Consider the following 72,089-nt stretch of genomic DNA (forward strand, 5'->3'; position numbering starts at 1 on the left):
TTACCCCAACACCACTTTCCATCAATTTGTATAGCAGACCCTCATGCCAAATTGAGTCGAAGGCTTTTTTGAAATCAACAAAGCACGAGAAGACTTTGCCTTTGTTTTAGTTTGTTTGGTTGTCAATTAGGGTGTGCGGGGTGAATACATGGTCTGTTGTACGGTAATTTGGTAAAAAGCCAATTTGACATTTGCTCAGTACATTGTTTTCATTGAGGAAATGTACAAGTCTGCTGTTAATGATAATGCAGAGGATTTCCCCAAGGTTACTGTTGACACATATCCCACGGTAGTTATTGGGGTCAAATTTGTCTCCACTTTTGTGGATTGGGGTGATCAGTCCTTGGTTCCAAATATTGGGGAAGATGCCAGAGCTAAAGATGATGTTAAAGAATTTTAGTATAGCCAATTGGAATTTGTTGTCTGTATATTTTATCATTTCATTGAGGATACCATCAACAGGCCTTTTTGGGTTGGAGGGTTTTTATTTTGTCCTGTAGCTCATTCAAGGTAATTGGAGAATCCAGTGGGTTCGGGTAGTCTTTAATAGTTGATTCTAAGATTTGTATTTGATCATGTATATGTTTTTGCTCTTTATTCTTTGTTATAGAGCCAAAAAGATTGGAGAAGTGGTTTACCCATACATCTCCATTTTGGATAGATAATTATTTGTGTTGTTGTTTGTTTAGTGTTTTCCAATTTTCACAGAAGTGGTTAGAGTCTATGGATTCTTCAATTACATTGAGCTGATTTCTGACGTGTTCCTTATTTTCCGTAGTGTATTTCTGTATTGTTTTAGTGATTCACCATAGTGAAGGCGTAGACTCAGGTTTTCTGGGTCTCTATAATCTCTCTCTCTCTCTCTCTCTCTCTCTCTCTCTCTCTCTCTCTCTCTCTCTCTCTCTCTATCTATCTATCTATCTATCTATCTATCTATCTATCTATCTATCTTTTTTTAGTTAGCCTAGTTAGACAGAAATGATATGAAACATCTGACATTTTCTACAGTGAATGATGAATTTGGAATGTAGAAATCTCAAGTGAGGTTGGGGTAAGACTATGGTTCCAATCATCATTTTGGTTCCAATCATCATTTTTAAGAGCAAATGAGGCTACCTGCTCAGGACATTACACACGTCTATGGATAAAAAATATATATCAATAGTTAACAACCTCATGACTCATAATACTGCTCAATGCCCAACATCCGGTTGTGAAACCAAATGTTCTTCATTTCTAGTGGTAATTTCTGATGGTGTGCTCAATCAAAAAAGCGCTGCACATCTGCACAAGGTTGTAAAATCAGAAGATTATATTGTTAACTCTCCAGATAGGTCTACTAGCGTAGCCTAGCAAACGTGAGTAACAACATGTAAGACGTCACACAACAATAACACATTTGCATTACATGCTACTCTACAACTAGTGTGTTGTCAAGGTATTGTCTAGTTGTAGTAAATATTTTGCCACCAGATTGCTTTATCATTGTATGATACTCATGTTAAATCATATCTGCAGATGATTGGATGTGTTTCATGTCATCTCAGCTGCTTGTACTAAAGACGAAGGCACCTTTTGTTTCCTCTATTTTTATCGTCAGCTGGCATTCAGTCACAAGTTTTCCCTGTGAAAACACTCAAAAGGTAGCTTACCTAGAGAATAAGTGTTTTCTACGAGGCTAGACAATATGACAACACCCATCAAGTTACTTTTGTTTATACTTGTTTTGAATGAAGTGCCTCTAGAGAGATCAGCTATCGTCACTACGCAAATTCATGTTAGTACGTTTTGCCAGTTCCACCTTATTTCAGTGCTCCAATTGATGGTGAGATCAAAGCACGTGATTGTTAAGGTGCTGAAGTCTAGTAAAACTTATCACTACATTACAATCACGCTGCTAAAGACGTGTCAAGACAAGGTGTGGTGTGTGGACCACTGTTTCTCAGTACAAGAACGAGGCCACTGGGAGTATGTAACCCACATCAGCAATAATAGGAGGTGAAAGTTCAATGATTCATGTTGGAATGACACTGAACTGTATTGAGTCATGTATTCAGATGGCGTTTAGTCACACGAAAGCCAGGCTGTCAGAGACAATAGGGCTGACCGTGGAGGGATCATATGACTGGGGCGAGAGAGATCGCCATGTTCCCCTCAGACTCTCATCTTAGCGACATGATCCTTAACTCGGGGCCAGAGTACTGATGGCTCGCTTGTCATGTCATCCCACCTCCCCTCCCTTCCCTTCCCCTCTCTGTTCTCATCACGCCAACGCAGCCAGGGCCATCCATGCCTCTCCTCTCCACACAAGGTCTTCTCTTTCAAGAGCGATCCATCTCAGTCACACACACACTTTCTCTGTAGTCTATCCCTTCTTCTTTCACTTCTTCTCATCCTTTTCACAATGGGTCAGTTTCCCACTCTCCAGACTCTACCGTTACCCTCCCTTCCATCCCTCCCCCACCCTCTACCTGTCTCTTCCCTTCCCAGCACTTCCGAGGGGGGCCGCCGTAGTCTCCATTTCAGCCTCCTGCCCAGAAAAATAAATATTGGGAGGCGGTCTGAAAGGTCTTTCACAGGAGTATTACAGCACAGCCTGGCGCTCTGATAAGCCTCTGGTTACAACCTCTCGGGACGGGGCTGGCCAGGACCCTGCTCCCCACCTGGGGGCCAACGCATTCTCTCTTGGCCGCGGGGAAGGGCTCCATAAAGGGCAAGATGTGGAACACAAGTCTATTGGTGCAGGCTATTAGTAACCTTAAACCAGCTGACCTGTGACTAAGGACCTGTACTGATTCCCACACAAACAGAGGAGAGAGGGGGCGGAGGGATAAAAACAGTTTACATTTATAAAGACCTTTGTCACACATTCAGAGAGTGGATAATGCCTGTTTTGTTAATGTATGTGCTGTCATTGGAGCAAGGGAGCAGAGTATTCAAAACCTGGCTTTCAGGACTTTCTTTTACTCCCTCTCACTGCCTGCACTGACTCCTCTGCTGCCGACACACCCACACACACCTCCACACCCCCGCCAAACACACGCCCACATACCTGGCTCAATGAATCAGTTGAGTGGGGACGAGGACTTGTAAGAGGGAGAGTTTCACACGCTTGTGCAAGAACCATTTCCATACAGTACATTCCAGGCTGTGAGAGAAAATGATCTTCTTTCCGATATGAACAGCCTTAGTACTATCATACTAGTTTTGTATTGGAATGAATATAACGTTGTAAAGTCTCCACATTAAGTCTCCATGAGCCCGTTCTCCCCAATTAAGGTGCCACCAACCTCTTATGATGCCACTTGTTTGAAATTCTAGTGATTGGTCCAAATCATACCTGTCACTTTAAGTATGTGGTCATGTGAGTAGGAAGTGGAGAACGAAATGGCTTTGATGGGGGACTTAATGGATCTGTTATTATGATATATTATATTGACAAGATAGTTGAGTGACCGCTCTAACAAACAAAATACATGTCCTCTAAGATGGAAGGCAGGTGGGAGGAGTCGAGATCAGGTACACGTGTGAAAAACAGGCACAAATCCATTAATGTTTTTTTCAAAGTTGCCGAAATGTCACATGCGTGTAATTATATCAGTACATTCGTAACAACCTAAACATTACGAAACTTATATTAGATCAAATAAGCCTCACTTAGCAAATTAACAATTGCATTTTTTGTTGACCAAATTCAACACTCTCTCATTGACCTCCATACAAAATGTTCATGGTCAGATTTTGGGTGGAGTAACCCCTCTCGCTTTGCCTCTTCCACTCTGACTGCTCTCACATAAGTACTTCCTATCATCACCAATGGTAAGATTGGTGGTAAGTGGTAAGATTGATTTCTCCCCTGGACAATTCCATACGAGATTGGCCTAAAGACATTCATGTTTTGGATCTTCCTGAAATGGAATCTATAGAATGATCCTTTGGGGGAAGGATGTTTGGCATACCTTTGAAATCTGTATTCAAAATTATTATTGAGAAATTTTGGCCTTACGCAGGATTTCTTTAAGACAATACAACAATGTACATGCTATAAAGTCAGTCTTCTCGTTTGAAACCTTACCGTGTGCTCTGAAATATGAATAGTGCTTAGAATGAAGATACAATTTCCGTACATTCATTTATGGATAATAACAAATCTAAATGTAAATATCTCAAAACATACCCTTTGAGATTTGGTTCATTTTTAGACATATTGTTTTAAACAATACATCACTTCCTAAAAATACAGTATCATTTTTGGGTTGGAAACGACAGCTTATGTTGCTTATGCCCAAGGCTTGTGACATCCGAAAAGTGTAATTAATAGTCAATAAATGAGAAATATATATTTTTTAATTGTCTCATGAACATGCCATAGTGTTGAACATGGGCCCAATCTCACTGCTTTGACTTTGAGATATGTGTGTTGTTATAGTTGTTCTTTCACTAACTTCTTTCTCCTCTGTTTTATCCCACTATTGATTCAGTGGAACATGTGACCTGTCTTCTCTTATGAAAATGTCTCACTCAACCTGCCGAAGGGCCTTCTTCTCCATGATATGGCACCACCACACTATACAGGTTATGCCACACCCTTTGTGTGCGTGTTGTTCTAGTTGTGTGTATCTCTACGGCTTCTAACTCCAACACCATGTACACCCAGGGTGTTAAGGTGGACATAGTCGAGTCCTTTATGTTCCTGGGGGTCCATATAAAAAGCTGGACTAGGGCACGAATACACTTCTTTACATGTTTTATGTGGGTTAAAGTCAAATCAAATCAAATCCAAGTCAAATTTTCTTGGTCACATACACATGGTTAGCAGATGTTAATGTGAGTGTAGCGGAATTCTTGTGCTTCTAGATCAGACTGTGCAGTAATATCTAACAAGTAATCTAACAAATTCACAACAACTACCTTATACACACAAATACACAGAAATATAAAGGGATGAATAGAATATGTACATACAAATATATGGATGAACGATGGTCGTGCAGCATAGGCAAGATGCAGTAGGTGTTATAGAGTACAGTATATACATATGAGATGAGTAATGTATGGTATGTAAACATTATATAAAGTGGCATTGTTTAAAGTGGCTAGTGATACATTTATTAAGTCCATTTATTTCAGTGGCCAGAGATTTGAGTCTGTATATTGGCAGCAGCCTCTCTATGTTAATGATGGCTGTTTAACAGTCTGATGGCCTTGAGATAGAAGCTGTTTTTCAGTCTCTCGGTCCCAGCTTTGATGCACCTGTACTGACCTCGCCTTCTGGATGATATTGGGGTGAACAGGCAGTGGCTCGGGTGGTTGTTGTCCTTGATGATCTTTTTGGCCTTCCTGTGACATTGGGTGCAGTAGGTGACCTGGAGGGCAGGTAGTTTGCCCACGGTAATGCGTTGTGCAGACCTCACTACCCTCTGGAGAGCCTTACGGTTGTGGGCGGAGCAGTTGCTCAACCAGGCAGTGATACAGCCCGCCAGGATGCTATCTATTGTGCATCTGTAAAGGAGTGTTTTAGATGACAAGCCAAATTTCTTCAGCCTCCAGAGGTTGAACTTTTATTTGTGACCTTATCTAATGTTTAATTTTTGAGGCATCAAATCTGGCTCACATCCAATAGTCTTTCTCTAAAACATGAAAAGCTGGCAGCACTATAACCAAAAGCAAGTCTGTAAGCATTTTGAAAAGGTTGATCTTGTCAGCTGGAGTTCACCCTATATTCAAATTAGCCACTACAGCAGATATAATTTAGGGAATGACTTGATAATTATAAGCCATTATTGGAGCAGGTCAGGACGAGTCCCTCAAGTGAATTATCCATCAATTCTCAGCAGTTACAATGGACATTAAGAATTGAAGAATAAATCAAAGTTATACTTCATTTGCACGTGCTGGCTGTCTCCATACGTTTTAATGTAATTTTCTCAAGTACAGTGAAAGGCCTTTCTTGCAAGCTCTAAACACAACAATGCAGTAATCAATATCAATATGGTAAAATAACATAAGGTAGAACAAAAACATGCAAGAAATAAGAAATAACAACACGAGAAGTGAGTAAGCTATATACAGGATCAGTTCCAATACCATGTTTACAATGTGCAGGAATACTGGAGGGATAGGGATAAATATGTGTGCGTGTTAAGTGTATGTTGGCGTTGTTGTCAGTCTGCGTTAGTGTGTAGAGTCCTGTGAGCGTGCGCAGAGGGAGTGCAAAAATAAAATACAACGGGCCATCTCAGATAGTCCATGTACAAATGTTAGCTATTTAGCAGTCTTATGGCTTGGGGATGGAAGCTGTTCAGGAGCCTGTTGGTGTTAGACCTGATGCACCTGTACAGCTTGATGTGCGGAAGCAGAGAGAACAGTCTATGGCTTGGGGATGGAAGCTGTTCAGGAGCCTGTTGGTGTTAGACTTGATGCACCTGTACAGCTTGATGTGCGGAAGCAGAGAGAACAGTCTATGGCTTGGGGATGGAAGCTGTTCAGGAGCCTGTTGGTGTTAGACTTGATGCACCTGTACAGCTTGATATGCGGAAGCAGAGAGAACAGTCTATGGCTTGGGGATGGAAGCTGTTCAGGAGCCTGTTGGTGTTAGACTTGATGCACCTGTACAGCTTGATGTGCGGAAGCAGAGAGAACAGTCTATGGCTTGGGGATGGAAGCTGTTCAGGAGCCTGTTGGTGTTAGACTTGATGCACCTGTACAGCTTGATGTGCGGAAGCAGAGAGAACAGTCTATGGCTTGGGGATGGAAGCTGTTCAGGAGCCTGTTGGTGTTAGACTTGATGCACCTGTACAGCTTGATGTGCGGAAGTGGAGCGATGGGTAACGCTGCTTCGAGGGTGGCTGTTGTCGATGTGTTCCTGGTTCGAGCCCAGGGAGGATCGAGGAGAGGGAAGGAAGCTATACTGTTACACTGGCAATACTAAAGTGCCTATAAGAACATCCAATAGTCAAAGGTTAATGAAATGGTATAGAGAGAAATAGTCCTATAATTCCTATAATAATTACAACCTAAAACGTATTACCTGGGAATATTGAAGACTCATGTTAAAAGGAACCACCAGCTTTTCATATGTTCTAGCTTTCTTACATGGCTGAAATAGCACTTTTACTTTCTTCTCCAAACACTTTGTTTTTGCATTATTTAAAGCAAATTGAACATGTTTCATTATTTATTTGAGGCTACATTGATTTTATTGACGTATTATATTAAGTTAAAATAAGTGTTCATTCAGTATTGTTGTAATTGTCATTATTACAAATAAAATAAAATAAAATTGGCCGATTAATCGGTATCGGCTTTTTTGGTCCTCCAATAATCGGTATCGGTATAGACGTAGAAACATCATAATCGGTCGACCTCTACTCTGTAGCGCCATGTGATCTAGGGCGGTGCTGTTTCTATACCAAGCAGCGATACAGCCAGTCAAGATGCTCTCAATGGTGCAGCTGTAGAACAATTTCAGGATTTGAGGTCCCATACCAAACCTTTTAAACCTCCTGAGGGGAATGTGGCGCTGTGGCACCTTCTTCACAACTACGCATGTTTTTGGACCATTTATAGGGATTTGCACATGGAGGAACTTGAAGCTCTCGATCCACTCCACTGCAGCCCCCCCAATCCTGTTTCCTGTTTCCTGTAGTCCACAATCAGCTTGTTGGTCTTACTGAAGTTGAGGGAGAGGTTGTTAAGATTAATGCTGTGTTTCAGCCCCTACAGACTATACGCTAGAATTTAGTAAGAGTTGAGCTCGTATTATTGTGCATTTTGTATTGATTTCTTCATCTGCAATCAGGTTCATACAGTACACTACATGTTACTCCATAAAGAGTGAACCATCCATCCCTATGTCCTCCTAACCAGCCTTAATAAAAACAGTAGAAAATACATGGTTCCTTCCTGCAGCGATTTGTGCAGCTGGTGTCGGTCTGTCTGTGTGTGTGTTTGTTCCATCTGTATGTTTGTGCGTCCATGTATGTCCGTGTGCATAGAGTGTGGGAAAGCAGCAGCTCCTACCCTGACTGTGTAGTATAATACTGCACAGAGCCCTATAGGTCGAAGTGGATCCTCCAGTCATGTTTACTGAACCCAGGGGGAGTCTTCTTCCTCCCAGGGTATTTATGGAGGTATGGTCCCCTGTCTGGGAGCTTCTGCTGGGTCAACTCATATCCTGTACAGAACTGACCTGGCCCTTGCATTCACCAGGGTGACTGGGCTACGGTCAGATCCTATAGCAGATCCCAGACACAAGCTAGTCTACTGTAGCAGTCTACTCACATTCATTTCTGTATAGCAGTTCAAGCCCCACTGCGGTGCTACATATATTTACAGTAGAAGTGCCCATCCAAGAAGGCTCAAGGTCATTGGCCACAGATAAAATGATGGTAAATCACGTTATATCCCCCCCCCCATAGCTTTGATTGGACTGATCATGTCATCGTCATATTTTATAAATCTTAGCTAGCAAGCTAAATAAGCAGTCATCATGACTTACGTCAACAATCTACTGGCAAATCCTTTTCTATCCTTGTCATAGTTTACAATTGGCTCATTTATCCCCCTCCTCTCCCCTGTAACTATTCCCCAGGTTGTTGCTGTAAATGAGAATGTGTTCTCAGTCAACTTACCTGGTAAAATAAAATAATAATAAAAATATATATATTCTATAGCTAGAGGACTCCTGATATCTCCAGGAGTGATAAGTATATATTTTTTGGTCCTAATCTGTTGTAGCTTTGGTAACTGTGTGTTTTTTATACCTGTTTGCACCTCTCCTTTTAGGCTTTACAGATTCTCCCCATCCCTTGGCTGCAATCCCTCTAATTTAGTGAACCCTACGCGCATAACCCATATGGAATTCTCTGGGCAGCGTATGGAACTACCGATCTGCAGTCAAGAACGCCAAGTACATCTCAGCATATGCTGCCCTTCAGTCTCTTGACTTTTTGGCCCTGACAGAGACATGAATCACTCCAGAAAACACTGCTACTCCAGCTGCTCTCTCTTCTGAGGGAGTTCTGTACTTCCGGCGCCGACTGAGATGGCCGCCTCGCTTGGCGTTCCTAGGAAACTATGCAGTTTTTTGTTTTTTTACGTGTTATTTCTTACATTAGTACCCCAGGTCATCTTAGGTTTCATTACATACAGTCGAGAAGAACTACTGAATATAAGATCAGCGTCAACTCACCATCAGTACGACCAAGAATATGTTTTCTGCGACGCGGATCCGGTGTTCTGCCTTACAAACAGGACAACGGAATGGATCGCATGCAGCGACCCAAGGAAACGACTCCGAAAAAGAGGGAAACGAGGCGGTGTTCTGGTCAGACTCCGAAAAAGGGCACATCGCGCACCACTCCCCAGCATTCTTCTTGCCAATGTCCAGTCTCTTGACAACAAGGTTGACGAAATCCGAGCAAGGGTAGCATTCCAGAGGGACATCAGAGACTGCAACGTTCTCTGCTTCACAGAAACATGGCTTACTGGGAAGACGCTATCCGATGCGGTGCAGCCAACGGGTTTCTCCACGCATCGCGCCGACAGTAACAAACATCTTTCTGGTAAGAAGAGTGGCGGGGGCGTATGCCTCATGACTAACGAGACATGGTGTGATGAAGGAAACATACAGGATCTCAAATCCTTCTGTTCACCTGATTTAGAATTCCTCACAATCAAATGTAGACCGCATTATCTTCCAAGAGAATTCTCTTCGATTATAATCACAGCCGTATATATCCCCCCCCAAGCAGACGCATCGATGGCTCTGAACGAACTTTATTTAACTCTTTGCAAACTGGAAACCATTTATCCGGAGGCTGCATTCATTGTAGCTGGGGATTTTAACAAAGCTAATCTGAAAACAAGACTCCCTAAATTTTATCAGCATATCGATTGCGCAACCAGGGGTGGTAAAACCTTGGATCATTGTTACTCTAACTTCCGCGACGCATATAAGGCCCTGCCCCGCCCCCCTTTCGGAAAAGCTGACCACGACTCCATTTTGCTGATCCCTGCCTACAGGCAGAAACTAAAACAAGAGGCTCCCACGCTGAGGTCTGTCCAACGCTGGTCAGACCAAGCTGACTCCACACTCCAAGACTGCTTCCATCACGTGGACTGGGACATGTTTCGTATTGCGTCAGATGGAAATATTGACGAATACGCTGATTCGGTGTGCGAGTTCATTAGAACGTGCGTCGAATATGTCGTTCCCATAGCAACGATAAAAATATTCCCAAACCAGAAACCGTGGATTGATGTCAGCATTCGCGTGAAACTGAAAGTGCGAACCACTGCTTTTAATCAGGGCAAGGTGTCTGGTAACATGTCCGAATATAAACAATGCAGCTATTCCCTCCGCAAGGCTATTAAACAAGCTAAGCGTCAGTACAGAGACAAAGTGGAATCTCAATTCAATGGCTCAGACACAAGAGGCATGTGGCAGGGTCTACAGTCAATCACGGACTACAAGAAGAAACCCAGCCCAGTCACGGACCAGGATGTCTTGCTCCCAGGCAGACTAAATAACTTTTTTGCCCGCTTTGAGGACAATACAGTGCCACTGATACGGCCTGCAACGAAAACATGCGGTCTCTCCTTCACTGCAGCCGAGGTGAGTAAGACATTTAAACGTGTTAACCCTCGCAAGGCTGCAGGCCCAGACGGCATCCCCAGCCGCGCCCTCAGAGCATGCGCAGACCAGCTGGCCGGTGTGTTTACGGACATATTCAATCAATCCCTATACCAGTCTGCTGTTCCCACATGCTTCAAGAGGGCCACCATTGTTCCTGTTCCCAAGAAAGCTAAGGTAACTGAGCTAAACGACTACCGCCCCGTAGCACTCACTTCCGTCATCATGAAGTGCTTTGAGAGACTAGTCAAGGACCATATCACCTCCACCCTACCTGACACCCTAGACCCACTCCAATTTGCTTACCGCCCAAATAGGTCCACAGACGATGCAATCTCAACCACACTGCACACTGCCCTAACCCACCTGGACAAGAGGAATACCTATGTGAGAATGCTGTTCATCGACTACAGCTCGGCATTCAACACCATAGTACCCTCCAAGCTCGTCATCAAGCTCGAGACCCTGGGTCTCGACCCCGCCCTGTGCAACTGGGTACTGGACTTCCTGACGGGCCGCCCCCAGGTGGTGAGGGTAGGCAACATCATCTCCTCCCCGCTGATCCTCAACACGGGGGCCCCACAAGGGTGCGTTCTGAGCCATCTCCTGTACTCCCTGTTCACCCACGACTGCGTGGCCACGCACGCCTCCAACTCAATCATCAAGTTTGCGGACGACACAACAGTGGTAGGCTTGATTACCAACAACGACGAGACGGCCTACAGGGAGGAGGTGAGGGCCCTCGGAGTGTGGTGTCAGGAAAATAACCTCACACTCAACGTCAACAAAACTAAGGAGATGATTGTGGACTTCAGGAAACAGCAGAGGGAACACCCCCCTATCCACATCGATGGATCAGTAGTGGAGAGGGTAGCAAGTTTTAAGTTCCTCGGCATACACATCACAGACAAACTGAATTGGTCCACTCACACTGACAGCATCGTGAAGAAGGCGCAGCAGCGCCTCTTCAACCTCAGGAGGCTGAAGAAATTCGGCTTGTCACCAAAAGCACTCACAAACTTCTACAGATGCACAATCGAGAGCATCCTGGCGGGCTGTATCACCGCCTGGTACGGCAACTGCTCCGCCCTCAACCGTAAGGCTCTCCAGAGGGTAGTGAGGTCTGCACAACGCAGGGGGGCAAACTACCTGCCCTCCAGGACACCTACACCACCCGTTGTTACAGGAAGGCCATAAAGATCATCAAGGACATCAACCACCCGAACCACTGCCTGTTCACCCCGCTATCATCCAGAAGGCGAGGTCAGTACAGGTGCATCAAAGCTGGGACCGAGAGACTGAAAAACAGCTTCTATCTCAAGGCCATCAGACTGTTAAACAGCCACCACTAACATTGAGTGGCTGCTGCCAACACACTGTCATTGACACTGACCCAACTCCAGCCACTTTAATAATGGGAATTGATGGGAAATTATGTAAATATATCACTAGCCACTTTAAACAATGCTACCTTATATAATGTTACTTACCCTACATTATTCATCTCATATGCATACGTATATACTGTACTCTAGATCATCGACTGCATCCTTATGTCACTAGCCACTTTAACTATGCCACTTTGTTTACTTTGTCTACATACTCATCTCATATGTATACACTGTATACTGTATGCTGCTCTGTACCATCACTCATTCATATATCCTTATGTACATATTCCTTATCCCCTTACACTGTGTATAAGACAGTAGTTTTGGAATTGTTAGTTAGATTACTTGTTGGTTATCAGTGCATTGTCGGAACTAGAAGCACAAGCATTTCGCTACACTCGCATGTTCCGCTACAAGACCATGGTGCTTGCCTACGGAGCTGTGAGGGGAACGGCACCTCAGTACCTCCAGGCTCTGATCAGGCCCTACACCCAAACAAGGGCACTGCGTTCATCCACCTCTGGCCTGCTCAAACTCCCTACCACTGAGGAAGTACAGTTCCCGCTCAGCCCAGTCAAAACTGTTCGCTGCTCTGGCCCCCCAATGGTGGAACAAACTCCCTCACGACGCCAGGACAGCGGAGTCAATCACCACCTTCCGGAGACACCTGAAACCCCACCTCTTTAAGGAATACCTAGGATAGGATAAAGTAATCCTTCTCACCCCCTTAAAAGACCTAGATGCACTATTGTAAAGTGGCTGTTCCACTGGATGTCATAAGGTGAAAGCACCAATTTGTAAGTCGCTCTGGATAAGAGCGTCTGCTAAATGACTTAAATGTAAAATGTAAATGCATTAACATCTGCTAACCATGTGTATGTGACAAATAAAATTTGATTTGATTTTGATTTGATTTGATTTTCATCTGACTATGTTATTCTCTCATAGTCCAAGAGCATTTGGTTGTTGGGGTGGTGGTACAGGGCTACACATTAAAGCGTAACATTGTTGTCATGTTTCACCCACCAGGTGCCCTTGGAAAATTCCACAATATGCTTGACACCTTGATAAGCTAATTTCCTGACGATGGCTCACCGCTCTTCGTACTTGGCAACTTCAACCTCCCTATGTCTGCCTTCAATCATTTCTTTTCAACTCTATTCCCCTCGCATCTTTCGGCAGCACCCTTTCCCAATCCCCTCCAACTCACAAGGCAGAGGCTGTTCACCTACTCATCTCACTGCAACCCCCCCTCCAGGTTTCCTTTTCTGTGTCCCACTCCTCCAACCCTAGCCACTCAGCCCCTACCCAGATGGTCATGCGCCGTCACAATTTATCGCTTTCTTCCACTTCTCTTTCCTCTTAAATCGTATCTCTCCCTTCTGCTAAATCCTTCTTCCTCCTGTCTCCTGATCCTGCCTCTTCGACCCTACTCCCCTCCCTTTCTGCATCCTATGACTGGCACTGTCCCCTTTCCTCCCGGCCATCTCGGCCCTCCCCTCCTGCTCCGTGGCTGAGTGACTCATTACAAGCTTACAGAACAGGGCTTCCTCTGTATTTGCTGTTAAAGCCACTTTCTATCACTCTAAACATAAACTCTTTTCCACCTTCTCCTCCCTCCTTAATGCTGCCCCCCCTTCTCCCTCTCTACGGATTACTTTGTCAACCACTTGTAAAAGAAGGTTGATGGCATCCGCTCCTCATTCACTCAGCGTATTGAGTCCACTGTTCCCACTCACAAATCAATGGTTGATTTAAGTTTAGGGTGAAGTGCAGTGAATAGTGCCACTTTTTAGGATGCCAATATAAATGAATGTATTTATGGTTGTTTGTAATTTTGTCTTGTTTTTAATCATTATGTGTGTTTTTGTTTTTACCATCGAGGACCACTTTGGAAACAAGCGTTTTAATTAATACTTTCAAGTGATATACTCTGGGTCCACATGGTGCATTTTGTTGTATATGTCTGTTACCCAAAATAAACTCAAATCAATACACAGAACTACCATATGCCTTGACCTCTCTCTGCCTCTCTCACCAGATGAAATCATGCGACTTATTGAGGTATTTCCACCCGACAACCTGCCCGCTTGATCCCAGCCTCCTCCCTTCTCCAGTCCATCTCTGGAGAACTTCTCACTTCCCTCACCAACTCATCCCTGACCCCTGGCTGCGTCCCCTCAGACTTAAAAATGTCCCGAGTTGCTTCACTCCTCAATTAACCAACATTAGACTAATCTGACATCAAACTATGGTCCTGTATCCCCCTCTCTTCTTTCCAAAACACTTGAGCGTGCCGTCTCTCAACTCTCTTATTTCTCTCAGAACGATCTTTACCCTAACCAGTCAGGCTTTAAGACTGTCACTCAACCGAGACTGCTCTTCTGTGCATGGAGGTTCTCTGCACTACCAAAGCTTACACTCCTCTGTTCTCATTCTCCTAGATCTATCTGCTGTTTTTGACACTGTTAACCATCAGATCCTCCTGTCCACCCTCTCAGGGCTGGGCGTCTCAGGCTCTGCACACTCTTGGATTGCATTCTACCTGACAGGCCGCCCCTACCAGGCGCCGTGGAGTGTCTGCACCACGAAAACTCACTTCTGGTGTCCCCCAGGGCTCGGTTCTAGGCCCTCTTTTCTCAATACACCAAGTCACTCGGCAAACAAGACGGAGCTGCTCTTCCTCCCAGGGAAGGCCTGCCCGCTCAGCTCTCCATCACGGTTGACAACTCCAGTGTTGCCCTCCTGGAGTGCAAAGTACCTTGGCGTGATCCGGGACAACGCGCTGTCGTTCTCTGCAGACATCAAAGCTGTGACTGGCTCCTGCAGGTTCATGCTTTACAACCTCCCTAGAGTACGACCCTTCCTCACACAGGAAGTGCCGCAGGTGCTAATCCAGGCACTTGTCATCTCCCGTCTGGACAACTACAACTCGCTGTTGGCTGGACTTCCCGCTTGTGCCATCAAACCCCTGTACTCCAGAACGCTGCAGAACTCCAGAACGCTGCAGCCCGCCAGGTTTTCAACCTTCCCAAGTTCTCTCATGTCACACTGCTCCTCCACACACTCCACTGGCTTCCAGTTGAAGCTCACATCCACTGCAAGACCATAGTGCTTGCCTACGGAGCAGCAAGAGGAACTGCCCCTCCCAACCTTCAGGCTATGCAAAAACCCTACACCCCAACCTCTGGTCTTGGTGGAGGGAGAAGTTTAGTCAGTCAGCCACCTGACCATAGAACTGTTTTTTCTAAGAGTGTATCTAAAATTTAAAAGTGTTCTTCCGCTGTCCTTATAGGAGAACCCTTTTTGGTTCCAGGTATAACTATTTAGAGTTCCATGTATAACCCTTACCACAGTGCATTCTATTTAGAACCCAAAAAGGGTTCTCCTATGGGGACAGCCAAATAATATTTTTTTCTAAGAGTGTTAACCTTAGCTGAGGTCACTTAGGTCAATCCTTTCTTCTATAGTCATTGTCAGAAAAGGTACAGTTCTGTATTGCTGTTCACAGCAGCACAATAGTGTATTCATACTGACATGTTTGTTGGCTCTATTTACTCATGATGAAAACAATGGTATGAGTTCAGATGCTTTAATTTAGATGATGGCATCACCCCTCAAATGAACAGTTGTTTAAATCAAATACTTTTTTAGAGGAAGGTTAAGTCAGACCCTTTTTTGAATAATTTTCTGTGTCGTATTTGTTTCTGTTACAAGGTATTTGTTTCCATCAACATTTGTATAATTATCACAAAACACAGCTCTGCCACAGCTCTGCCACAGCTCTGCCACGCTGAATATTTGGATATGTGTACTTTATTCATATCTCATCATATACATTTGTTTACATTTATACAAAAATACAGTAGTGTTGCCCAGCGTTTGCCTGGGTCGGAATGATGTTTTCTTTTGGCACCCAGATTAACTTCCTGCCTACAAGCCTGTTTGTTGCCCCTATAAGAGTGGAACACAGAATTCCAATTCTATAATTAGAAATATGGAATTCTATTTTTATAGTGGGACACTAAGCTAGAGACCAAAACCACTGTTCAGGGATCAACTCATTTCAACCAAAATAAGTAAAATAACATATAACTGATACCAGAACAGTGCTTCAGGGCTCTTGCTCTTTTCAACATGGTAGCACCCTATTATTCCATATATAGTTCATTACTCTTGTCCAGAGCCCTATGGGCCCTGGTCAAAATTAGTGAATTATATAGGGTAATGGGGTGCCATTTGGGACAATGACTATCTCTGTGTGTTCATAGGCTCTAAGACAGACAGGAAAATGGGGGATGCCACCACATTTCTGTTCACAGCTTAAACCATGTTTCAACTCATCACAACATTCATACAATATGTAAAACACCCGCAAAACTTCTGAAGTTGACTCTTTAGAAGCTTACATACTGTTTTTGTTGTGGCAATAAAAAATGTTTAATTTTTCAATGTATCACAATGCTTATTACAAAGTCGGGCTTGTCAAACGATAAAAAAAAAAATCTAGTTAATCGCTGGATTTGCTGTGATTAATCGTTAATTCTAAATTTGCTCAATTGTTATACAAAAAGCATTTGTCGTCTTGATTTTGTCCAAAATAACGGTTAGCAAAATCAAGTAACTTGATAAAGCACACTTTCTTTAACCTCATTGTCAACTTGTTTTGACATTGCATTGTTTGTTTTTAGCTGTATATATTATGTATTTTGGACGTTTTCATTGTATTCTGAATAATTACTGACAATGCGATTAATCATCATTTAAAAACAAATTGTACATACATTTTTTTTTTTACTCAAGTCAAGTGATTAACTCTGACAGCCCTAATACAAAGTCATTTATTTTGGGGATAAAATCATTCTCTTAAAGCTTTAATACAACAAAACAACAGTTAATCACACTAAGCGTTTTCAGCTACTCATGCTGAAATTGACACTTTTGCTCAGAATTATATGAACACCAATGTGGTATTTGTTTTACATTCACTCCATTTTGCACTATAAATACTCTTCTAAGAGAAAAGTCCAATAGGCAAATTACCCAAATACACTTGATGAAATTAACAGGTTTTACCAGTGGAACCGTTTCCTATACAAAATACAACACCTAAAACATTACATGCAGACAAGATTGCAATTTGGAGTTTGAATGCATTCTTCTGTCACATGTTATTTAGTGTAGAATTGATTTGTAAGAGCTTAGTGTTGTGGGGTATTAGTGTTCAAATGAAAAGGGTTATTGCTCTAACTAATGTGTGTCCTGATATTTCAAATGGCTTTCACTTAGGCTTAGGGTCCATTTGTTTGAATTAGAGTGACAATTATGTATTGGAATAAGGGTAATGGGTTAACGTAGTGGTGCCACAAAGCCAATATGAGTACCAGGTCATTTCCATTGGTGGGAGATCATTATTAATTATAAACCTCTTCTCTAGGTTTTGTCTACAACACTTTTTATCAGACTGGTCTATCTATCCCATTGGTTCATGGTCACTGAGAGACAACCAACACCTATTGACGAGATGGTCTCTTGTTCTCCATGTTGTTTTTTTAGTCAGTGGTTTGTCGCCCTTACTTTGTTGTCTCCTGGTGAGTTTGTGAAATGTCATACACAAAATACTGTGCATAAAATGATGATCCAACTGCACAATGATCCAACTGCACTTGGATCAAACAGCATAATGATATATTTGAATGTATCACCTGTATTCATGATGGAGTCAACAACATAAATCCAAACAAGACAGAAAACCAGGATTGTACAAGGTACAAGGGGTAAGAACGCCAAATGGAGAAAGTGAGGGAATGCATGTGTTGGTACAAGTACGGTTAAGCTTGCATTGGCTAACTTAATACACAAGGTTTAAGTTCTCTCTCTTTGCCAATGTATGTCAACAATAGCAGTCCATGCTTATTTGAGAGCTTGCATTTATGCAATTGCATAATGTCATGGATTGGGCAATTTTCATCATGCCTAAGATGGCAACTGAATTGTGCAAAAATGCCAATCATTTCCTACGTACTCTTCTAATTTATATAATAGTTACAGTGATACATCTCTGAATCATGGAATGCATCCTCTCTGGATTAATTGCTAGACACTCTCCTCACAGATCATATCACTTTTCTAAATCATGGTACATTTTAGATGCTGGTCCTCTCAAAAAACGTTGTTATATTCAGGGTTTTGTATTTAGACTTGTTTGAGAAATGAATCTCTTAGTTCACTTGCTGTATAGGCTACTGACAACTATTTGAAACACAATTCAATAGGTTGCTCTATATTTTTGTAGCTGTAACATTTGATTTGGAGTGAAAAGTAAAAACTATTTTTTTTAACTCACCTTGAATTCATAGCTTTGAGCCACCTTAACATGTTGTTGAACTGTAATACAGTTGTTTAAATGCAACATACAGAATATACCTTATGGGTGGTTAAGCTGCAATATACCAGAGCCGAGTTATACTGTAATTGATGATACATGTGGTTAATCTCAGTCTCCAGAATCTGATAGCGTGCTGGTTTACTTAATGCTAGTCCACCTCTTTCTTGTGCATTGAGAGCATAGAAACACCTAGAGTTATCAGACCCCTTCAACTTTTTCTCTAAATCAATATGGATATGTAGTATCTACCCTTGCTTGACCATTGATTGCTATAGGGAGAATTCTTAATGTATATAATGGGTAAAATGTAAGTTAGTCAAAGCAGCAATTTTTTTGTACATTTACACCTCCAACCAAAGCCTTTTGTACAACCCATTCATAAGCAATTAACCACACCATCATACATACATATGTACATCCCTCTATGGCTGTCTTAATAATATAGATAATGCATGTGTTCATACATGCTTATGTGCTGCTTATGAGAACTTAATGCATGGCAGAAGAATGGGTTATAATGCGCCCTTGTAGACCTTTTCCTGCTCATTTAGTATTTTTATAGATAAGCTGAATCATTGTCTGTTTTGTTTTTTTCAACCGAAGCAACACGGTGCTGTTAGCATTCTGAGTAAATAAATAAATATATCACACAACCTCATCCATTCGGTACATACACGGCCAAAAACATGAAACAAAACAGATGCTTAGATCTGAGAATATTTCTAGCTAACTAATTTCAACATTTGTTCTCAGGGAATGTCCAATGGAGACCCAGATGAAGATAGAAATGGAGTAGAATGCTGCTGAGATGCTGAGAAGAAGATTAGGAAGGTGAGGGCGACTAGAGGTAGTCATACATTTTTCAGTCCTCTGTGGAAAGGGTTCTACATGGAACCCCAAAGAGTTCTACCTGGAATCAAAAAGGGTTCTTCGAAAAAAAGAAAGCCATTTGTAGAGGTTTGTTTTCTGGCCCATTCTTGAGTAGATCTGGTATCTACACTCCAGCCAAACCCACACAAAGTGCAAATGGGAGTGCTTGTGAAACCAACTTTGTCCCGTAAAGTTTACTGTGTTTTCAGCAGTTATGGGTGATTTGAGTCATATTTCGACTGTTATTGGTGCCTCTAGATGTTTCCATGACAATCCGGTCTCCTTTTCAGCTTCTTCTGACAAAATTTGATGGTAGACGACGGGTTAATATTCTTGTAAGAAAAACAAAGATGTTCTATACAATGTCATTCTCTGGTTCTAGTATGTGAGGACTGGCAGTTTCTAGACAGGAAAGAAGCAAGTCTTTCGCCTCAAAAATCCATAAGAAATACAGTTTTATGTTTGCTTGTTTCCTTTCTCTTTCTCAGAAGATTCCTCTGTACACCTAAGAGAGACAAAGAAAGAAGAAGTACATTTTTGTTACGCTTTACATACAGGTAGCTAAAACAATGTGTCCTAGTTCCATACTCTTCATTGTCAAACTATAAATATTAGGAGTTGGCTAAGATGGTTCTCTGTCTCTGTCCGAGGTCACAAATTATATGAAGAAAAATATAAATCTCACCAATTTCCAAGGATTTGATGAATTACACTGTCTCAACGATGTTCAATCTGTTCCTGTAATGTACAAAACCATTATAATTAAAAACCTATTCAAAAAAATGTATACAAATTCACTTCACCTTAAAACTAGTTGATTATTTTCAGACACGTAAACCTTTGATACATTTTTGTGTCTGATATTAAGATGAATGATTTTATAATATTCATATGCAGGAATTGATAGATTAAATTAAACTAAATATGAGTGAATGCCTTTACTTTTCAGATGGTTCATCTAGTGGAGGTGCCAAAGTCCCTTCTGGTCCTGTGAAAAGGCCTCCTTCCACTGAGTTCCGTTCATCTGACTGATGTTGGTTCCTCCTGGATTTCACCTGTAAGATCCGAGAGTAACACTGTTAAACACCAAGGGAACCCATGTCAACCAACAAGTACAAAGTTAAATTCTCTAACAGAAATACAAAACAAAAAGGTAGAAGATACTGGTAAAGAAACACCCAGACAGTCAAAGACAAAACAACCATCAAAGACAAAACAACCATCAAAGACAAAACAACCATCAAAGACAAAAAAAATACAATGACTTACAATCAAAGAGATGAACAATGAACATAAACAGTACAATGTCCACAGACAAAACAACAAGCTATAGACAGAGTGGCACCAGTCACGTTTTAAGTTGCAGAACCTGGTCTTGTTTGAAAAATGGGTTCAATTCTTTGAAAAAGAACTTGGGTTCTTCAAAGGGTCCTCAGCAAAGAGTTTACTTTAAGTCATTTAGCAGAATCCAGAAACAGGGTTCTTCAAACAGGATTAAATCTTTTCAGGGGATGGGGGAGCATGAGAGGGATTACCCTATGGTATTCCTTAAAGGACAGCCGAAAGAACCCTTTTAGGTTGTAGATAGAACACTTTAAGGTTGTAGATTGGGTCAAAGGACAGCTCACCTTCCACGCAAACAGAAATACAACGGCTGCAATAGGAATGACAAGTAGTGACAGGAGGCTTCTCTCCACTACTTCTGGCAGGAATCTTAGAGGCTCGTTCCCTGTGTGGACAGACAGGTTTCTAGTCAGTAAGAATAATGGGTGTGTTCGTAAATTCAATCTGGAGTGCCGGAGTGCACTCTGGGCGTTTGTAAATTCAATCTGGAGTGCCGGAGTGCACTCTGGGCATTTGTAAATTCAATCTGGAGTGCCGGAGTGCACTCAGAGTGCCCTCTGGGCGTTTGTAAATTCAGAGCGTTTCGCTCTCGGAGTGTTCAGAGCTCACCCTGGACGCTCTGGCCGAGGAGTAGGGTTGATCCGAGTGTACTGGCCTCAACGGCAGTCAAGCACCCAAGCTAATTGGTTAACGTTAGCAAGCTTCCAGACACAAATGAGAGAACACCTCAATCTGACCATTTTACTCGCCCTAGCAGAGCTGGTTAGACTATTTTCATGTTATCCAGTGCATTGATGACTGTAACTGTGTTGCTGGGAACAATATCTTTCCGATTGTTGGTGACGTTAACTGACACTCAGACAAGAGTGCTCTGAAATTGGAGTAAATCACCAGACCGAATTTGTGAACGCACCCAATATTGAAATGGTGCAAACTAAGAAATCATATGTATTCAGATAATTCAAATTGTTTGTATAACAAGTTTTTGTATTTGAATGCTGACTAGTAATTGTAATATAACCCTCTCTATTTTTTACTGACTCAGTCTGGGACTTTGCCCTGAACTAAACATTTATGTCATAGATATTTGCCTGACCGGGATGTTTTTTCCCCACATGTTAAAGGAAAATAAAAACATGATTTTCTTGTGTTTTATATGGAATGAAACCATGCAAATGATGATAATGCCCTGTTAGTATAACAGCTGCTTGAAAATACTGCCTGAAATTCCAGCCTGTTTTGATGGGATTGAGTTTTGTCCTGGCTAGTGACAACACCATGCAGTAAATGAGTTAATAGACCAACAAGAAAGACCGTTCCAAACCTCTCTGACAATAACAGCTAGTTTTCAGTTTTCCCCTCCCCACTCAGACCACTTCCAGACAGTCTTAGCAAAATTCTTGTTTGAGAAATTGCTCTTCGCTAAGAAGCTATTTTTGTTTCTTTTTTTTACCATTTTAATTTATCACAATCACAGCAAGGTACTTCATTGTTACCCAGAAATGATTTGATATTGAGATAAAAACAGCTGCATTTGATTCAATGTAGCCGTTTTTTTATCTCAATATCAAAACATGTCTCCTATCCATCACATGTCTCATACTGTAGCTATGATTGATGCATGGAAAATGATTGGATACAGTAGATCGTGTTGGTCAGTGATAGGGGAGACACATAACAGCTCTGGTAGAACAACAAGACACGAGTTTAAACCCAAACTGTCATGTGGAGGAATGCAATTTGCCCTGCAGCCTCTTCATAAATCAAGTGACAAAGGCTTTTAACCAATTAGCAAATTAAGGCCAGGCACCACACCCGTATAGATATTGTTTTTCTCTTAATCATTTCACAATCAACTTTTGCCTGTTTAAAGTAGACACAAATATAATACTTTTTGCATTACACATTCTCTTAAATGTAATGCCGCATGCACAAGTATAGTCAAATACTACATATAGTCCAAGGGGCTTTTAAATCATTCATGAAATGTTGATGATGGTAGTATGATAAATAAAAACAATATACATTTTCATTGAGATTTTTGTTTCCTTTTTGAAAATACTAAAATGAAAGGACCAAATGTAATTTCAGCCTGTGGTGGCCTTAAGGGAATGCTCTCTCTCCAGGCTATTCTGCAGTTGAGCAACAGTCAAGAATAGTAGCCATGCAGCTAGTAGGCCTACACCAGTTTGACTGGTTGCATTACATTGCTACTATTTGGACACTTTCAGCAACTAAATCTGTGCCACAGTTTCTTTCTTTATTTACTTACAGGTTTCGGAGTCTGGTGCTGACATGTTGAATTCTGTTCCTATGGCAGGATAGTTGACTGGATAGAGAGAGAGAGAGAGAGAGAGAGAGAGAGAGAGTTAATGCCCAATGATGAAAACAGTTCATTGTTGACGCCTATAAAGTCACATCACAGCCACCTTTTCTTTCCTTCAGACAAAAGATCAGATCTGTCTGCATCAGGAAAGAAAGGCCAAGCGCTTGGGAAGATCTGAAGATTGCTCTGTAATCAACACTTCCACAATTGGGGTTTCAGTCCTTTTCTTCCTTTCATGGGGTCCATCAGGGGACATCTTTCTTTGGTTCTGGTGACTCAGCTGCATCACTAATGTCACAATGGACCTTCCAAACACCTGGTACATTCCATGTTTTGTCATGTGAAGTTCTTTGAACAAAAAAAATGATAGAAGATTCTGTGTAGGACAGAGATAAAAAAAAAGACACGCAACCGAAACCGACACAAGATCTCACCTATAAAAAAAGACTGTTCACAAGAGGAATAGTTTAATGGAGAGGTACCAGTGCCCATACACCAAACGAGATAGATCATAGTTTTCTACTGGGCGTAGCATATGAGCACCACAGGATATTCCACAGTAGCTAACAAGGTTTAAACTGAGCGCCGACTCCTATGGCGCATCAGAATTGACCACTATCAAACTAAATCTAAATGTTATTGGTCACATACACATTGTTAGCTTATGTTAATGCGAGTGTAGTGAAATGCTTGTGCTTCTAGTTCCGACAGTGTAGTAATATCTAACAAGTAATCTAACAATTCCCCAACAACTACCTAATACGCACAGATCTAAAGGGATGGAATAAGAATATGCACATATAAATATATGGATGAGCGATGGCCGAGCGGCATAGGCAAGGTGCAATAGATGGTATAAGGTACAGTATATACATACGAGATGAGTAATGTAAGATATGTAAACATTATTAAAGTGCCATTGTTTAAAGTGACTAGTGATCCATTTATTAAAGTGGCCAGTCAATTGAGTCTCAATGTTGGCGGCAGCGTCTCTGAGTTAGTGATTGCAGTTTAGCAGCGTGATGGCGTTGAGATAGAAGCTATTTTCAGCTTGACGTTGAGTGAGAGGTTATTTTCCTGACACCACACTCCGAGGGCCCTCACCTCCTCCCTGTAGGCTGTCTCGTCGTTGTTGGTAATCAAGCCCACTACTGTTGTGTCATCTGCAAACCTGATGATTGAATTGGAGGTGTGCATGGCCACGTAGTCATGGGTGAACAGGGAGTACAGGAGGGGGCTGAGCATGCACCCTTGTGGGACCCCAGTGTTGAGGGTCAGCGAAGTGGAGATGATGTTTCCTACCTTCAACACTTGGACCCAGTTGCAAAGGGCGGGGTCGAGACCCAGGGCCTCCAGCTTAATGATGAGCTTGGAGGGTACTATGGTGTTGAATGCTGAGCTGTAGTCAATTAACAGCATTCTTACATAGGTATTCCTCTTGTCCAAATGGTATAGGCAGTGTGCAGTGTGATGGCGACTGCATCGTCTGTGGACCAGTTGGGGCAGTAAGCAAACTGAAGTGGGTCTAGGGTGGCAGGTAAGGTGGAGGTGATATGATCCTTGACTAGTCTCTCAAAGCACTTCATGATACAGAAGAGAGTGCTACGGGGCGGTAGTCATTTAGTTCCATTATCTTTGCCTTCTTGAGTACAGGAACAATGGTGGCCATCTTGAAGCATGTGGGGACAGCAGACTGGGATAGGGAGTGATTGAATATGTTCGTAAATACACCAGCCTGAGTATGCTCTGAGGACTCGGCTAGGAATGCCATCTGGGCAAGCAGCCTTGCGAGGGTAAATACATTTAAATGTCTTACTCACGTCGGCTACAGGGGAAAGAGAAGGGGGGCGCAGTCCTTGTTAGTGGGCTGCGACGGTGTCACTGTGCTGTCCTCAAAGCTGGCAAAGAAGGTGTTTAGTTTGTCTGGAAGCGTGACGTGGCTGGTTTTCTTTTTGTAGTCCGTGATTTCCTGTAGACCCTGCCACATGCGCCTCGTGTCTGAGCCGTTGAATTGTGACTCTACTCTACATTTCGCTTGTTTTAATGCCTTGCAGAGGGAAGGACTACACTTTTTATATTCAGCCATATTCCCAGTCCTCTTTCAAAGGTTAAATGAGGTGGTTCACGCTTATAGTTTTGTGCGACTGCTGCCATCCATCCATGGTTTCTGGTTAGGGTAGGTTTTAATAGTCACAGTGGGTACAACATCTCCAATGCACTTCCTTATAAACTCATTGACTGAGTCAGCGTATAGATAGATGTTATTTCTCTGAGGCTGCCCGGGACATTTCGCAGTCCGCGTGATCAAAACATTCTTGATGCATGGATTCTGATTGGTTAGACTAGCATTGAATGGTTCTATTCACGGGTACATCCTGTTTGAGTTTCTGCCTATAAAACGAAAGGAGCAAGATGGAGTCGTGGTCGGATTTGCCAGAGGGAGGGCGTGGGAGGGCATTGTGTGCATCGCGGAAGTTAGAGTAGCAATGATTGAGTGTATTGCACGCGCGAGTACTGCAATCAATATGCTGATAGCATTTGGGTAGCCTTGTTCTCAAATGTGCTGTGTTAAAATCCCCAGCTACAATAAATGCAGCCTCAGGATATATGGTTTCCAGTTTACAAAGTCCAGGGAAGTTCCATGAGGGCCGTCGGGGTGTCTGCTTGAAGGGGTATATACACATCTGTGACGATAACTGACGAGAATTCTCTTGGGAGATAATATGGCCGGCATTTGATTGTAAGGAATTCTAGGTCAGTTGAGCAGAAGGACTTGAGTTCCTGTATGTTGTTATGATTAGACTATGAGTCGTTAATCATGAAGCATACACCCCCGCCCTTCTTCTTCCCAGAGAGGTGTTTATCTCTGTCAGCGCGACGCATGAAGAAGCCCGGTGGCTGAACCAACTCCGACAACGTATCCCGAGAGAGCCATGTTTCTGTGAAACAGAGAATGTTGCAATCTCTGATGTCTCTCTGGAAGGTAACCCTTGCTCTAATTTCGTCTACCTTGTTGTCAAGAGACTGGACATTGGCGAGTAATATACTCAGAAGCGGTGGGCTGTGTGCACGCCTATGGATCCTGACCCGGAGGCCGCTCCATCTGCCTCTTATGGGGCAACGTTGTTTTGGGTCGGCTTTTGGGATTAGATCCACTGTCCTGGGTGGTGGTCCGAACAAAGGATCCGCTTCTGGAAAGTTGTATTCTGGTCGTAATGTTGGTAAGTTGACATCGCTCTTATATCCAATAGTTCTTCCCGGCTGTATGTAATAACACTTAAGATTTTCTGGGCTAACAATGTAAGAAATAATACATAAAAAAATGAAATACTGTCTAGTTTCCTAAGGACTTGAAGCGAAGTGACCATCTCTGTTGGCGCCATCTTGCATTTGAATGTGAGCGAATGCATCAATGACGTTAGATAGGCTGTATCACATCCAGCGTCGTCTGGGTTTGGCCAGGGTAGGCGGTCATTGTATATAAGAATTTGTTCTTAACTGACTTGCCTAGTTAAATGAAGGATAAATACATTTAAAAATACAAATATATAACATTTAGACTTTTAAAAAACACCTCAACATTTACCTGATGTGGGGTATTGTGTTGTTATTGTTGTATCCATTGTTGCTGTGGGACAGGGAGGTGGATCACATTCTTCTGGCAAATCTCTATTCAAACGGGCCGTTTTTAAAAAATCTTCCACAAAATGAAAATAGTGTCCTGTCTGCCATTGCTCATTTCTGTAGTGGCACTCAAAATCATACGTGATCGCCTCCTGCGGAGACAAAAGGGGAATAATTATCTCAATGATGTGAAATTCAAAACATAAATGATAATGGTTTATAGCTGTTGATAGACCATTTAACGTTAGCTTTAGCTGTTATACCCCCATGGCTTTAGTCATGCAGCAAATAGTTCAAAGAACACAGCTGGACAGATATGTTTGAGCCCAGATTTAAGACGTTATAAGTCGTAACTTCAGTCTTGTCTCTTTATTCAGGACAAGGGGGACCTCATTAACCCTGTTGGATTCAGAAAAGTTAGCCAGAATAATACAAGTAATATGCTTTAAGAAGTTATTAGGTCTACATTATGAATGTACAGTGACTTGCAAAAGTATTCACCCCCTTGTATTCACCCCCTTCACAACATGCCTACCACTTTGAATATGCAAAATCTTTTTTATTGTGAAAACTTAAGTGAGCATAACTATTCACCCCCACAAAGTCAATACTTTGTAGCGACACCTTTTGCAGCAATTAACACTGCAAGTCTATTGTGGTATGTCTCTATAAACTTGGCACATCTAGCCACTGGGATTTTGCCCATTCTTCAAGGCAAAACTGCTCCAACTCCTTCAAGTTGGATGATTCCGCTGGTGTATAGCAATCTTTAACTTCTTCGAGATAGGGGGCAATTTTTGGATAAAAAACGTTCCCGTTTTAAACAAGATATTTTGACACGAAAAGATGCTCGACTATGCATGTAATTGACAGCTTTGGAAAGAAGAAACTTTGACGTTTCCAAAACTGCAAAGATATTATCTGTGAGTGCCCCAGAACTAATGCTACAGGCGAAACCAAGATGAAATTTCATACAGGAAATGCCCCAGATTCTGAAGGCGCTGTGTTCCAATGTCTCCTTATATGGCTGTGAATGCGCCAGGAATGAGCCTGCCCTTTCTGTCGTTTCCCCAAGGTGTCTGCAGCATTGTGACGTATTTGTAGGCATATCATTGGAAGATTGACCATAAGAGACTACATTTACCAGGTGTCCGCCCGGTGTCCTGCGGCGAAATTATTGCGTAATCTCTAGGTCGATGCGCGTTTCATTTCTTCAGAGGAGAAAGTCAACTGCCACAAATGATTTATCATCGATAGATATGTGAAAAACACCTTGAGGATTGATTCTAAACGTTTGCCATGTTTCTGTCGATACTATGGAGTTAATTTGGAAAAAAGTTTGCGTTGTAATGACCTAATTTTCGTTTTTTTTCTTAACCAAACGTGATGAAGAAAACGGAGCGATTTGTCTACACAAATAATGTTTTTGTAAAAACTGAACATTTGCTATCTAACTGAGAGTCTCCTCATTGAAAACATCTGAAGTTCTTCAAAGGTAAATGATTTTATTTGAATGCTTTTCTTGTTTTTGTGAAAATGTTGCATGCTGAATGCCAGGCTTAATGCTATGCTAGGCTATCAATACTCTTACACAAATGCTTGTTTAGCTATGGTTCAAAAGCATATTTTGAAAATCTGAGATGACAGTGTTGTTAACAAAAGGCTAAGCTTGAGAGCAAATATATTTATTTCATTTCATTTGCGATTTTCATGAATAGTTAACGTTGCGTTATGGTAATGAGTTTGAGGCTGTATTCACGATCCCGGATCCGGGATGGCTAGAATCAAGAGGTTATTAAGTCATACCACAGATTCTCAATTGGATTGAGGTCTGGGCTTTGACTAAGCCATTCCAAAACATTTAAATGTTTCCCCTTAAAGCACTTGAGTGTTGCTTTAGCAGTATGCTTAGGGTCATTGTCCTGCTGGAAGGTGAACCTCCGTCCCAGTCTTAAATCTCTGGAAGAATGAAACAGGTTTCCCTCAAGAATTTCCCTGTGTTTAGTGCCATCCATCATTCCTTCAATTCTGCCACCACCACGCTTCACTGTGGGGATGGTGTTCTTGGGGTGATAAGAGGTGTTGGGTTTGTGCCAGACATAGCGTTTTCCTTGATGGCCAAAAAGCTACATTTTAGTCTCATCTGATCAGATTCTTTCATATGTTTGGGGAGTCTCCCACATGCCTTTTGGCAAACACCAAACGTGTTAGCTTATTTTTTTCTTTAAGCAATGGCTTTTTCTGGCCACTCTTCTGTAAAGCCCAACTCTATGGAGTGTACGGCTTAAAGTGGTCCTATGGACAGATACTCCAATCTCCGCTGTGGAGCTTTGCAGCTCTTTCAGGGTTATCTTTGGTCTCTTTGTTGCCTCTCTGATTAATGCCCTCCTTGCCTGGTCCGTGAGATTTGGTGGGTGGCACTCTCTTGGCAGATTTATTGTGGTGCCATATTCTTTCCATTTTTTAATAATAGATTTAATGGTGCTCCGTGGGATGTTCAAAGTTTCTGATATTTTTTTATAACCCAACCCTGATCTGTACTTCTCCACAACTTTGTCCCTGACCTGTTTGGAGAACTCTTTGGTCCTCATAGTGCCGCTTGCTTGGTGGTGCCCCTTGCTTAGTGGTGTTGCAGACTCTGGGGCCTTTCAGAAGAGGTGTATATATACTGAGATCATGTGACAGATCATGTGACACTTAGATTGCACACAGGTGGGCTTTATTTATCTTTGTATGTGACTTCTGAAGGTAATTGGTTGCACCAGATCTTATTTAGGGGCTTCATCTTATTTATTTCACTTCACCAATTTGGACTATTTTGTGTATGTCCATTACATAAAATCCAAATAAAATTTAATTTAAATTAGAGGTTGTAATGCAACAAAATAGGAAAAACACCAAGGGGGATGAATACTTTTGCAAGGCACTGTACTTCTTCACTCTCATGAGACTAAGAGAGGTCCCTTTATGAATAACTGATCTACCATGATAGATGATCCAAGTCCTCACAAGACATCATTGCAGACAACTCAGATGTGAAATGATGCTGGTCTATTTGTGCTCAGGACTTGTGTACCATGTTATTTATTTTATTATAGTATTTTATTCTATTTCATGTGATTGGGCCAGAAAGGATTGCATGAATGGATGTGTTATTGACCACCTCCACCAGAGGCAGCTAGGGAGTACTCCCAATCAAAGACTCTATCCAACAAGACCTTTGCCAATTCAGCCTTTGCAGTTGAGGCCTTTAACTGCCATGTTGCACTGTGGGTGGTATTGTTATTGTCATAATTGTAATTGGTAATGACATATTGGTATGATAAAAAAATATATGTATATTTTTTGTATTTTACCCCTTTTTCCGATTTTGCCTCATCACTGCAACTCCCCAACGCGCTCGGGAGGCGAAGGTTGAGTCATGCGTCCTCCGAAACATGACCCGCCAAACTGCACTTCTTAACACACGCCCTCTTAACCCGGAAGCCAGCCGCACCAATGTGTTGGAGGAAATACCGTTCAACTGCCACCCAAGAGCAGCCTGCAGGCACCCGTCCCGCCATAAGGAGTCACTAGAGCACGATGAGCCAAGTAAAGCCACCCCGGCTAAACCCTCCCCTTACCAGGACAATTGTGCGCCGCCCTATTGGACTCCCGGTCACAGCCGGTTGTGATACAGCCTGAGATCGAACCCGGGTCTGTTGTGACGCCTCTAGCCCTGCAATGCAGTGCCTTAGACCACTGCGCCACACGGGAGGCCCCATATGAGAAATATTCTATGTACAGTAATGCATTTTAAAAAAATTTTTTTTTACATGTGTCCTCATCAAAAGAAACCTGTCATAAGAGCTATCACAGTTACAATATTAGTATTAGAACCAAAGGTGCAAACGTACCAAGTTCTTCATGTGATATCTTGTCTCTTTCAGCATTTCGATCAATATGCTGATGTTATATTTGTTGGACGAAATGCTTCCAAACTTGTCTGCTAATCCTCGTAAACTGAGTTCCAAGTGGAAAACGTTTAGCGCTACCCAACACATTCCACCCTGAAAAAGAAAATACATCTGGAAATAACAATCATGGGTAATGGACAGTTATGATATACACTACGGTTCTAAAGTTTGGGGTCACTTTGAAATGTCCTTGTTTTTGAAAGAAAAGCAATTTTTTTGTCCATTAAAATAACATCAAATTGATCAGAATTACAGTGTAGACACTGTTAATGTTGTAAATGACTATTGTAGCTGGAAACGGATGATTTTCAATGGAATATGTACGTAGACGTACAGAGGCCCATTATCAGCAACCATCACTCCTGTGTTCCAATGGCACTTTGTGTTAGCTAATACAAGTTTATCATTTTCAAAGGCAAATTGATCATTAGAAAAGCCTTTTGCAATTATGTTAGCACAGCTGACAACTGTTGTCCTGATTAAAAGCAATACAAATGGCCTTCTTTAGACTAGTTGAGTATCTGAAACATCAACATTTGTGGGTTTGATTAAAGGCTCAAAATGGCCAGAAACAAATAACTTTCTTCTGAAACTCGTCAGTCTATTCTGGTTCTGAGAAATGAAGGCTATTCCATGTGAGAAATTGCCAAGAAACTGAAGATCTCGTACAATGCTGTGTACTACTCCTTCATAGAACAGCGCGAACTGGCTCTAACCAGAATATAAAGAGGAGTGGGAGGCCCTGGTGCACAACTGAGCAAGAGGACAAGTACATTAGAGTGTCTAGTTTGTGAAACAGATGCCTTGAGGACTTGTGAGGCGTCTGTTTCTCAAACTAGACACTCTAATGTACTTGTCCTCTTTATCAGTTGTGCACCGGGGACTCCCATTACTCTTTTTATTCTGGTTAGAGACAGCTTGCACTGTTCTGTGATGGGAGTAGTACACAGCGTTGTACGAGATCTTCCGTTTCTTTGCGATTTCTCGCTTGGAATAGCCTTCAAGAATAGACAGACGAGTTTCAGAAGAAAGCACTTTGTTTCTGGTCATTTTGAGCCTGAAATCAAAACCACAAATGCTGATGTTCCAGACACTCAACTAGTCTAAAAAAGGCCCCGTTTTATTGCTTCCTTAATCACAACAACATTTTTCAGCTGTGCTAACATAATTGCAAGAGCTTTTTCTAATGATCAATTAGCATTTTAAAATTATAAAATGGATTAGCTCACACAATGTGCCATTGGAACTCAGGAGTGATGGTTGCTAATAATGGGGCTCTGTACACCTATGTTGATATTCCATAAAAAATATGCTGTTTCACACTACAATAGTCATTTACAACATTAACAATGGCTTCACTGTATTTCTGATCAATTTGATGTTATTTTAATAGACAAAAAATGATATTTTCTTTCACAAACAAGGACATTTGTAAGTGACCACAAACTTTAGAACCGTAGTGTATACCGTTTTGAAAATTTATCACAACAGAAAAATTATAGTCCACCCTCTAAAAAAGTCAGGCAACACAGACATTCAATAATATTTAGTAAGGAACACAAACATATTAAGTTATTATAATAGTGTAATCATGAGAAGAAGAAAACATCTTCTCACCACTTCTTTCGGAACGTATGTCACAGGAATCTTGTAATCTTTAGGTATATTTTGTTTCTGTTAAAAACCAGACAATATCATGAAATGTTAGCAGAAATGTTTTGGGAACATTTGAGTTTGTTACCAGAACAAATGTCAGAGATTCAGCTACTGGTTTACACTAATGGTAATGCAGGATGTCCTACTCTGTGAGAGTTTCATGACAATCCCCGTCAGTGGTATTAGAAAACAATGACTGATTCTAGATGCATCAACGTATCAAAGTATACTTTCAAGTCTACAAATGTAATTGTTTGCAACTGGCATTGCAGCAATGTTCCGCATAAGCATAATGGTTGATTTTGAGAGGATTACAATTAATTGGATTGGATTGTGCAATCCACCTTTCTAAGAACTGGATAAGAATGAAACACCATGCTGGTAGTAACTGGATCGAGACAGTTAAATACAGTAAGAGCATTTGCCAAAGATCTTTGATTTGCAGTTTTGGTGGCTTGAAGAAATAAGTACTTCCAAGGACTTTACCAATAGTGAAATTCTTGTGATGTCATCTGTTACGGTGTTTCCAAATTCACTTGACTGGACTCCAAGTGTGATGCACAGCAATAAATGGACACAGACGCGTATCCAAATCTGAAAACCAAGAAAAGACAAACACACAACATTATGAGACATTTCTACAGATTAATATTCCATTAGAATAACTATCTGTAGCCTACAATTATACATAATCCCTTAAAGTTGACCCCTTAGGCCTGTCTTGGTTGATCAAAGGTAGCAACCTGACACTTGAATAGCATCCTAGAGCACATATCCAGACAGCGTTAATTTCACCATGATGATGACACTGTTCCCTTAGAAAAAGTCTGTCTTCAAACACTAGGGTCCGTAAAATTGACGGTGACAGCCCCTTAGTGCTCCAGTCCTTTCTAGACACAGTTTGGGATGACGTGGTGGTCATCAATCAACTGGGTTGCTTTTCTTTTGTTATCATTTAATTGGCTACTTCAATCAGCTGAATTGCAGCCTTGGTATCAAGACCAGGCCTTTCATGGTCTAATGACTAATGCCTGTAGTGTTTCAGGGAGGCCTGTGTGACTAATGTCTGCCTGCCCCTCTGCAGCCATTCCCTCGCCCCTGTCACCCCCTCCACCCCATCCCCATGCCAGTCTGAGCATGTTATGCAACAGTCCAACCCGACCCACACCTTCCCCCAAACTTCCCTCCCTCTTAGCCCAGATTAGGAACAGGAACAAAAGTGGATTCCACACAAAAAGTTTGCAAGGAGGTTTATGTTGAAGATTGAAATGAAGCTAGGAAGATGAAAAATATTAGAGAGGAGGTTTACTGACTGGCAGCCACTGAGCGCTGGGGGCAATTCAGACACTCTGTTAACCATGAGTGCTGTGTAAAGGAGTTCAACAACACATTGGCTGCATCTCAAATTCACCCTATTGTCTATATAGTGCACTATACCTTTGACCAGGACACATAGGGCTCTGGTCAAAAGAAATGCACTATGTATGAAAGAGGGTGCCATTCGGGACTCAGCCATAGATAATATCCTCTGTGCCCCTGCACTGTTGTCTCTTTCCTCATACGACAGCTGGAAGAGGTACAGAATACAAAGAACAACCAATGAGACAAGGGGGAAAATTAAGATAAACCTAAATTAAAGAGCGAACGGAGCCTAATTCAATTCCACATAACTCTGTTTAATTAATCTAAACAAAATCATCTTTATATGAGTGGAGATGTCCGTGACAGACACAAGACTGAAGTCAGATGGAGGTTACAGGGGAGGGAGTGAGGAGGGAGATAGGCAGGGATGGAAGGAGGTGATAGCTAATAGGTCCATGTAAGATGGTATTGAATTTACAATGTCACGTTTCCTCCCTTGGAGGTCATCAGCGTCCAAAATGGGCATGCAGGTAATAGTCTGGTATGGTCACTGTGTGGCTAAAATTGCATGATATGAATAGTGGCAAATCAAATCACAGAGACAGATAAAAATGCATGCAGAATACATTACACATCTGTGTATCTGTCAAACATTTAACTTATTTAAACTATTGATGCATGTACCTAACAAATTACGCTCAGTCGAAAAACGATTTGACAGTTTTTGTCGGATAGACTCAAAAGTTTTGTCCGGCAGGGGCGCGAGCCACCATAACACCTCCAAATGTCAACATTTGACATCTGAAAGTCAATTCAGTCAATGACAAAATAGTACACTTTGACTGGGCTGCACTGCTATGCTTTAAATAAATTAAGAAAATGACTAGCTAGACCACAGCACAAGTTCAAATGGGTCACATTGGTGTCCTACTTGGTTTTAAAACATGCAGTGTGAGGCAGATAAAAATGCTAGGTCCTGGTGGACCAGCCTTTGTTTCATAGATCCCTGGGGACTATTCACAGGGGCACGTTTGGACAGTGGTAAACTGTCACTGGTAAACAATTGAAACATTTGGAAACGGGTTTAACACCATTATACAGTGGCTTTGACAGATGTCTTTGGAATCTGTCTTTAGAATCTGTATTTGGAATCTGTCTTTGGTTAAACCGAGATAACATAATTATGTCAGGGTCTTATAAGGAATGTTATGAGGGCTACAGATTTATGATCTTAATTTGTTTCTGGTAATTGTTGGGTTGAAGTGGCCTTAGGTGATCGGAACCCTAATTAGCATTTTCTGGGTGACATTCTTAAACAAGATATTTCAGTAGTTTACAGACATTAAAGTGTCTGTATGACTGTGCATCTGACTAGCCACAATGGGAGCACAAACACACACACACACTCCCCCCAAGGTTGGGTCCAAAATGAAAGCTTCAAACGATGCACTTAGCAACATAGACAGATAATAGTATAGTATACTATACAGATAGTATAATTACAGTGTAAGACTACCACATTTGACTACATTTACCATTTCTTTAATGAGTTTGTAATGACACCTCACATTCAATTCTGCAAACACCTCTATGACATTTTTGACTAATTTGTGTGCAATGGAAAGTACTGCAAAAATATGGTAAAACATAATTCACCTCACTCCCTACATAAAATGGGATCCGATTATGTTAAATAATTTACTAATTTCAGATTCAATTAAACTCCTTTTGAATTTCCTTTTTAACGTACATTCTTGTTTAATCACTTTTAGAACTATTCTTATTCCCTCAACTTAGAGTGAGCATCAAGTCCACATAAATACGGTCTAGATTCAATTCTGATTTGACATGATTCTTTCTATGTAATGTATCTATAAAACATTACATTACATTATAACATGTATCAAAGATAAAGGAGCTTAATTCACATGAAGTGTGCATTTCACACACACACACACACACACACACACACACACACACACACACACACACACACACACACACACACACACACACACACACACACACACACACACACACACACACACACAAACAAAGCACTGCCTTGGAATTTAACATGGTCAAACTGGCAAAGTAATAAGCACGGCAGGTGAGGAGACACTAACGTGCAACCATGGAAAGAAGATGTGCTTCCTAGCTCTTTATGAGACAGAATCATGACCCCTGAAATCAAAGAAGTGGTTGGAGAGCGGCTACAATATGTCTGGCCAAATGCCAGTCAAACTCAGGTCATATTTTCTTCAACAAATACGAGAAAAAGGGAAAACGATAAATAAATTAATATACTCCAGTTGTATCTAACACATCGGTTATTCATGTTATGATCTAATTCTGTCTGGTAATAATATAAATTGTTGCAGTGAGCTACCACGTACGACATACATTTAGAAATATTACAGTGCGTGTTGTATGTTGGCTGTGTTTACTGTGTTTGTTCATCAATAACATTGGTTATAAAAAATACTTGTTTTTGGTACTGTATGACCAATCTATAACAACTTAGAAATAACTTGTTATGAACAACTATGGTTAGAAGTGGATGTTATCATGCTGTCAGACCTACAGTACAGTAGCAGACTAAAGCCAGATCAGTTCACTGAGACTGTTCTCCTGGTGATGTCACGGCTGGGATAGTTACCAATTGCCATGGGAATCTGGAAAATAGCAGTGTAGTTCTGTTCACAGTAAAGGAGACAAAGCACAGCAGTACCAGAGGCACTTTCCTGAACTATCTATGTATTTGAACTCTAAACAGTGTGGTTCCATTATGAAAATAAGATACAATGTGCTCTAACATGGATGGATATCCATAGATCTTTTCACGGATAACGTCAAGGTTTTTGGTCATTATTCCCCACATTAGTTAGTCTCCGTTAACCCAATACTAAAATCTCACGTAATTTGCTCGTAGTCTGTCCACAAGAGATTACCCACATGTTTGAAACATCAAGCTGACCTTAAAGTCCAACGATATCCCTGCATTTTTCATACTTCTAGAAGAAATAAAAATAAAATCAAACTCTTGTAAAATGCAGAAACAGTTGGAGAGATATAGCAGGTATATTTAGGTAATAGAGGTACAGTATATCCTGATTAGAATATTAAATCAATGAGACAGCGGGATGTTAAAATGCAAATAATTTATGCAAAATAATTGGACAATTTGTTTTTCCTGAGGACATTTGCATATTATGTATAACACGTCAAGTTTATGCCCAATGCCAGCTTGTTAACCAGCCAATACATCTGCCATGGCAAAGCAAGGTTGTTTTGAGTGATGGCATTAACCCGTTTTGGTTGCAAATCTCTCAGCACTTCTGTATCTTATGATCTAGCTGGCATCCAAGAACAATACTAAAGAAGGCATATTTGTTGCATAAATAAACTAACAATAATTATACAGTAATTAACCAAAATTGTGCCAGGAAGTAGTTCATAGTATTGCCCCAGCTGGTTGAGCTCTGCCACTGAATCTGGTCTCAAGGTTCTGTCTCCCCCCCACAAAGTATCATAAAAGCTATAAATATTTTAGGAGAGAACATTGCCAAGTAGTCACTATATACATTGTTAAAAGTAAAGACATGTATATAGTATTGTACATTTTGATCAGTTCACTGCCACCTTTAACAGGCCTTTCCTTTGATCAAAAGTAAAGCAAGGAAAAGAGGGAAGTAATAGTAATTAGAGATTCAATTACATTTTAATTTGTATTAAATTAAAATCGATATGAAATTGAATCAAACACCCATTTTCATAAAGAACTCAAAGCAGTGCTTCCTGGTTTCTCTCAGTAAATCATAGCACATTTTAGTGGAAAATGAACAAATAACTTAAAAGGCCCGTGTTCCCTCTTTGTTGGATGCATTACTGCTCTTGAGGTATGTTGTGTTGGTCCCACTGCACTGCCTGAAAATGATGATTACCATGTCCTCCTCCTCTACAGCTTCTTTGATCCTGACATATCATTAACCAATCAGACCCAACAGGCCCTCTAGAAAACCAGACCAGTGCCCTCCTCTCTAGCCGTCTTCAGCACATACAGTAATCTCATTGTACAAAAACACAACGCCGTGCATAACATTAGTGCCACATGGCATCTTTTAGGCCATCAGTTTTGCACAGGCAAGACCCTGTTCCTAATCTCATCAAAATGATTTTGGTCGAATGACAATGCATCATCTCTGCCAGTGCGCTTTCTGTTTTAATAAACACGTTCCATTATGAAGGAATAAAAAATAGACTGGATTGCAGATCAAATCTGTTTTCAAAGCCTAATTGCTGTCTCATATTAGATGGAAGAAATTACTATCGTTTTCCAGTGGACATAAGGTCTATGACCAAGGCTGTAGAGACTAGTGCATTGTTTACTGGCTGGAAAGGAACAACAATGACTTGATCTTTGTAGGCTTCTGGCTTCTACTGGGTATAATAACCTGTTTGATTAACAAACAAAAACATTCTGGGCAGTTTTCCCAGGTATCACTGAAATCATACTTAATGGAAATCCAAAACACTTTTGATCCAAGAATGGCAGTGTAAACATAGAATTTAGAACATTTGTTTAAAATAATAGTTTTATCATATCTGACGATAACCCAAAATAGAACACAGGCCTACAACTGACAGTGGGTAAAAGTGGAAGCATCAGGAAAAGGAAAAACAGAAAACGCGATTGATCCCGGAGTGATTCAGAAAACGGACCAGCAACCACTCAAAACATGTATTCATTTAATTTGCATCTACAAATGACATTCTGCGTTCCTCTGTCCACTTAAGTGCACTTACAGAGGCCCATGTTAACGAAGTAAACACTGAAACAAATACCATGGGGATTATAAAGATATAGAGGCTCATTCAATGTCATGTGGTCAACTGAAGAGCATATAGGTTGAGTGTCGGGAAAAAACATTGCTTGATAACTACATTGAGTAGTACATCTTGGGATCAATAAAGTACTTATTCTATTACTACTACTATTACTACTACGGTGTTGACACGGAGAGACTACTTCAAATCAGTCAATCATTGATGACCTCAAGACTCCATCGATCTGTCCTGATGAGGGTGCATGGTGATTCATGTTATCTTTATGGTTCTATATCACTTAGGATCATGATCAAGATGTTAGCTCTGCCCTATGGTTTGACGTTAGCATGAGTGTAACACAAAACTTGAAAAGCTGTTGTAAAGGTTGTTGTAGTGTTTTGGAGTACATTTAAGGGCCAGGTAATACCAGCCTTGGCAGATTAGCAGATTTTCGAAACTGGTTGGAACGGTATCAGCAGACGTTTGTTTTACTTGGAGAAGAAGAACATTCCTTAATTATTCCCATATCATCCCTTCAAGACATAAAATTAAAAAAATAACTGGAAGTGCACCAAACTTTAAGGAATCCAATTTGGGTGAACTTGGAAGAGACTTGTGATATTAACAGTATGAGGTCATGTACATCCATGATTGACCCAACATACTACTGACCAATAAAAATATTTGTTTTCCCTCTGTGTTACGTTCCCTCTAGAGATCAACCAGTTCAGTTAAAGATAATAGAAAGCACAGAGATGGTGAAAGACTGAAAAACATATCAGGGTTGTAAAGTCTTTTGAAGCTTGTGAAGGAAAAGTGCGTGTCAGTGTCGCAAATGGTGTTAAAGAAACAAGGGAGCGGACTAAAAACGCTTAATTTAACATGTCAAAATATCAGTATCTCACGTGCATTCAATGACAAACCAGACATGTGTCTGTGACTAAGTGTGTGAGGGATTAAAACAGGTCTGTTTGTGTGTGGGGGACAGGGGTAGTCTGATCATGGTACATTGCACTCATAAAACAGGTCTGTTTGTGTGTGGGGGACAGGGGTAGTCTGATCATGGTACATTGCACTCATAAAACAGGTCTGTTTGTGTGTGGGGGACAGGGGTAGTCTGATCATGGTACATTGCATTCATAAAACAGGTCTGTTTGTGTGTGGGGGACAGGGGTAGTCTGATCATGGTACATTGCACTCATAAAACAGGTCTGTTTGTGTGTGGGGGACAGGGGTAGTCTGTTCATGGTACATTGCACTCATAAAACAGGTCTGTTTGTGTGTGGGGGACAGGGGTAGTCTGATCATGGTACATTGCACTCATAAAACAGGTCTGTTTGTGTGTGGGGACAGGGGTAGTCTGATCATGGTACATTGCACTCATAAAACAGGTCTGTTTGTGTGTGGGGACAGGGGTAGTCTGATCATGGTACATTGCACTCATAAAACAGGTCTGTTTGTGTGTGGGGGACAGGGGTAGTCTGATCATGGTACATTGCACTCATAAAACAGGTCTGTTTGTGTGTGGGGGACAGGGGTAGTCTGATCATGGTACATTGCACTCATAAAACAGGTCTGTTTGTGTGTGGGGGACAGGGGTAGTCTGATCATGGTACATTGCACTCATAAAACAGGTCTGTTTGAGTGTGGGGGACAGGGGTAGTCTGATCATGGTACATTGCACTCATATCTTCTCAACAGTCTCAATGTTATGATATGATAGCACATATTGCGAGTTGATCAACATCATGGTAATGCCTAAAATGAGCTGTACTTTTGGACATGTGAACAGTTAAAATATGATTTTGCACAAATCTGATCACTAAGCCAATTGAGTTGTATCTGTGTTGAACACTGCCAAGGACAGATGCGTTGGACATGTGAACAGTTAAAATATGGTTTTGCACAAATCTGATCACTAAGCCAATTGAGTTGTATCTGTGTTGAAGGACAGAGGACAGATACGTTGGACAGATACGTTGGACATGGTTCTGGAGGAATCTTTTTAGGGGGGTTCTGGCTCTCTCTCCCTAACAAAAAAATTGCTTGTGAGGCCCAGCCTTCTCCAAAGTCTTAATAATGCTGACTAACTATAAATATCACAAGGCTCCATTCACAACATCAGTTGTACCCAAAACAGTGAACAAAATGTATAAAGAAATGGGTATCATTGTAAGAACATCTGCAACACATTATTATGGTATGCCAGCAACATACCACCCTGCATACCACTGCTGGCTTGCTTCTGAAGCTAAGCAGGGTTGGTCCTGGTCAGTCCCTGGATGGGAGACCAGATCCTGCTGGAAGTGGTGTAGGAGGCACTCTTTCCTCTGGTCTAAAAAAAAATATCCCAATGCCCCAGGGCAGTGACCCTACACTTCCCTGTGTAGGGTGCTGTCTTTTGGGTGGGATGTTAAATGGGTGTCCTGACTCTCTAAGGTCATTAAAGATCCCATGGCACTTATTGTAAGAGTAGGGGTGTTAACCCCGGTGTCCTGGCTAAATTCCTAATCTGGCCCTCAAACCATCATGGTCACCTAATAATCCCCAGTTTACAATTGACTCATTCCTCTCCCCTGTAACTATTCCCCAGGTTGTTGCTGTAAATGAGAATGTGAACTTACCTGGTAAAATAACGAATAAATATATATTTTTTTAAAGAAAATGCAGTATTTTCAGTTAATCGGAATATACTTTCCCAAGAGCATCTATGTACTAAGAGGGTACCTCTGAGCAAGACAAATTAGTCGTGAAACTGCTTATAGGTAAAAAAGCATATTACTGAGTTGCTGCCTTGTTATCACATTGGCCAGGTTTCATCTTTACACTTTTATAGCCTTGAAGTCTGTCAACTGTTAATTTGCACCATTTGTGTTCCCATCATACTGTTTTATGCCTCTTGGTGTCTTCAGTTCTGACTCATCCTCAGAAAACCCAGTACATGGAACATCCTCCAACATTTCCTTGAGAATCTAAATTCACGAATTAGCTGTGTCATAGACAGTGGGGGACTTTGTTTTTGCGTCCTTTGCTTTCGGTTTTGTACACCAGCTTCAAACAGATGAAAATACAATATTTTTGGTTATGGAAAATATTTTTCACAGATGGTGCAATAATTTTCTACAAAATGACTATTAGAATTTTACCAACCAGGAAATGGCGGAGCAATTTCAGCGTATTGCATCTTTAAGTTTAGCTCTTGCGTCTTTTAATTGTGGTTTTGTACATCAGCTTCAAACCAGTGGTGTTAAGTAAAAATAATTTAAAGTGCTACTTAAATAGTTTTTCAGGTATTTTTGACAACTTTTACTTTTACTTCACTACATTCCTGAAGAGAATAATGTACTTTTTACTCAATACATTTTCCCTGACACCCAAAAGTACTTGTTACATTTTGAATGCTTAGCAGGACAGGAAAATGGTCCAATTCATGCACTTACCAAGTAAACATCCCTGGTCATCCTACTGCCTCTGATCTGGCAGACTCACTAAAAACACATGCTTCGTTTGTAAATTATGTCTGAGTGTTGGAGTGTGCCCCTGGCTATCCATACATTAAAATAACAAGAAAATGGTGCCATCTGGATTGCTTAATATAAGGGATTTCAATTATTTATATTTTTACTTTTGATACTTAAGTATATTTAAAACCAAACACTTTTAGACTTTTATTCAAGTAGTATTTTACTGGGTGACTTTCACTTTAACTTTAGTCATTTTATTAAGGTATCTTTACTTTGACTCAAGTATGACAATTGGGTACTTTCCACCACTGTTTCAAACAGCTGAAAAGACTATATTTTTTTGTTATGGAAAAGGTATTTGACAGTGGCTTAAATGGTACAATGATTTTCTACACTATACTTGCTTGTTTTGTCACATAAATGTTAATTAGGCAAACCATTAGAATGTTAGCGACCAGGAAATGACAGAGTGATTTCTGCATAGTGTATCTTTAATGCAGATAACAAAATGTAAATTAAATACAGTAGGCCTACTATACGTGACGAGTATATAAATGTTTAAGCACCACTCATGCATTGAAGATATAGTTTTGTTTGGGTATGCAAACTTCGTATCTGTGCTACTGTAAGTACCTCTCAACGTGCCGACCAGCCTTCACTTATTCAGATAGCTTACACTCGACAGACTCACTGACATGTCTGTCCATCCACAGTAGGAGCTGAATCCCATTGGTTAAACACTTAATTTACTGCTCTACTTAATAACCCTGTAAATACAGTATACTGTACTTATATGTCTCTGGGCACTGCCTTCTAAATTCCACTTCCAGGTGAAAGCAGCTCATTTTAGCCTTTTAAACCAGTCAGTGAGTCAAGACAGATATTTCTCGCTGTTGTCACTTCACAACAGCAAATTAGAAGGTAGCTCTAACTTTATGTAGTGTTGTGGTGTCTCTCTTGTCGTGATGTGTATTTTGTACATTTCTAATCCCAGCCCCCATCCCCGCAGGAGGCCTTTTGCCTTCTGGTAGGCAGGCATTGTAAATAAGAATCTGTTCTTAACTGACTTGCTTAGTTAAATAAAGCTTCAATAAAATAAAAATAATAAGTGCTAATAATGTGAGCAAGGTGAAGGAAAGCGATTGGAGCTCATCCCAGTTAATCAGCTAATCTCAACCCAGCTAATCCCAACCCAGAGACTGTTTAGAAAACCCTTTATGGTGTCTCGTTGATGACACTTCTTCCCTAGACTAAAAGGGGTAGCGCCAGCCCAATATGGCGACCGGAGTATGGGCGAGTGGGCATGTCGAAAGGAAAGTAGTGGGCATGTGGAAAGTAGTGGGCATGTCGAAAGGAAAGTAGTGGGCATGTGGAAAGTAGTGGGCATGTGGAAAGGAAAGTAGTGGGCATGTGGAAAGGAGTGGGTGTGTGGAAAGGAAAGTAGTGGGCATGTGGAAAGGAGTGGGTGTGTCGAAAGGAAAGTAGTGGGCATGTGGAAAGGAGTGGGTGTGTTGAAAGGAAAGTAGTGGGCATGTGGAAAGGAGTGGGTGTGTCGAAAGGAAAGTAGTGGGCATGTGGAAAGGAGTGGGTGTGTCGAAAGGAAAGTAGTGGGCATGTGGAAAGGAGTGGGTGTGTGGAAAGGAAAGTAGTGGGCATGTGGAAAGGAGTGGGTGTGTGGAAAGGAAAGTAGTGGGCATGTGGAAAGGAGTGGGTGTGTCGAAAGGAAAGTAGTGGGCATGTGGAAAGGAAAGTAGTGGGCATGTGGAAAGGAGTGGGTGTGTTGAAAGGAAAGTAGTGGGCATGTGGAAAGGAGTGGGTGTGTTGAAAGGAAAGTAGTGGGCATGTGGAAAGGAAAGTAGTGGGCATGTGGAAAGGAGTGGGTGTGTCGAAAGGAAAGTAGTGGGCATGTGGAAAGGAGTGGGTGTGTCGAAAGGAAAGTAGTGGGCATGTGGAAAGGAGTGGGTGTGTCGAAAGGAAAGTAGTGGGCATGTGGAAAGGAGTGGGTGTGTTGAAAGGAAAGTAGTGGGCATGTGGAAAGGAGTGGGTGTGTTGAAAGGAAAGTAGTGGGCATGTGGAAAGGAGTGGGTGTGTTGAAAGGAAAGTAGTGGGCATGTGGAAAGTAGTGGGTGTGTGGAAAGGAAAGTAGTGGGCATGTGGAAAGGAGTGGGTGTGTGGAAAGGAAAGTAGTGGGCATGTGGAAAGGAGTGGGTGTGTTGAAAGGAAAGTAGTGGGCATGTGGAAAGGAGTGGGTGTGTCGAAAGGAAAGTAGTGGGCATGTGGAAAGGAGTGGGTGTGTTGAAAGGAAAGTAGTGGGCATGTGGAAAGGAGTGGGTGTGTTGAAAGGAAAGTAGTGGGCATGTGGAAAGGAAAGTAGTGGGCATGTGGAAAGGAGTGGGTGTGTCGAAAGGAAAGTAGTGGGCATGTGGAAAGGAGTGGGTGTGTCGAAAGGAAAGTAGTGGGCATGTGGAAAGGAGTGGGTGTGTCGAAAGGAAAGTAGTGGGCATGTGGAAAGGAGTGGGTGTGTTGAAAGGAAAGTAGTGGGCATGTGGAAAGGAGTGGGTGTGTTGAAAGGAAAGTAGTGGGCATGTGGAAAGGAGTGGGTGTGTTGAAAGGAAAGTAGTGGGCATGTGGAAAGTAGTGGGTGTGTGGAAAGGAAAGTAGTGGGCATGTGGAAAGGAGTGGGTGTGTGGAAAGGAAAGTAGTGGGCATGTGGAAAGGAGTGGGTGTGTTGAAAGGAAAGTAGTGGGCATGTGGAAAGGAGTGGGTGTGTCGAAAGGAAAGTAGTGGGCATGTGGAAAGGAGTGGGTGTGTTGAAAGGAAAGTAGTGGGCATGTGGAAAGGAGTGGGTGTGTTGAAAGGAAAGTAGTGGGCATGTGGAAAGGATTGGGTGTGTCGAAAGGAAAGTAGTGGGCATATGGAAAGGAGTGGGTGTGTCGAAAGGAAAGTAATGGGCATATGGAAAGGAGTGGGTGTGTGGAAAGGAAAGTAGTGGGCATGTGGAAAGGAGTGGGTGTGTTGAAAGGAAAGTAGTGGGCATGTGGAAAGGAGTGGGTGTGTTGAAAGGAAAGTAGTGGGCATGTGGAAAGGAGTGGGTGTGTCGAAAGGAAAGTAGTGGGCATGTGGAAAGGAGTGGGTGTGTGGAAAGGAAAGTAGTGGGCATGTGGAAAGGAGTGGGTGTGTGGAAAGGAAAGTAGTGGGCATGTGGAAAGGAGTGGGTGTGTGGAAAGGAAAGTAGTGGGCATGTGGAAAGGAGTGGGTGTGTCGAAAGGAAAGTAGTGGGCATATGGAAAGGAGTGGGTGTGTGGAAAGGAAAGTAGTGGGCATGTGGAAAGGAGTGGGTGTGTGGAAAGGAAAGTAGTGGGCATGTGGAAAGGAGTGGGTGTGTGGAAAGGAAAGTAGTGGGCATGTGGAAAGGAGTGGGTGTGTGGAAAGGAAAGTAGTGGGCATGTGGAAAGGAGTGGGTGTGTCGAAAGGAAAGTAGTGGGCATGTGGAAAGGAGTGGGTGTGTCGAAAGGAAAGTAGTGGGCATGTGGAAAGGAGTGGGTGTGTCGAAAGGAAAGTAGTGGGCATGTGGAAAGGAGTGGGTGTGTCGAAAGGAAAGTAGTGGGCATATGGAAAGGAGTGGGTGTGTCAAGTGCTCTGCTATAGGTTAGACATTTTGGATTGAGCTGTGTTTTTTTGCTTCCATTTCTTACCACGAAACTCCTTGTGTTTTGAAGCCAAAGGAGAAGTCAGTCGTATTTTACTGTTAGTTTTACCCAAATAATTGTATATTGTCAGTTATAAAACTGACGATTGTTTTATTTAAAAGTACTGATGATGGGTGTACTCTTGCTTCTTGCGTTATATACGAGTGCTTACTGTGACTGTCACCCTTCCCATGCCGTTGTCGGACAGTGGTCCCACCGGGCACACACTGGTTGTATCAATGTTGTTTCCACGTCATTTCAATGAAATTACATTGAACCAATGTGGAATTGATGTCCGTGCCCAGTGGGGTGCTTGGCAAGCTAGAGCGAAGTGGACTGTGTCCCAGTGTTGTTGCATTTCATGCCCTCCTCATTGAGTAGTAGACTGTACGTATTGTATGCATCAAGGTGACATCTAGATGGTTACCAATATTAGTTATTTCTTGTTTAGGCTGCTATCATGCTTGAAATAAAATAATAGTCGCCGGCTTATTGACTTGTCCTGCAACCCAATCAGCCAAAACAGTCTTGCCCAATTAGCTGATTTCTTTCCATACACCCACAACTTTGACACACCCACTCAGACATACTCATGTTGTCATATTGGGCTGCAGTTACCCATACTTGCCCTAGACTGCAGTGCATCCTGCATAAAGACAGGCCGTGTGCTCAAATCAAATCAAATTTTATTGGTCACATACACATGGTTAACAGATGTTAATGCGAGTGTAGCAAAATGCTTGTGCTTCTAGTTACAACCATGCAATAATATCTAACAAGTAATCTAACAATTTCACAACAACTACCTTATACACACAAGTGTAAAGGAATGAATAAGAATATGTACATATAAATATATGGATGAGCGATGGCCGAACGGCATAGGCACGATGCAGTAGATGGTATAGAGTACAGTATATACATATATATGATATATATATATCATATGAGATGATGTAAACATTATATAAAGTGGCATTGTTTAAAGTGACTAGTGATACATTTATTACATCCAATTTTAAATTATTAAAGTGGCTAGAGATTTGAGTCAGTATGTTGGCAGCAGCCACTCAATGTTAGTGGTGGCTGTTTAACAGTCTGATAGCCTTGAGATAGAAGCTATTTTTCAGTCTCTCGGTCCCAGCTTTGATGCACCTGTACTGACCTCGCCTTCTGGATGATAGCGGGGTGAACAGGCAGTGGCAAAGGTGGTTGTTGTCCTTGATGATCTTTTTGGCCTTCCTGTGACATCGGGTGGTGTAGGTGTCCTGGAGGGCAGGTAGTTTGCTCCCTGTGATGCGTTGTGCAGACCACACTACACTCTGGAGAGCCTTGCGGTTGTGGACGGAGCAGTTGCCATACCAGGTGGTGATACAGCCTGACAGGATGCTCTCGATTGTGCATCTGTAAAATTTTGTGAGTGTTTTTGGTGACAAGCCAAATTTATTCAGCCTCCTGAGGTTGAAGAGGCGCTGTTGTGGGTGGACCAATTCAGTTTGTCCGTGATGTGTACGCCGAGGAACTTAAAACTTAAAACTTTCTCCACTACTGTCCCGTCGATGTGGATAGGGGGCTGCTCCCTCTGCTGTTTCCCGAAGTCCACAATCATCTCCTTTGATTTGTTGACGTTGCGTGTGAGGTTATTTTCCTGACACCACACTCCGAGGGCCCTCACCTCCTCCCTGTAGGCCGTCTCGTCATTGTTGGTAATCAAGCCTACCACTGTAGTGTCATCTGCAAACTTGATGATTGAGTTGGAGGCCTGCATGACCACGCAGTCATGGGTGAACAGGGAGTACAAGGAGAGGGCTGAGAACGCACCATTGTGGGGCCCCAGTGTTGAGGATCAGCAGGGTGGAGATGTTGTTTCCTACCCTCACCAACTGGGGGCGTCACATCAGAAAGTCCAGGAACCAGTTGCACAGGGCGGGGTCGAGACGCAGTGTCTCGAGCTTAATGACGAGTTTTGAGGGGACTATGGTGTTAAATTTGTGGTGTTTGAACTATCGGTCTGTTTCTAAAACAGTGTGAAGATAATTGTCTTCCCCTGTTGCGTTCCTCATAACGATACTTTTTGCTGTGACTGACAATGTTGTTTTCCCTTCCTGAAAACAGAGGCAGCCCAACCCAGTGCTAAAAGATTGTAAGAGATGGATCTCAAATATATTGGACAAACTCAAAACTCAATGAGGCAGAGCACTACTCTATTGCTCTTAAGTAACCCTTGCGTAAGATATCTGCAGCTGCAGCAATAAACAAACTACTATCAGGAAGTTCATAAAAACTTTGATAACCATGCTACTCTCATGGTACAATATTACGCATAATTCAGAGTTCAAAGTTGACCACCGTACACCCCAACCGCGCACCAACCAATGCCGCTCCATTCATTTGAATGTGGTGACAGTTGGAGAAATTGCTTGAGTTGTGCTGCAAATTCTTAAAGTATGAAAGCCAATGGTCCAATATTCTAGAACACTGCTGTGTGGATGCGTACCAATTTTGGACTCTGATAAGCGCTTTAGCCTTTAGTCTGAGCTACTGCATTTACTGCCAACAGCCAACGAGGTTGTCTGAGTATGGACTTAGTGCTATAAACAACGCCAAAATAAGTTCACGGTGATCAGAGCGCTACTGTTGAGAGGATGTAAAAAATAACTAAACCAAGCAAACCTACTGTATTCTACACAGGTAGGACATATGTATAGCACTGAGGACGGTGGTGAGAGGAGCTATAGGCGGACGGGCTCGTTGTAATGGCTGGAATATAATAAATTGAACATGTGAGTCAAACGTGGTTTCCATATGTTTCATCTGTTCCATACCGTTTCATTAATTCCATTCCAGTATTTACAATGAGCCTGTCCTTCTATAGCTCCTCCCACCAGCCTCCTCTGATGTAACACTAACACAATAGGAGATTCTTAGAGGCTGTCCCCCTGGCTTTGGCAGGGCATTACAGGCTCCTACAAACCTGCTGCTTGGTCAGTCAAGTTTTTGTTTTGCCTTAAGAAACAACTAATATTTAACTTAGTGCCGGTGCTTCACACGTACTTCAAGTCTGGTCGAAGAGTTACTTTAGCACAATAAGCCTCTCTAACACCAGTCTATATAGGTTTAAAGTATGGTCAAAAGTCATGACAATAATGCTATTAGTCTCAGCAGGGCCACAGGTTGAATTAGCATACCTGAGCTGCTTACAGATCATCCAGTCTAACCTATTTGACTAGCATTCTCAGGCATGTGGCGTCTAGAGCTCAGGAGATGTTGACTTCGTCCAAAATGGCACCTTGCTCCCTTTAACAGTGCACTACTTTTGACATATCTCACTCAATTCATTGCCTCGTTAACTCTCTCGCTGGACTACTAACTCTTCCTGAATGTGCCCACCCGGCTCTCTTCAGGGGGCGCATCGTAAAGCAGAGATGTGAACTGACTGTCAGCATGTGACCTCTCTATGCACCCCCAGTGTCTCCACAGGCCCCCAGGGCACCAACTTCTAAGGAAGCGTGTAAGCTGGGAGAATAGGTATGGATCTGGGGGTTAGGAGCACGAAAGAAAGTAAACTGATATACCCAGCCTTTTTTGTGGTCTGGGAAACCTTGACTGCTGAGGCATTGGGGACCTTTGAGGAGGTTTCATAGCACACATAAAAACAACCTAGGATGTATGTGTAGCATTTACAGTGTCTGTCGAATGTCAATGGTGCTTTTTTTCTTGGGAAACGCTCAAATTTACGCACCTTACCTCACACCACATTATTTTCTTGACAGCCAAACAGAATAATATGCACATTGCATCTTATTATCCTTTTATAGCTATGTTCAATGTTTCTATTGCAGCAGCTGCAGACTGTCACTCATAGTTTTGGCAGATGTATGGTACCTGACAGAAAACAGGAACCATTCCACTCTTTCATTGCCTTCTTCCTTGTTTTTTATCACATCAACTAATAATCACTTGTTTAAAAAAAAGAAGAGATTGCGCAACTCATTGTAGTCAATAAAGCTTTGTTACAATGTATTCCCAGGATTTATCTAATGATTTAATTTAACCATGCAAGTTATTGAGAAACACTGGGTACTGTATGCTGTATATCACAGGCATACCAAAGGGTACCCATTTTCACAGATAGTATATGCAGAATGTATTTTCTGTGTGCAGAAACAGGTAGGCTAGTCTATATGTAAGAAGTTCAATTATACTAACTGGGTTAGGGAAAAGTTGTACTGGCTCAAAGAAAGATTAGGCTACAGTTAAGTCCACACTAAGTCCACGTTGTAGGCCAGTGGCGATTGGTGCCGTTTAAGATGAGGGAGGATAATTATTTATTTTATGAGCATGGCCTTATTTCTTTTACATCATATTGGGTGACAGTCATTCATATTCCATTCACCCAGTTCAATGTAACATCAATAGGTTTAGGCCACTACATGATACTCAAATTTTCCTATACCAATCACGAGGTTGCTTTCTATGAATTAAAGTTTACAACGTAGGTGTAAAGTCGAGAGAAATTTGAGTAATCAAGGTGACAGGGTGGATCGTCTTTAATATTGCAGACAGATTGTAGTTTCCATCAATGTAATTGTCTGCATCATTTCCAATCACCCATATATTTTTGGGGTAAATATATATATTTATATATATATGCATACATACATATACATATAAACATGCATACATATACACATGCACTACCATTCAAAAGTTTAGGGTCACTTAGAAATGTCCTTGTTTTTGAAAGAAAAGCAATTTTTTTGTCCATTAAAATAACATCAAATTGATCAGAAATACAGTGTAGACATTGTTAATGTTGTAAATGACTATTGTAGCGTGAAACGGCAGATTTTTTATGGATTATCTACATAGGCTTACAGAAATCCATTATCAGCAACCATCACTCCTGTGTTCCAATGGCACGTTGTGTTAGCTAATCCAAGTTTATAATTTTAATAAGCTAGTTGATCATTAGAAAACCCTTTTGCAATTATGTTAGCACAGCTGAAAACTGTTTTCCTGATTAAAGAAGCAATAAAACTGGTCTTCTTTAGACTAGTTGAGTATCTGGAGTATCAGCATTTGTGGGTTTGATTACAGGCTCAAAACAAAGAACTTTCTTCTGAAACTCATCAGTCTATTCTTGTTCTGAGAAATGAAGGCTATTCCAAGCGAGAAATTGCCAAGGAACTGAAGATCTCGTACAATGCTGTGTACAACTCCCTTCACAGAACAGAGCAAACTGGATCTAACCAGAATAAAAAGAGGAGTGAGAGGCCCCAGGTGCACAACTGAGCAAGAGGACAAGTACATTAGAGTGTCTAGTTTGAGAAACAGACGTCTCACAAGTCCTCAACTGGCAGCTTCATTAAATAGTACCCGCAAAACACCAGTCTCAACTGGACCCTCTATTTCTGAAACTATCCGCCACCATTGTCGCAACCCCTATTACCAGCCTGTTCAACCTCTCTTTCATATTGTCTGAGATCCCCAAGGATTGGAAAGCTGCCGCAGTCATCCCCCTCTTCAAAGGGGGAGACACCCTGGACCCAAACTGTTACAGACCCGTATCCATCCTGCCCTGCCTATCTAAGGTCTTCGAAAGCCAAGTCAACAAACAGGTCACTGACCATCTCGAATCCCACCGTACCTTCTCCGCTGTGCAATCTGGTTTCCGAGCCGGTCACGGGTGCACCTCAGCCACGCTCAAGGTACTAAACGATATCATAACCGCCATCGATAAAAGACAGTACTGTGCAGCCGTCTTCATCGACCTTGCCAAGGCTTTCGACTCTGTCAATCACCATATTCTTATCGGCAGACTCAGTAGCCTCGGTTTTTCTGATGACTGCCTTGCCTGGTTCACCAACTACTTTGCAGACAGAGTTCAGTGTGTCAAATCGGAGGGCATACTGTCCGGTCCTCTGGCAGTCTCTATGGGGGTGCCACAGGGTTCAATTCTCGGGCCAACTCTTTTCTCTGTATATATCAATGATGTTGCTCTTTCTGCGGGCGATTCCCTGATCCACCTCTACGCAGACGACACCATTCTGTATACTTCCGGCCCGTCCTTGGACACTGTGCTATCTAACCTCCAAACGAGCTTCAATGCCATACAACACTCCTTCCGTGGCCTCCAACTGCTCTTAAATGCTAGTAAAACCAAATGCATGCTTTTCAACCGTTCGCTGCCTTCACCCACACGCCCGACTAGCATCACCACCCTGGATGGTTCCGACCTAGAATATGTGGACATCTATAAGTACCTAGGTGTCTGGCTAGACTGTAAACTCTCCTTCCAGACTCATATCAAACATCTCCAATCTAAAATCAAATCTAGAGTCGGCTTTCTATTCCGCAACAAAGCCTCCTTCACTCACGCCGCCAAACTTACCCTAGTAAAACTGACTATCCTACCGATCCTCGACTTAGGCGATGTCATCTACAAAATAGCTTCCAACACTCTACTCAGCAAACTGGATGCAGTTTATCACAGTGCCATCCGTTTTGTTACTAAAGCATCTTATACCACCCACCACTGCGACCTGTATGCTCTAGTCGGCTGGCCCTCGCTACATATTCGTCGCCAGACCCACTGGCTCCAGGTCATCTACAAGTCCATGCTAGGTAAAGCTCCGCCTTATCTCAGTTCACTGGTCACGATGGCAACACCCACCCGTAGCACGTCCTCCAGCAGGTGTATCTCACTGATCATCCCTAAAGCCAACACCTCATTTGGCCGCCTTTCGTTCCAGTTCTCTGCTGCCTGTGACTGGAACTAATTGCAAAAACCGCTGAAGTTGGAGACTTCTATCTCCCTCACCAACTTCAAACATCTGCTAACTGAGCAGCTAACCGATCGCTGCAGCTGTACATAGTCTATCGGTAAATAGCCCACCCAATTTTACCTACCTCTTCCCCATACTGTTTATATTTATTTACTTTTCTGCTCTTTTGCACACCAACATCTCTACCTGTACATGACCATCTGATCATATATCACTCCAGTGTTAATCTGCAAAATTGTAATTATTCGCCTACTTCCTCATGCCTTTTGCACACAATGTATATAGACTCTTTTTTTCTTTTTTTTCTACTGTGTTATTGACTTGTTAATTGTTTACTCCATGTGTAACTCTGTGTCGTTGTCTGTTCACACTGCTATGCTTTATCTTGGCCAGGTCGCAGTTGCAAATGAAAACTTGTTCTTAACTAGCCTACCTGGTTAAATAAAGGTGAAATAAAAAATAAATAAATAAAAAACAGTGAAGAGGCGACTCTGGAATGCTTGGCCTTCTCGACAGAGTTCCTCTGTCCAGTGTTTGTGTTCTTTTGCCCATCTTAATACTTTATTTTTATTGGCCAGTCTGAGATATGGCTTTTTCTTTGCAACTCAGCCTAGAAGACAAGCATCCCGGAGTCGCCTCTTCACTGTTGACGTTGAGACAGGTGTTTTGCGGGTACTATTTAATGAAGCTGCCAGTTGAGGACTTGTGATACGTCTGTTTATCAAACTAGACACTCCAATGTACTTGTCCTCTTGCTCAGTTGTGCACCTGGGGCCTCCCACTCCTCTTTCTATTCTGGTTAGATCCAGTTTGCGCTGTTCAGTGAAGGGAGTAGTACACAGCATTGTACGAGATCTTCAGTTTCTATTTAATGGACTATTTAATGAAGCTGCCAGTTGAGGACTTCCTTCTCGCATCTAAGTGCTCTCTTCCTCTCATCTTTTCCCTGTGCTTGTGGACTTCAGTACAAAACACATCAGCTGTCTGTGACCAGGCGAAAAAAGGTTCCAAACCAAACCTTCATATCATAACCGTTAACCGCTACACACAGCCTACATTGGTGTCACCATAATAATGTCAAAGTCAACATAGCTACTAGAACTAACGGGTTAGTAAACCAACTACAATCATCCAGTACAGTGTACAGTTAGAGCAAGTAGTTTAGCAGTTACATGGGTGGGCCCTGGTGGCAATAAATTAATAAAAACAAAAGCTTACCTTGACATGGAAGAGTTCCAGTGTTGGATAGCCATAGCCAGCTAGCTAACATAGCATCCCTTTCTGTTTGAGCCGGGTGTTTGAGTAGGCTAAACTAGCTAGCTGCATTCACTAGCTAAGTAAGTGAAAATGAAAAAAAAATACAACAAAATATAGCCAGTACTCTATCTCTCTCTTGGTTCTCCTTCATTTTTTTAGAAATTAATTTGCGCGAAACTGTTCAACTATTGTCTTTCTCTGTCTTTCAGTCAACTATTCACCATATTGTATGCACTGCACTGCAGTGCTAGCTAGCTGTAGTTTAGGCTTTCAGTACTAAATTAATGATCTGATCCTTTGATTGGGTGGACAACATGTCAGTTCATGCTGCAAGAGCTCTAAAGGTAGGAGGACGACCTCTGTAAGTTGTCATAATAACTGTGTAAGTCTATGGAAGGGGGTAAGAACCATGAGCCTCCTAGGTTTTGAAGTCAATGTACCCAGAGGAGGACGGAAACTAGCTGTCCTCCGGCTACACCATGGTGCTACCTTACAGAGTGCTGTTGAGGCTACTGTAGATCTTCATTGCAAAACAGTGTCTTTTAATCAATTATTTGGTGACGTGAATATATTTAGTACAGTTTTATCTAAATATTATAACTTTTTTAGTGTTTCACAATAAAAAAAGAAAGGAAATTAACTGAGGAGGATGGGCCTCCCCTTCCTTCTCTGAGGAGCCTCCACTGGTGTATGCTATGGGGCTCCCGAGTTGCGCAGTGGTCTATGGCACTGCATTCTCAGTGCAAGAGGTGCCACTACAGTCCATGGTTCAAATCCATGGTTCTATCACATCAGGCCGTGATTGGGACGAATTTGTTCATAACTGACTTGTCGAGTTAAATAAAGGTTCAATTAAAAAAAAAAAGAAAAAAAAAGTGAGAAACACCTGATTTCAGTTATGCTTATATCTGAAAGTCTGAATAAAAGGAAAATAGGATAGGATAAGATAAGATAGGATAAGATAATATAAGATGGGATAATATAAGATAGGATAAGATAGGATGGGATAAGATAAGATAGGATAAGATAAGATAGGATAAGATAGGATGGGATAAGATAAGATAGGATAAGATAAGATAGGATAAGATAATATAAGATGGGATAATATAAGATAGGATAAGATAGGATGGGATAAGATAAGATAGGATAAGATAAGATAGGATAAGATAGGATAAGATAATATAAGATGGGATAATATAAGATAGGATAAGATAGGATGGGATAAGATAAGATAGGATAAGATAAGATAGGATAAGATAGGATGGGATAAGATAAGATAGGATAAGATAAGATAGGATAAGATAATATAATATGGGATAATATAAGATAGGATAAGATAGGATGGGATAAGATAAGATAGGATAAGATAGGATAAGATAGGATGGGATAAGATAAGATAGGATAAGATAAGATAGGATAAGATAATATAAGATGGGATCATATAAGATAGGATAAGATAGGATGGGATAAGATATGATGGGATAGGATCAACTTTAATGTCCCCAAGGGGAAGTGTCTTAGACACACAGTACTGCTGTATACAAAATATACACATGCACATTGCACACTCAGTATAATACATAAATTGCACATGACACATGTTATACATAGACCTAGTCTACATACACAAATAAACGAACTTAACATGCTATTCAAAATTACATCTTAAGATGCTGTGTACTAATGAAGCTTTAAGATTTTCCCCATAATTTGTTTCCAAAACCTATTCCCCTTTCATTTTTCAGTATCCAAATCCCCGTATACCAATAGGCATACACATCAAAATACATGTACTAACAGCATCCTATGTTTATCACTGTTTATGATTTAATTAACAACCATGTCAAAGCACTTTTCATGACGAAAAGAAAACGATTAAGCGCGAAAATATTTTGTATTATTGGACATAATTGGGACGTACTGTCATTAGTCAACATGGGCAAATACAACAGCCACAAAATGTCCATCGTGTCTTAATAATTATGATACAGTATGTCAGAAAACATAGGATGACATCCACACACAATTCCCGTTGGTTGGCATATTCTGTTTGACCGTATTGGAAAATGGTGATGAAGGTGCGTAACTTGACAAGCGTTTCCAAAGAAGCTGAGCGGTAAAGGATAGTGCTCCGGCATCATGTCAATGATATTGAATGCAATGTACCCTACGGTCAGACATCAATCATTGTGTTTGGCATTAAAAGAGGGGTAATGTAAGTCGTGAATGACTTTCCTCGTGTATGCATACTTTTCAAAAAATCTGCGGACCGAAATAAGCAAATTCACACCATTCGTTTTCTTCTGATTTGCCACTGGAATACGCACACCGCGCCAGGCGTAATAGGCGTTTATCCAAGAAAGACATGCAAATAAAAGACAGCCTATAACAAGAAAGTGAGTAAGAAAATATGCAATGCGTTGATAACTTACTTTTGGCTTCTTCATATGGAATGAGAGGAGTAAATCCAATGTAAGCGAAACCCTATTTTATCTTACTTCTGCGGGGAGGAAAGGGGTTTTCATCATCCCGTGTGCACATATCCAATGCCCTAGTCAGTAGCCTAGTATCCAAGCAGGGAAAATAATCTTAAACCTTATAAAACTGCTGCAATGAGCTCTGTTGATGATAGGTATGGTATCCAAATATACACATCATAGGGAGCGCATTAACGGGTACTGCGAGATCATAGTGAGTTCGTGTTTTTTTTTTTACAGGGAAACCCATTTTTATAGTTGCTTCAAGTACCGCCCACAAGAACCGTTCCGGTCAGTCTGCTGAGCTCCAACGTCCATCATACAGTCCTCATCGACAGCTCCGATGAAAATATTGAGATAAACTCCGCTTTACGTTGTGAATGAAACCAATATTACTATATGTAACATATACCTACAGTAGCCTTATTATGATAACTTCCATTTGTCTGAAAATACCTGTCCACGCCTCATGTTAGACTGCCCCGTTGGCACATCGCTATGTCATTTATCGTTGGAACTTGACAGACCGACATTCGAGATGCTGGCACCCATGCTGGGTTTTGACTTTGAACGTCAGGCATGGAAGCATATCGATTTATTGTAGAGGAGTTAAAGTTGTAAAGTCAAACTGGTCCAAATGTACAATAAAAGTCTATAGGAAATGTAGTGGTTGAGCAAGTCATGGTCATATAGCCGGTGAAAAGGCGGTTCTGACCGATCACAATTTATAGGTATGACCATATCAAAAGTTGTATAATATATATGTTTTTCTCATATTACCCACCTTGGCAAAGTCATCTTAGGGCTCACATGAACAAACAAAAAAATCATTCAGTTTAGAAAATGTTCATTTGAAAAACAATACACATTTCTTAAAAAACTTCAGTAGGCTATATGTGGCACCTAGCACAGTTCACTTATTGGCACCATAAGATTTATATAATCATAACTGTTTTATTGCAACAATATCCTTTAGAAAGCTTTGTCAATATTGTAGCGACTTTACTACACCTTGTGACCTCTGAGATGTTCAGATCACTTGGAGCAATGGCTAAACTGTTGGACTGGTAGTCACAGCAACCCAGGTCTGAGTGCTGGTCGGGCTTTTCCACCCAAATTTGCTGCACTAGTGTCAGAAGTGGGATTGCCGCCATAGATTTAGAACAGATTATTGGTTTCCACTAAGCAGCACCTCGCGTTTGCTCCGACTAGTTCCATGCAACCAAATGTCAGCAATTTGGCTGCCGATTTAAATACTCCGAACTGATGTTAATTGTTGCTAGGGGTCTTTCATTGGATGAGAATGTAGACCAGCTGCATAGAACACATGTTTATAGAGGTGCCAAAGAACTGCAGAATGTAAGGTAATTGCATGGAGCAGTGTTTGTTAATCCTGAATTACAATTAAGAAATAAAGGGGTGCACATTTTTGTTTTCGCCTGAGCGCTGCACACCTGATTCACATCACATGTAATGATGAGTTAAAGAGGTAGTCCTTAGTTGAAACCACAACAAATAGGCACCGCGCCTTTGTTCTGGTGCTGACCGAGACATGGATCATCCCAAAGAACACTGACACTCCAGCTGCTCTCTCTTCATCTGACTATGTGTTCTCTCATAGTCTGGGAGCATCTGGTCGTCGCATTGGCGGCACAGGGATACTAATTTCTCCTAACTGGAGATTTTCTCTTTTCTCCCTCAATCACTTGTCCATCTCCTCATTTGAATTCCATACTGTCACTGTCACTTGTTCACCCAAGCTTAACATTGTTGTCTTCCACGTCTTTCTTTCTTTCTTTCCACTCCTTTCCTCTTTTGACCACACCCTTTCCCAGTCACCAAACACTTACAAGACAGGCAATATGCTTGACATCTTTACTAGAGACTGTTCACCTACTAATCTCACTGCAACCTTCCTTCAGGTCTCTGTTCACTACTTTGTTTCCCTTTCTGTCTCCTCCAACTCTAGCCACTCAACCCCTACCCAGATGGTCATGTGCCGTCACAATCTTCGCTCTCTCTCTCTCCCATTACTTTCCCCTCTTCTATCCTATCATCTCTTCCTTCTGCTAAATCCTTCTTCCTCCTGTCTCCAAATTCTGCCTATTTGACCCTACTTTTCTCCCTTTCCACATCCTATGATTCTCACTGTCCCCTTTCCTACCGGCCGGCTCGGCCTGCCCCGACTGCTTTGTGGAGGAATGACTCATTGCGAGCTTACAGAAATGGGCTGCGGGTAGCTGTGAGAAAATGGAGGAAAACTTCAGGAGGACCTATCATCCTTTCACTCCCTCATCTCTACCTTTTTCTGCCTCTGTACGCACTGCTAAAGCCACTTTCTATCACTTTCATTTTCAATATTCTGCCTCTAACCCTTCTGTCACCTTCTCCTCCCTCCTTAATCTTCCATCCCCTCCCGCCTCCCTCTCTGTGGATGACTTTGTCAACCACTTTGAAAATAAGGTTGACGTCATCCTCTCCTCATTCACTCAGCCTATTGAGTACAATGGTCCCACTCCCACAGAACTACCCTACGTCTTGGCCTCTTTCTCGCTTATCTCTCTAGATTAAATCCTGCCACTAGGGATGTCCAGCCGCTCGACAACCTGCCCGCTTGACCCTATCCCCTCCTCCCTTCTCCAGACCATCTCTAGAGACCTTCTCCCATTCCTCACTTCCCTCATCAACTCATCCCTGACCACTGGTAGTGTTCTCTCTTACTTCAAAATGGCCAGAGTCGCTCCCCTCCTCAAGAAACTAACACCTGACCCCTCTGATGTCAAAAACAACAGTCCGGTATCCCTTCTTTCTTTTCTTTCCAAAACAATTGAGTGTGCTTTCTCTGACCAACTCTCTCGCTATCTCTTTCAGAACTATCGTCTTGACCCTAACCAGTCAGGCTTCAAGACGGGTCACTCAACCGAGACTGCTCTTCTCTATGTCACGGAGGCTCTTTGCACTGCCAATGCTGACTCTCTCTATCTGCTGCCTTCGACACCGTGAACAATCAGATCCTCCTTTCCATCCTCTCAGGGCTGGGTGTCTCAGGCTCTGCATACTCTTGGTTTGCATCCTATCTGGCAGGCCACTCCTACCAGGATACGTGGAGAGGATCTGTGTCTGCACCACATTCTCTCACTACTGGTGTCCCCCAGGGCTCCGTTCTAGGCCCTCTCCTCTTCTCTCTATACACCAAGTCACTCGGCTCTGTCATATCCTCACATGGTCTCTCCTACCATTGCTATGTGGGTGACACTCAACTACTTTTATCCTACCCCTCTTCTGACACCCAGGTGGCGACACGCATATCTGCGTTCCTGGAAGATATCTCAGCTTGGATGTCGGCCACCACAACACGATCAACCTCGACAAGACGGAGCTGCTCTTCCTACCGGGAAAGGCCTGCCCGCTCCAAGACCTTTCCATCTAGATTGATAACGCCCAGAGTGCAAAGATCCCTGGCGTGACCCTGGACAACACCCTGTTGTTCTCTGCAAACATCAAAGCACTGACTTGTCCCTGCAGGTTCATGCTCAACAACATCCACAAAGTACGCCCTACCTCACAAAGAAAGTGGCACAGCTCCTAATCCAGGCACTTGTCATTGCCCGTCTGGACTACTGCAACTTGCTGTTGGCTGGGCTCCCTGCTTGTGCCATCAAACCCCTGCAGCCCGCCTGGTGTTCAATCTTTCCAAGTTCACCTATTTCACCCCACTCCTCTGCACACTCCACTGGCTTCCAGTCAAAGTTCGCATCCACTACAAGACCATGGTACTTGCCTACGGAGCAGAAGTAGGAACTGCCCATCTGTACCTTCAGGCTACGCTAAAACTCTACAACCAAACAAGAGTACTCCGTTCGGCCACCTCTGGTCTCTTGGCCTATGGCAGCTCCCGCTCAGCCCAGCCAAAGCTCTTCTCTGTCCTGGCACCCCAATAGTGGAACCAGCTTCCCCCTGAAGATAGGACAGCAGATTCCCTTACCATCTCTCGAAAACATCTGAAACCCTACCTCTTCAAAGAGTATCTTAAACAATCCCACAGTCTGTAGAGAATCTACAGATGGACTATCCAAATAAACTCACACTTGACTTTCCCCCCACTACTGGCCCTGACTTGGCTGATAGCTACTTTACTGAGGAAAAATATACTTACAATGGCTGAAATATGTGACTGTCACACCTAGCGATCTTAAGACATAACTGTAAGTCGCTCTGGATAAGAGCGTATGCTAAATGACTAACATGTAAATGTTTTGGTAAAACACTGAGGGATGGGCCTGGAGAAATGTAACCATTCTCAAATTCATAGACAACTATAGATGCAAGGACTGACCATGCAAAATATAATAATTTTAAGCATGTTTTGAGGCTCTACAAGTTTGTTTATATTTAGAATAATTACAAGCACTGGAGTAAAACAAGCAAATATTTGGGGTTTTGATGGTGTTTGACAGTTGAACTAAACTCATGAGACATTTCTAAGTTATATTCTTCAAGAATAAATTAGTATATATAATTCTTATATATATTATACTTATATAATAAGTATATGTTTTACTTATATAATAAGTAAAACAATGATTGTAGCAACTGCATATTGCATATTTTCTAATGAAATCCACCCCATCAAGTGGAGGATATTGAGTATTGCAGAGTGTGTGACTCAGTTATATAGGAGACACAGAAAATAAATCGATACATCTGAGCGCTGTATAGACTCCCTTCCTCATAGAGGGACAATTCTTGAAAACATTATTTTGCAGGTTTTGGAAAACATTATGTTGCAGGTTCTGTAAAACATTATGTTGCAGGTTTTGGAAAACATTATGTTGCAGGTTCTGGAAAACGTTATGTTACAGGTTCTGTAAAACATTATGTTGCAGGTTCTGTAAAACATTATGTTGCAGGTTCTGTAAAACATTATGTTGCAGGTTCTGTAAAACATTATGTTGCAGGTTCTGTAAAACATTATGTTGCAGGTTCTGGAAAACATTATGTTGCAGGTTCTGTAAAACATTATGTTGCAGGTTCTGTAAAACATTATGTTGCAGGTTCTGGAAAACATTATGTTGCAGGTTCTGTAAAACATTATGTTGCAGGTTCTGGAAAACGTTATGTTACAGGTTCTGGAAAACATTATGTTGCAGGTTCTGGAAAACATTATGTTGCAGGTTCTGTAAAACATTATGTTGCAGGTTCTGGAAAACATTATGTTGCAGGTTCTGGAAAACATTATGTTGCAGGTTCTGGAAAACATTATGTTGCAGGTTCCGTAAAACATTATGTTGCAGGTTCTGTAAAACATTATGTTGCAGGTTCTGTAAGTCTTCAGGTCTCAGGCACTGTTAGTCATCACACAAGCAGGATTCACCAAACCACCCATTTGACATTATCGTTGGTAGATTGTCTTTCTCCATAATGGCAAAGTAGTGAGCCTTGGGCACTGAGGGACATGTAACTCTATTTATCGCATTGATTGATGGAGGGAATTAAAAATACATTTAGTACAACATTTATCATCAAATAAAGTATAATTGTTGTTGTCTGCTTAACGTCACATGATGTTTTTATCTTTGGATTTACAGTAATTAATAGTAATTAATATATTGTTTATAAGGAAGAGTGTGTCACGCCTCAACTGCTGATGCTTATGGCAAAAGTAAATGAGTCACTACTATAGTAAGATGTCTTTGTCAATTGTATCACTAAAACCCCAGGTTAAGACATCCATGGTATTCATGTGACATGCTTGTTGTGGCCTTGTGCATTGCACAATGTGTTACCGCACAGCATATTGATTTTATTTTATTAATAAAAGTTGATGCCAAGTGTTTGACGTTGCACCGGTGTGGTGCCAGTGTTGACATTGCTGTGTAGCCTGTGTTTGCAAGGGGCTCTAAGAACCCTGATTGCATAGAGAACAACTGTTGCTGGTCATGAAGTGAAAGTAGGCTACAAAGCTTATTACAAACCACAGTGGTTTCAGCACAAGACTTTTCTAAATAAAAACGGTCTGCAATGCATGAATCCCTCTCCTTGGCATTGTAATAGACAGAAACACATACTTGGTCTACCCATAATCAGGGTTGGAGCTTGTTTTGATTATGCAATAATAGTGGTTGGGAAATCACTCTAACATAATAGTTTCATGGAGGTTTCAAACACATCAAAGACATTAGAAAAGATTTCTCACGCTCAAAGCCAACTGGGGGAATTAAAACATTTGACACTAGATAATACACACTTTGACACTGTGTATTAATATGTAAACTATAGTAGTACTTTGCTAACATTCAGTAAAAAAGTACATAGGCTACTGTTGGCTACTGTCTCTGCCTGGCTGGCTCCCTTAACTCTACTGAGGTTCTCTGCCTTCTGACCCCATTACGGGGGCTTAGTCACTGGCTTACTAGTGCTCTTCCATAACTTCCCTAGGAGGGGTGCGTCACTTGAGTAGTTTGAGTCACTGACATGGTCTTCCTGTCCGGTTTTACTTCCCCTCAGGCTTGTGCAGTGGAGGAGATCTTTGTGGACTATACTCAGCCTTGTCTCAGGGTAGTAAGTTGGTGGTCTGTTGATATCCTTCTAGTGGTGAGGGCTGTGCTTTGGCAAAGTGGGTGGGGTTTTATCCTGCCTGGTCCTGCCTGGTTGGCCCTGTCCGGGGATATCGGACCATGACTCCGGACTACCTGGCCTGATGACTCCTGGCTGTCCCCAGTCCACCTGGTTATAGTGCTGCTCCAGTTGCAACTGTTCTGCCTGCGGCTATGGAATCCTGACCTGTAAACCCGGACATGCTTACTTGTCCCAGACCTGCTGTTTCGACTCTTTCTCTCTCTACAGCACCTGCTGTCTCGACCGCTGAATGGTTGACTATGAAAAGCCCAACTGACATTTAATCCTGAGGTACTGACCTGTGGCCCACTCTAAAACTGGTTCCTCTCTAGGTTTCTTCCTGGATTCCTGCTTTTCTAGGGAGTTTTTCCTAGCCACCGTGCTTCTACATCAGCATTGCTTGCTGATTGGGGTTTTAGGCACGGTTTCTGTATAGCACTTTGTGACATCTGCTGATGTTAAAGGGTCTTTATGAATACATTTGATTGATTGATCAATTGTTTACGGATTACATAACATGCCTAACATTTTTTTTCCTTATTATAAGTTATAATACATTATAATGCATTATGAATAGCTCAAGGCATTTTAAATGTGCTTATAATGTATTATGATGAGGATATTGATACTAGTAGGGCATTAGAAAAATGGTACATGCTCATGATGTCTTCCACATTATAACAACATAATTATGCATTATACCTGTTGAAACAATTAAACCATGCCAACCCAGTGTGAATGCACTGAGTCTTGTGAACTCTCTCACAATCACAAACAGTCAAAACAAGATAAACATAGTTATACAACTCTACACGGGCAGACTTAAGACAACCGACTCTTTGAGGATAACCTAAGAGGATAACCTGTAGCAGTCTGGTCTGTTTTTTAGGGGGTGGCTAAAGACATCGTACGTTGGCTTCTGTAGACCCAGCTGTTGTTTGAGAAAACAAATGTCAGGGCCTATAATCCCCATTACATAACATTATATAACCAAAGGTGTTACCACAGGACAATTCTTCGAAACTGTTTAGATTCTAACCCACCTTAGTTGGTGCCAACAGGAAGCAATCTCATCTTGTTGCAGGCAGCTTAAAGGTTAACAGAGGAGACCCAGGGGATTAGACATATAGGAATACACTGAACTCACTGCCTTGAATTTGGGTCAATTTTAATATAACAATAGCATTAAGCAGCGTCAGCCTCACCATTTCCAGTAAGTATTAGCCTTGCTAGCAGACTGACTGCAGACGATAATTGGCACAACAGATTTACTCATAAGTAGGTTAATCAAAGCCCTGGACTGAAATGGAAACCTGACTTGCTCTCTCTCTGAGGCTCCTTTCAATGAACTTTGGCCAACTGGGTGGTGGATTTGCACCTATTATTAGTAACAAGTGATCCAGATCAACGTGAAAAGACTTGAATAAGTAGAGTGAGAGTGAATGGAGCCATTTGTTGTCAAAATCTAAAATGGGAATAAGACAAGCAGCTTAGCAGTTCGGTAGAATGGAGCTACACTACCGTTCAAAAGTTTGGGGTCACTTAGAAATGTCCTTGCTTTTGAAAGAAAAGCACATTTTTTGTCCATTAAAATAACATAAAATTGATCAGAAATACAGTGTATAAATTGTTAATGTTGTAAATGACTATTGTAGCTGGAAACTGATGATTTTCAATTGAATCTCTACATAGGTGTACAGAGGCCCATTATCAGCAACCATCACTCCTGTGTTCCAATGGCACGTTGTGTTAGCTAATCCAAGTGTATAATTTTAAAAGGCTAATTGATCATTAGAAAACTCTTTTGCATATATGTTAGCACAGCTGAAAACGGTTGTCCTGATTAAAGAAGCAATAAAACTGTCCTTCTTTAGATTAGTTGAGTATCTGGAACATCAACATTTGTGGGTTTGATTAAAGGCTCAAAATGGCCAGAAACAAAAAACCTTCTTCTGAATCTCATCATTCTATTCTTGTTCTGAGAAATGAAGGCTATTCCATGCGAGAAATTTCAAAGAAACTGAAGATCTCGTACAACGCTGTGTACTACTCCCTTCACAGAACAGCGCTAACGGGTTCTAACCAGAATAGAAAGAGTAGTCGGAGGCCCCGGTGCACAACTGAGCAAGAGGACAAGTACATTAGCGTGTCTAGTTTGAGAAACAAACGCTTCACATGTCCTCAACTGGCATCTTCATTAAATAGTTCCCACAAAACACCAGTCTCATTTAACATTTACATTTAAGTCATTTAGCAGACGCTCTTATCCAGAGCGACTTACACTCAACATCAACAGTGAAGAGGCGACTCAGGAATGCTGGCCTTCTAGGCAGAGTTCCTCTGTCCAGTCTCAACGTCAACAGTGAAGAGGCGACTCAGGAATGCTGGCCTTCTAGGCAGAGTTCCTCTTTCCAGTGTGTGTTCTTCTGCCCATCTTAATCTTTTATTTTTCTGTCCAGTCTGGCTTTTTCTTTGCAACTCAGCCTAGAAGGCCCGCATCCCGGAGTCACCTCTTCACTGTTGACATTAAGACGGGTGTATTGTGGGTACTATTTAATGAAGCTGCCAGTTGAGGCCATGTGAGGTGTCTGTTTTTCAAACCAGCTCTAATGAGTCCAAATTTGAGATTTTTGGTTCCAAGCGCTGTGTCTTTGTGAGACGCAGAGTAAGTGAACAGATGATCTCCGTATGTGTGGTTCCCACCATAAAGCATGGAGGAGGAGGTGTGATGGTGTGATGGAGTGGTGGTGCTGGTGACACTGTTAGTGAATTGTTTAGAATTCAAGGCACACTTATTAACCAGCATGGCTACCACAGCATTCTACAGCGATATGCCATCCCATTTGGTTTGCGCTTAGTGGGACTATCATTTGTTTTCAACAGGACAATGACCCAACACACCTCCAGGCTGTGTAAGGGCTATTTGACCAAGAAGGAGAGTGTTGGAGTGCTGCATCAGATGACCTGGCCTCCACAATCATCCGACCTCAACCCAATTGAGATGGTTTGGGATGAGTTGGACCGCAGAGTGAAGGAAAAGCAACCAACAAGTTCTCAGCAAATGTGGGAACCCCTTCAAGACTGTTGGAAAAGCATTCCTCATGAAGCTGGTTGAGAGAAAGCCAAGAGTGTGCAAAGCAGTCATCAAGGCAAAGGGTGACTGGTTTGAAGAATCTCAAATATAAAATATTTGGTTGCTACATGATTCTATATGTGTTATTTAATAGTTTTAATGTCTTCAATATTATTCTACAATGTAGAAAATAGTAAAATAAGGAAAAACCCTTGAATGAGTAGGTTTGTCCAAACTTTTGACTGGTACTGTATATAATGCAGAGTTGACAACTAAATGGAATCTGTCCCCCATATCAACCTGCTTGAACTAAGTGAAAAGCCTTGCAGTTCAAGGGAAAGATACAGTCGACCCCTAAGCCCATAGGTCAATGCCCTGAAATATTTAGTGCTCAAATCTCTTACAGCTGAACCGTGAGGTGGACAATTACTGTTTCAGGAAAGTTTTTAATGACACGTAAATGTGCCTAATTTGGCCAACATCCCTCGTTTCTTGATAGTGCTGGCTGCGCCAGGTTGGATCTGAATGCATAAAGATGTCCATAAAATGTCTGAAATGTCTGGTAAATTAAAATGTTCCTGGTCATGTTGTCCGTCGACACATTTTCGTAAAGCAAACTGAAATTGTATATTGTTATATGAAGATTTAATAATATTCTCACGAAAATCTGTTGTCAATTGGATGGAAACCTAGCTATAGACACCATAAATACTCTGGCAAGTGCGCTAGTCTAGTGTCACTTTGATTATGCACATCATGGATCACCAGCAGCCCTAAACATCTAAAGAATAAGCTTCCAGCCAAACAAGCTTGTAAGAATTGTACTTAAAATTCCCCCTCATACTCATCTGGAGGTTGAGAATTGTTTTGTCTATCTCTGCAATGTGTCTGTATCTATGTAATGTGTCTGTATCTCTGCAATGTGTCTGTATCTATGTAATGTGTCTGTATCTCTGTAATGTGTCTGTATCTCTGTAATGTGTCTGTATCTCTGCAATATGTCTGTATCTATGTAATGTGTCTGTATCTATGTAATGTGGCTGTATCTCTGCAATGTGTCTGTATCTATGTAATGTGTCTGTATCTATGTAATGTGTCTGTATCTCTGTAATGTGTCTGTATCTCTGCAATATGTCTGTATCTATGTAATGTGTCTGTATCTTTGCAATGTGTCTGTATCTATGTAATGTGTCTGTATCTATGTAATGTGTCTGTATCTATGTAATGTGTCTGTATCTCTGCAATGTGTCTGTATCTATGTAATGTGTCTGTATGTCTGTAATGTGTCTGTATCTATGTAATGTGTCTGTATATATGTAATGTGTCTGTATCTCTGCAATGTGTCTGCATCTATGTAATGTGTCTGTATCTCTGTAATGTGTCTGTATCTATGTAATGTGTCTATATCTATGTAAATATATATGTATCTATGTAATGTGTCTGTATCTATGTAATGTGTCTGTATCTCTGTAATGTGTCTGTATCTCTGTAATGTGTCTGTATCTATGTAATGTGTCTGTATCTATGTAATGTGTCTGTATCTATGTAATGTGTCTATATCTATGTAAATATATATGTATCTATGTAATGTGTCTGTATCTCTGTGTCTGTATCTCTGTAATGTGTCTGTATCTCTGTAATATGTATATGTAATGTGTCTGTATCTCTGTAATGTGTCTATGTAATGTGTCTGTATCTATGTAATGTGTCTGTATCTCTGCAATGTGTCTGTATCTATGTAATGTGTCTGTATCTATGTAATGTGTCTGTATCTCTGTAATATGTATATGTAATGTGTCTGTATCTATGTAATGTGTCTGTATCTATGTAATGTATCTATGTAATGTGTCTGTATCTATGTAATGTGTCTGTATCTCTGTAATGTGTATGTATCTATGTAATGTGTCTATATCTATGTAATGTGTCTGTATCTATGTAATGTGTCTGTATCTATGTAATGTATCTATGTAATGTGTCTGTATCTCTGTAATGTGTATGTATCTATGTAATGTGTCTATATCTATGTAATGTGTCTGTATCTCTGTAACATGTCTATATCTATGTAATGTGTCTATATCTATGTAATGTGTCTGTATCTCTGTAACATGTCTATATCTATGGAATGTGTCTGTATCTATGTAATGTGTCTGTATCTATGTAATGTGTCTGTATCTCTGTAATGTGTCTGTATCTATGTAATGTGTCTATGTAATGTGTCTGTATCTATGTAATGTATCTATGTAATGTGTCTGTATCTATGTAATGTGTCTGTATCTCTGTAATGTGTATGTATCTATGTAATGTGTCTATATCTATGTAATGTGTCTGTATCTATGTAATGTGTATGTATCTATGTAATGTGTCTATATCTATGTAATGTGTCTGTATCTATGTAATGTGTCTATATCTATGTAATGTGTCTGTATCTATGTAATGTGTCTGTATCTCTGTAATGTGTATGTATCTATGTAATGTGTCTGTATCTATGTAATGTGTCTGTATGTCTGTAATGTGTCTGTATCTCTGTAATGTGTCTGTTTCTCTGTAATTGTGTCCGGATCTATGTAATGTGTCTGTATCTATGTAAGGTGTCTATTTAATTGTATATGTATCTATGTAATGTGTCTGTATCTATATAATGTGTCTGTATCTATATAATGTGTCTGTATCTATGTAATGTGTCTGTATGTCTGTAATGTGTCTGTATGTCTGTAATGTGTCTGTATCTATGTAATGTGTCTGTATCTATGTAATGTGTAGGTATCTACGTAATGTGTCTGTATTTCTGTAATGTGTCTATATCTATGTAATGCATCTATGTAATTGTATATGTATCAATGGAATAAGTCTGTATCTATATAATGTGTCTGTATCTATATAATGTGTCTGTATCTATGTAATGTGTCTGTATCTATATAATGTGTCTGTATCTATGTAATGTGTCTATATCTATGTAAATATATATGTATCTATGTAATGTGTCTGTATCTATGTAATGTGTCTGTATCTCTGTAATGTGTCTGTATCTCTGTAATGTGTCTGTATCTATGTAATGTGTCTGTATCTATGTAATGTGTCTGTATCTATGTAATGTGTCTATATCTATGTAAATATATATGTATCTATGTAATGTGTCTGTATCTCTGTGTCTGTATCTCTGTAATGTGTCTGTATCTCTGTAATATGTATATGTAATGTGTCTGTATCTCTGTAATGTGTCAATGTAATGTGTCTGTATCTATGTAATGTGTCTGTATCTCTGCAATGTGTCTGTATCTATGTAATGTGTCTGTATCTATGTAATGTGTCTGTATCTCTGTAATATGTATATGTAATGTGTCTGTATCTATGTAATGTGTCTGTATCTATGTAATGTATCTATGTAATGTGTCTGTATCTATGTAATGTGTATGTATCTCTGTAATGTGTATGTATCTATGTAATGTGTCTATATCTATGTAATGTGTCTGTATCTATGTAATGTGTCTGTATCTATGTAATGTATCTATGTAATGTGTCTGTATCTCTGTAATGTGTATGTATCTATGTAATGTGTCTATATCTATGTAATGTGTCTGTATCTCTGTAACATGTCTATATCTATGTAATGTGTCTATATCTATGTAATGTGTCTGTATCTCTGTAACATGTCTATATCTATGGAATGTGTCTGTATCTATGTAATGTGTCTGTATCTATGTAATGTGTCTGTATCTCTGTAATGTGTCTGTATCTATGTAATGTGTCTATGTAATGTGTCTGTATCTATGTAATGTATCTATGTAATGTGTCTGTATCTATGTAATGTGTCTGTATCTCTGTAATGTGTATGTATCTATGTAATGTGTCTATATCTATGTAATGTGTCTGTATCTATGTAATGTGTATGTATCTATGTAATGTGTCTATATCTATGTAATGTGTCTGTATCTATGTAATGTGTCTATATCTATGTAATGTGTCTGTATCTATGTAATGTGTCTGTATCTCTGTAATGTGTATGTATCTATGTAATGTGTCTGTATCTATGTAATGTGTCTGTATGTCTGTAATGTGTCTGTATCTCTGTAATGTGTATGTTTCTCTGTAATTGTGTCCGGATCTATGTAATGTGTCTGTATCTATGTAAGGTGTCTATTTAATTGTATATGTATCTATGTAATGTGTCTGTATCTATATAATGTGTCTGTATCTATATAATGTGTCTGTATCTATGTAATGTGTCTGTATGTCTGTAATGTGTCTGTATGTCTGTAATGTGTCTGTATCTATGTAATGTGTCTGTATCTATGTAATGTGTAGGTATCTACGTAATGTGTCTGTATTTCTGTAATGTGTCTATATCTATGTAATGCATCTATGTAATTGTATATGTATCAATGGAATAAGTCTGTATCTATATAATGTGTCTGTATCTATATAATGTGTCTGTATCTATGTAATGTGTCTGTATCTATGTAATGTGTCTATATCTATGTAATGTGTCTGTATCTATGTAATGTGTCTGTATCTATATAATGTGTCTGTATCTATGTAATGTATCTATGTAATTGTATATGTATCTATGTAATGTGGCTGTATCTATGTAATGTGTCTGTATGTCTGTAATGTGTCTGTATCTCTGTAATGTGTCTGTTTCTCTGTAATTGTGTCTGGATCTATGTAATGTGTCTGTATCTATGTAATGTGTCTATTTAATTGTATATGTATCTATGTAATGTGTCTGTATCTATATAATGTGTCTGTATCTACGTAATGTGTCTGTATCTATGTAATGTGTCTGTATCTATGTAATGTGTCTGTATCTATGTAATGTGTCTATTTAATTGTATATGTATCTATGTAATGTGTCTGTATCTATATAATGTGTCTGTATCTACGTAATGTGTCTATCTATGTAATGTGTCTGTATGTCTGTAATGTGTCTGTATGTCTGTAATGTGTCTGTATCTATGTAATGTATCTATGTAATTGTATATGTATCTATGTAATGTGTCTGTATCTATGTAATGTGTCTGTATCTATGTCATGTGTCTGTATCTATGTAATGTGTCTGTATCTCTGTAATGTGTTTGTATCTCTGTAATGTGTCTGTATCTATGTAATGTGTCTGTATCTATGTAATGTATCTATGTAATTGTATATGTATCTATGTAATTGTATATGTATATATGTAATGTGTCTGTATCTATATAATGTGTCTGTATCTACGTAATGTTTCTGTATCTATGTAATGTGTCTGTATCTCTGTAATGTGTCTGTATGTCTGTAATGTGTCTGTATCTCTGTAATGTGTCTGTTTCTCTGTAATTGTGTCTGGATCTATGTAATGTGTCTGTATCTATGTAATATATCTATGTAATTGTATATGTATCTATGTAATGTGTCTGTATCTATGTAATTGTATATGTATCTATGTAATGTGTCTGTATCTCTGTAATGTGTCTGAATGTCTGTAATGTGTCTGTATCTATGTAATGTGTCTGTATCTCTGTAATGTGTCTGTATGTCTGTAATGTGTCTATATCTCTGTAATGTGTCTGTATCTATGTAATTGTATATGTATCTATGTAATGTGCCTGTATCTATATAATGTCTCTGTATCTATGTAATGTGTCTGTATCTATGTAATGTATCTATGTAATTGTATATGTATCTATATAATTGTATATTTATATATGTAATGTGTCTATGTAATGTGTCTGTATCTATGTAATGTATCTATGTAATGTGTCTGTATCTATGTAATGTGTCTGTATCTCTGTAATGTGTATGTATCTATGTAATGTGTCTATATCTATGTAATGTGTCTGTATCTATGTAATGTGTATGTATCTATGTAATGTGTCTATATCTATGTAATGTGTCTGTATCTATGTAATGTGTCTATATCTATGTAATGTGTCTGTATCTATGTAATGTGTCTGTATCTCTGTAATGTGTATGTATCTATGTAATGTGTCTGTATCTATGTAATGTGTCTGTATGTCTGTAATGTGTCTGTATCTCTGTAATGTGTCTGTTTCTCTGTAATTGTGTCCGGATCTATGTAATGTGTCTGTATCTATGTAAGGTGTCTATTTAATTGTATATGTATCTATGTAATGTGTCTGTATCTATATAATGTGTCTGTATCTATATAATGTGTCTGTATCTATGTAATGTGTCTGTATGTCTGTAATGTGTCTGTATGTCTGTAATGTGTCTGTATCTATGTAATGTGTCTGTATCTATGTAATGTGTAGGTATCTACGTAATGTGTCTGTATTTCTGTAATGTGTCTATATCTATGTAATGCATCTATGTAATTGTATATGTATCAATGGAATAAGTCTGTATCTAT

General features: G+C 40.9%; 1 protein-coding gene across 1 annotated transcript; it reads right to left on the reverse strand.

Annotated features, from left to right (window-relative positions):
* Positions 1-15,825: 15,825 nt before the first annotated feature.
* kitlga (kit ligand a) lies at positions 15,826-56,297 on the reverse strand. The gene is made up of 10 exons (XM_029667428.1): positions 56,011-56,297; positions 32,678-32,785; positions 32,153-32,209; positions 30,476-30,628; positions 26,542-26,731; positions 22,902-22,958; positions 20,914-21,014; positions 20,228-20,340; positions 19,971-20,023; positions 15,826-19,790 (listed from the first exon to the last, which is right to left on the reverse strand). Exons 1-9 carry the CDS (start codon positions 56,023-56,025, stop codon positions 19,993-19,995), a joined length of 825 nt encoding a protein of 274 aa, XP_029523288.1. The 5' UTR covers positions 56,026-56,297; the 3' UTR covers positions 15,826-19,790; positions 19,971-19,992.
* Positions 56,298-72,089: the final 15,792 nt, after the last annotated feature.

This window comes from Oncorhynchus nerka, linkage group LG9a (genome assembly GCF_034236695.1).
Source record: "Oncorhynchus nerka isolate Pitt River linkage group LG9a, Oner_Uvic_2.0, whole genome shotgun sequence".
NCBI lineage: Eukaryota > Metazoa > Chordata > Actinopteri > Salmoniformes > Salmonidae > Oncorhynchus > Oncorhynchus nerka.

What these genes read in the sequence shown, in the direction of transcription:
- kitlga (XM_029667428.1), bottom strand. An exon ending in AACACAATACCCCACATCAG is followed by an intron (nt 22,959 to 26,541) that starts GTAAATGTTGAG and finishes CTCTCTATCCAG; the next exon opens with TCAACTATCCTGCCATAGGA. An exon ending in AGCACCAGACTCCGAAACCT is followed by an intron (nt 21,015 to 22,901) that starts GTAAGTAAATAA and finishes CTGTCCACACAG; the next exon opens with GGAACGAGCCTCTAAGATTC.